This window comes from Capricornis sumatraensis, chromosome 11 (genome assembly GCF_032405125.1).
Source record: "Capricornis sumatraensis isolate serow.1 chromosome 11, serow.2, whole genome shotgun sequence".
Taxonomy (NCBI): domain Eukaryota; kingdom Metazoa; phylum Chordata; class Mammalia; order Artiodactyla; family Bovidae; genus Capricornis; species Capricornis sumatraensis.
The window spans coordinates 27,632,914-27,684,244 of NC_091079.1; the positions used below are offsets into that span (position 1 = coordinate 27,632,914).

Below are 51,331 nucleotides of genomic sequence, written 5' to 3' on the forward strand. Positions count from 1 at the left end.
GTACAAAATTTCCTTTATTCATCAAATACACATTGAGCACCACTGTATGCCTTGCACCAGGCATTCAGGAGGTCACAGTAAGGAGGACACATTTTCAATCCCTTTCCCCTCTTTAGGAATCCCTCTGCTCGCCACTCAGAACTCCCTCATGAAAAAGGCACCATCCTCCAGTCTGCAGCATCAGGTAACAAAATCATCTTTAAATACATGGTGAGAGCTGGTTCTGATTTGAAGGAGGGAATGATCTGGATGGGAGTCATGGATTTCGGTTTATCCTAGATTTTGTCTGATGCTCAGACATCTAAATAATCTGAAAGTCAGATACACTCTTCTCTCGGGAAAGAAGCTGGAGAAACAGTAATAAAAACCAAAAGTGACAGTGAGGAGTCGCTTATCCTGACATGTTTTCCTGCTCTGATGCACAGGGAAGCTCTAGAAGTTGAGGGAAGATACGGGTTAGAGAGTCAATCCAACTTGGATTTGCATCCTGACTAGCCCACTGACCAGCTGGGTGACTTCGGCCAAGCTCCCTTACCTTACTGAGCTTCCATTTCACATTTGTAAGAACAGAAATAATAACAGACACTTTTCAACACGACCTCCCAGTTTCCATGAGCTAGTGTAACGGTGCACATGAAGCGCTGAGAACAACGTCTGACATGTAGAAGGTGCTAAATAAAACAAAAGTAGCAGTAAATATTTATACTTTACTAATAAAATAAATAATAGCCTCATTTCCATTAATAACGACTTTCTCTTCCTTTTAGCATCAAACCCTTTTGGCTTTTCATCCCTGTTAAATATCCTTCTGTTTTGAAACAATCACTAAACTTCTGTCTTTGTACCAGAACTGAGCTTTATGGATCAGTCTGCGAAATGGGTCACCGAGGCAGAAAGACACATGCCCTGGGCCCAGGGACTCTTGCCACTCCAAGGTGACACAGACTGGACCCACTTCTTGGTTTGTGAACCCGCTTCTTGTTTTGACTCACACTCAACCTGGACCCAAGGCTCCCTCAGTGCAGAAGGCTATCACAGGACACCACTCTGAGGGTGTCCTCAAGTCCCACGAGCCCCCAGCACGCAGATGGTCAGGTGTGAGGAGGAGGCTGGCTGACTGCCCAGTGTCCTGCCTTGTCCGGGAGCAGCAGATTCGGTGCAGGGCTCAATCGCTCCTTCTGAAAATAGACTGACCATACTCTGACCCTGGTGTATTGACCAGGGACTTCTCCCAGGAACAAGAGGAAGTTTATCGGCTTGCATTTCTCCCTGGGATGAACCCAAGGCACACCCTTCACAGTGCAGGGGTGAAGAGAAACTTAACTGAAATGGGTGAACAGAAACTTAACTACAACAATGCCCAGATTCATGGACACAACTGTCCGTCCAAAAACCGAAACCAAACAACCATTCACCTCATTTAGCAAATATTCGGTGACCATGGTAGGCACAGGTCTTTAGAATGAGACAGAGCTTTGGTGTGCAGTGGTCAAAACTGCTAATTAGGGTCCTCCTTGGCAGGGCCTGAAGAATAGACTGGTCCACTGTCCTAAATCCCCTCTATCCTCCTGAATGGGCCCAGAGAGTTTGGTGGTTTGGTATCTAAAGAAGGAATTAATGATACTGAAGATCTAGCTGATTCTGTTCCTTGGGACTTGGGCGAGATCCAGCAGGACTTCCAGGGACTCAGACAGGCCGGATCGGGCTCGGGTATTGTCCAGAGCCGGGCACTTTCTTTGGAGTGTATGTGGACCACTGCCAAGGAGAAGACCCACTGTCTGGGCCTGAGCGTGCCGTGATGGGTGCTTTGGGTGGGCAGAGACAGGACAAGGGGTCACGGGCCTGGGCCTGGATTTGGGTCATTGGAAACGAGTGGAAAGTGGACAAAAGAAGGCTCAGTGGGGGCCTCAGAAGGCTGGCTGCTTTATAAGCTCTGGGTCAGCCTCGAGCCCAGGTTCTGTGGCTGCTTAATTGGCAATCTCTGAGAAGTCAGGGTAGGAGTCCAAGTCGGCAAAAATATCATTGGGATTCTGACAGCTCAGATTGCAGAAGCAAGCGTTAATCCACAGGGCCTGGCGGGAGAAGTCAGGCCCATCGGGACACTGGAAGGAGATGCTGATGGTCTTGGACTTGTAGGGGATACAGCACCGGCTGTCGGTGCAGACCCCACAGTACTTGGGCCGGTAGGCGCGTGTGCTGGTGCAGCCGGCCAGCGTGAAGTTCACGGGCGCTTCTGGCTGGTACACGGCCAGACACTTCTTCCCTTCCTGCGGGAAAGGAGGTTTCAGTTGAGATGCTCAGAGGATCAACATTTTCAGCTCCAAGCCCCCAGTTCTTCCCTTTTCACTCGCCATGCACCCCACCTTACTTTTGGATCTGCAGCATCTTCAAACTAGGAAGGATCACCCCAAAGACAAAGAGACCCAGCTGCATTATGCAAGAGGAAACCGAGCGCACAAAGGGACTGCCTTGCCGCAGTGCAGCTCTCTCAACCTGCAATTTCCCTTCTTTCCTGCCTTCTGCTTTGCCAACGCCCAGGTCAGTTTCTCCAACACAGGATGACTCTGTGGGCTCCTTCAGCCTGCCAAGTGCCCCCTGATGGTTAGGGGCAGAGCCATCATGGCCTCCAAGACTGGACTCTTAATCCTAAACTCCTCCTCCTCTGCCTCCCATAGACTCTCACACACACTTTTCACGCAACGTATTCAATTGGACTGGCATTATTTAAAGTGAGCTCTGTGGGGCTACGGGCCACTCAAGGGCGAGGCTCTTTCTGCATCCCTACAGTCTAGCTTTCCGCCTGGTACATGGCTCTGGTTTAGTTGCTAAGTTGATTCCGATTCTTTTGATACCCCCATGGGATGTAGCCCACCGGGCTCCTCTGTGCATGCAATGTCTCAAGCAAGAATACTGCAGTGGGTCTCTATTTCCTTCTCCAGGAGATCATTCCAACCCAGGGATCAAACCCATGTCTCCTGCATTGGCAGGTGAGTTCTTTACCACTGAGCCACCAGGGAAGCCCCAGTAGGCACATACTAAACTCATTGAATGAATGGCTGTTCTGGTCAACTATGTACCAGCACCCTGCCTGAAATGAGGGTAGAATAGATCCAGGCAATGTGTGGGCCTGAAGCTTATACAGTCTGAGAGCTATCTTCAGTGAAAGTCACTCAGTCGTGTCCAACCATTTTTGACCACATGGACTATACAGTCCATGGGATTCTCCAGGCCAGAATACTGGAGTGGGTAGCCTATCCCTTCTCCAGCGGATCTTCCTGACCTGAGACGCCTGCCCCACCCCGGGAGGCAGACCCACCTTGATGTGTGGCCGGAGGTCCACGTCACACGGCCGCAGGTTGCAGAGGCGGCTTTCCTGCTCAGGCCAGCACCGGGCATTGACGTTGGAGATGCGGGTGGAGACCCCCAGGCCACAGCTGGTGGAACAGGGGCTCCAGGGGCTGGTGTACGCAATGCAGTTCTTGTGCCACGGCTCTATCTCACTCGTGCTCCCTGCGGATGGGGACCGGGTGCCCAGTGATTTCCCAGTCTCCATCAGCCCCCCAATCCCTGCCGTCACAACCCTAAGGGCTGGGGTCCCTGAACCTCAGCGAGTGGGCAGTCCCTCCACTTGGAGGTCAAGTTGGCTTCTAACTAGCACGGATCCCCAGGGAGACGAGAACTTGTCATGAGTTCCTCATACTTCTCCAGAGGGAGGACCATCTTTAGAGACAGGTGACCTGAGTCCAATCCCTGCTCGACCACCTACAGGCTGTGTGATTCTAGACAACTTACTCTGGGCTTCAGGCTCTTTTCTGGAACAATAACATCTGCCCTGCGGGGCTGGTATGGCAATAAAAGGGTCCAGATATTGACCGAGTACACATCAGGCATCTGCAAGGTGCTGGGGATAAAAGGGTAAAAGATACCGGTCCTGCCCGTGCAGAGATGACATTATCTGGGGACGCTCAGGGGAAGTGCCTGCCCCAGTACTAGAACTTCATCTGAGCGATGCTCAGGGCATCGTGGCTAAGGGGACATGCAGGCTTCAGGGGCAAACTGTCTGAGTTCAGCTCTTAGCACAGCCCCTTAGCATCTGGATAGCTTCCAATAAACTGGCTCCCACCTCCGAGCCCCAGGCTCCCCACCTGTAAGTGGGGTTGACAACAGCACCTCCCTGCCTCCTGTCCCTGGCTGTGGATAGAAAATACAGGTTCAGGCATGTGACAGGGCTCAACAGCTGTCCCTGTCCTTAGTAAGCCCTCAGGAAGTGGGAACTAAACCCCAACCCTTGGCTGGTTCTTTCAGTGGATGTATCCTGGCAAGCAGAACACGGGCGAGTGGTTGTAAGTGTCTAAGAAATGGAAAGGGGAGTGAGCTGAGAGGTGGAGACAGGTGAAGAGCCAGGGAGACCAAGGAGTGATCTCACAGAGGGATGGAGCAAGATACACAAGACAATGACTGGGAAGAGGAAGCAGGTCCTTCCTGGTAACACACAAACCCAGAAGTCAGGGAGGGGAACCTGCAGAGAGAGACAGCAGGTGCGCAGGGGAGATGGATCAAGGAATGCAGGAATGAATGAGAGAGAGAAGAGGATGCTGGGAGACGGGAGACAGCAGAGGCCTTTGAGGACAGACGGAAGCGAGGAGGGCGGGCTGGGAGGGAGGCGGCGGTGGGGAAGGATTTGCCGAGGAGGATGAAAGGCTTTGGTTTCTAGGTCACCCACTCGGCAGGCGCTCTGCTTGCGCTCGGTCAGAAGGAGGTCACTGGGCCACACACACTGACGCGGTGGGCAAGCCGCCGCCGCCCCCGGCCCCTCCCCGCGGCTGTTCTAGGAGGCCCGCTGGGGACCTACCGAGCTCCCCATCCCCTCCTCCTCCGCGGGCTGGAGCAGCCCTCCCCGCGCTCCGCGCCCGCGCCCCGCACCCACCGGAGGTGCCCGTGTGGCGCGGCGCTGTCTTGCGGGGCCTCCTGGCGTCGTCTTCACACACCCACTGCTCGCAGCAGCGCCCGGGCAAGCTCACCCGGCGGGGCCGGCGGCACCAGAGGCGCGGGGGGCGCGCGCGGAGGCACAGCGGCGTGCAGCCCACTGCGCCGCCCACGCACGTGCAGTTGTACTTGCAGTTGGGCTGGAAGGACTGGCCGTTGTTGTAGCGCACGCCGTCCAGCACGCAGCCCACGCCGACCACCTCTGCGGACACAGGCGCCGAGGGTCAGGCCTGCCGAGGGGCTGGGCGGGCCCCGCAGGGCAGCCCCCTACCACTGCCTCACGCCCCCCGCACCCCACCTCCCGGGGTTCCCATCATGGAGAAGGGCTGGGCCCGCTGCTCTGGCCCGTTTGGTGGGACCTGAGCGGAGGGTGTGGCAGCCCATTTAACCCGCGCAGAAACACCCGGTGCCCGTCTGGAGGGCTGGACGAAGCGGTGGGAGGCTACAGCCTGGCCAGGACTGGGACCTTGGGCAGCTAGCCCAGTGTCCTGTCCCAGCAAGTGGCACAAAGCCTGGTCCTGACAGTTATCCGGCTCAAGGGACACAGTTTGTGAGAGGAGGCAGAGGCGATGGGAAACTCATCAGAACACTTTGGAAGAGACTGGGTTCATTCAGTGCCTATTTGTGGAGTGTGGTAGGTGCTGGGGATTTAGTAGTGAAGGAAGGAGACAAAAGCCTCGCCCTCAATGAACTTGTGCTTGTGTGCTTAGTCACTCAGTCGGATCCAACTCTTTGGGACCCCATGGACTGCAGCCCAGGCTCCTCTGTCCATGGGGATTCTCCAGGCAAGAACACTGGAGTGGGTTGCCATGCCCTTCTCCAGGGAATCTTCCCAATCCAGGGAACGCAGGTCTCCCGCATTAATGGCAACCCACTCCAGTATTCCTGCCTGGAAAATCCCATGGACAAAGGAGCCTGGTAGGCTACAGTCCATGGGATCGCAAAGAGTTGACACTGAGCGACTTCACTTTGACTTTTCTTTCACACTCCTGCATGCATTGCGGGCAGATTCTTTAGTGTCTGAACCACCAGAGAAGAAATGGACCATCCAGAGCATTGATGGGGACATGAAAGCAGGGAGCTGGGAGAGGGAGGGGGAAGGTTGCAGATGTAAACAAGGCAGGTAGCCAGGGCCTCACAGAGGTGATGATGATTCAGCAAAGATGGGAAGGAGGCGGGGAGCTGAGCTGCCCAGGTGCTGGGAGAGAAGCCTTCTAGGCAGGGAAGGGAGTGCAGGCAATGGGAAGGCCTGAGGTGGGAAAGGGCAGGGGAGGGAGGGAGAAGGGCTGAAGGCAAGAGAGAGAGGGCTTCCCTGCAGGCTCAGAGGAAAACGCAAACTCTTAGAGCCTGGAACTCCGGTTGATACACAGTATGTGCTCAGTGAGTAATGCTGACTCGCTGATATGAATTATGCTTCACAAAAACCTTGACGGTGCTGAGTTAAGGACAGACCGACGGGGTTCCTGACGAGTCAGAAGGTCATGCTGGGGAATCCAGGTAGAAGGCGGTGGTGCTTGGACCAGAGATGGGCAGCCAGGAGGAGAAGGGCCCCGCTTCTGGGTCTGTTTGGAGGGACTCGCTGGCAGGTGGGATGTGAGGATGAGAGGAGAATCAGGAAGGACTCCTAGTTCTATGTCCTGAGGCCTGGAAGGAGAGGGATGCTCTGTCCTCAGAAGAGCAATGTTGGGGTGGGTGGCCTCAAGCTCTTCCCTAGGCTCGAGATGCCTTGTTGACTTCAGAGTGGAGCCGGTTCTGCAAGCTTGGAGCTCCAAGAAAGATGTGGGGATACTGGGCTCCGACCAGCATCCCAGCCTTGCATGTCAGTCCCATTCTGAGGACAGTGTCTAGAAGTGCAGACAGAGAGCCCAGGGCAGCCAGGGTACTCACCCCAGGAGGGCTGTCTGCCAGTAGTCCTGGCGTATCTCCTGGATTCACCTGAAGCCGAACCATCACCACCACCATCATCTCTGTATCTCACAGGAGGGAAGGTGCTTGGTCACCTGACCTGCGTTGTGTTAGGCTTCCTTGCATTGCTGACTTCATCCCAGAAGGAAAAGGGACCATGTCATCACCTGCATTTTCACCTGCTGCAAACTTGCATCTCAGTGAGGTTGAGTCACACACCTAAAGTGACAGCGCTCAGCTCAGCGGAGCAGAGGGGACAGGATTGCAGCCTGTGGGGATGCTGGGGTGACTGCTGGCTTTCCTGGGGTGACTGATCTGGGGAGGAGGGACCGACAGGAAGGGCGCTAACACTGCCCGTCCGATCTGGAGCCAGGCACCATCTGATAAGTAATCTCAAGCAGTCTCGCGGTGACTGTTCTAGAAGAGCTTTGTTTTCTTTCTTTGGCAGAGAGGGGAGCTGGGTGGGTGAGGGGAACAGTGATTCATCTTCTCAAGGCCCCCCAGCTGGTGTCTGAAGAAGCTGCACCCCCCCAAGCTCTGACTCCACTGTCCATTTCCTTCCATCGGATACCAACAAAAGAGGGGAAATAGGAAAGCAAAACAGTGAGTGAATCACCTAGTGAATCACTCATCGTTTGTTCTGAGTCAGCCTGGCCTCACCCTCTCACTCCAGGGAGAGAGCGCGCTCGTGTGTGTGGGTGGATGGGAGATGGAGTGCTGAAGCCAGTCTCAGCCCCTGGGTGTGGGAACTTTGGGTGGCGAGGGCACTGCTGGGTGCTGGGAGCCTTAGCACAGTGGCTCTCATTGCCAGCGACACAATGGCACTACCCAGGGGAGCTCTTTAAAATCATGATGCCCACACCATGCCCCAGTACCTGGGGGTGGACCTGGGCTTGGGTATTTTTGCTTTTTATTTTTTGACCTTGTTAGCTCCGCACGTGAATCCAGTTTGCAGCCAAGATTGGGACCATTTGCCTCCAGAAGTTGTTCACAGTCTTCTGGGAGGTTTGGGAGGTGGGGGCAAAGATGGATGGTGGGTGGCTGTGATGGCCCCACCAGCGGACTCTGGCACCCCTTCCTTATTCTATTTCTTTATAGCTGATTGAAGGACGAGCTTCTGATCGGATGGGGAAGCTGGCCGAGCCTCCTTCACCATTCAGACTCTCGGGTCCATTCAAGCATGACCTGGTGGGCTTTCCTCTTATTGAGGGACTTCTGGGAATTCAAGTCGCCTTGCTGTGCCATCCAGACCTTTACTCTTCTCGCTGCACCCCTGGTCAGCTTCCTGGGAGCAAGGACAGTGGGCCATGCCTTGTTGTAACCCCACTGATGTGCCATCACTAACCTATGTTCATTATGAGTGAATGAATCAGTGGGTAAAGGGATGGATATCAGGTGGGCTTAGCCCTCCTCTGTATTGGGCTTCTCCCATGTATCAGGCACTTGACATCCAAACCACCCAAAAAAGGTAGGCATTATTCATTGAATTTTCCTTGATGAGGAAACTGACATTTAAAAAGGTTAAGCAGTTTCCCTAAACCCATTGTGTTAGTTGATTATGTTGCTGAGGTTTGAACTTAGGCTGTCTAGCTTCAAACACAATGCATGGGTTTTCTGTTCCTTTACTCATCAGATGGGAGAATCAGAGCTTGAAACTAGCCCTGCCCCCCAAACTCTGAGGATAACCCTGGACAAAGCTAAGGGAACATTTACAAAGGAAATCTGAAGGAATATTAAAGAGCAACTGATCACATTTTAGGCTCTTGTGAAATTCTTTGTTTAGCCTCAACCGTCATACAGAGTTGATTCGATCAAGCTCCTTCACTTAAGTTATGTGCCCATGGTCACGTAGCCAGCAAGTGGCAGAGCCAGGATTCAAAAACCCAAGTTTGTCTGCCTGTAAATTTCATGATCCTTCCAGCAAACCACACTGCCCTCAATCCTGACCCAGTTGCATTGAATGCAGACTCATGTTTGCACAACCAAAATACCCAAACAGTTTAATTCAGAGGTCACTCTCTGCCCACAGATGTATTTAGCTTGGGCCACAGAGTGTTTTTTTAAAAATGTTTTGAATGCGTTGCCAGAATTACAAATCATACATGAACCTGGATTTTGTTTTCTGGATTCTCTTGAAAGGTAAGTAGACTAGACCAGATCAGGCTCCCTCTTCTGCCTGACCTCAGTGGCTAAAGTTTACGTTCATTAGTTTGCCATAGTCCCCACCATCCCCTCTTTGAGTCATTTACGGCAGTGTTGCAACTTGTTTTTTATTGCCTTGTCCTGGCCTAATTACAAGCACATCTCTAAGGACAGATTTAGCCTGTCCTGGGGAATGTCTGTTGGTTGTTGGCCATTTGCTAACAGATTTTTCTATGTAAATAACTTCTTCTTTCTTTTTCCCCTCTGGCCCCCAAGATCTCCTTCTCTATCGTTTTCAGACCCTGGACTCTCTTCTTTATTGCATTAGGGTTCCATGAATTTAGACACTACGGCAGTATTTCTGAGAAGATGTTCCATAGAACATGGGGGAATTGTGTGTGTGTGTGTGTGTGTCTGTGTCTGTGTCTGTGTGTGTATGGTGTGCAGGTGGGTGATTGGGTAAAAATCTGCCTGGAAAAAAGTATTCACTGTGTCTTCCTATGATTGCTCTGTTTTTGGAATTTCACAATGGATGTGGACATTTAACACTTCTGAAGAAGTCTGTTCCCCTTGTTGAACCTTATTTATTCCAATGTCTGTAGACCTCTGTGACTGGAGAACCCTAGGCCCATGTCATATTTATTCCAGTATCCTGAAATCCACTGTCTTCTTTCCAATTGCAAGGAAAGAAGCTACATGGAGACTCATGATAAGGGGGAACCAAGAGGCTATGTTGAGTAAAGAGGTGACATATAAAGAGGTAGGGAATGGAGTAGAAAGAGGTGATTTTCCAGGTCCTGGGCGGTAGAGACAGGCAGGAGAGGCACTTGTGGGTCTGAAGAGTCTATGGGTCCATGGCAGAATGCCTATAAAATTGTGGTGCCTGGCATGTGGTGAGGTGTCAGTGCAACTTTAGAGACTCATATAGTCACAGTGAGTTGCCTTGAAGGACAGCTGTAAAAGGGGAAAGAAAGGAAACAGTCTCGTAGAAGTGGAGGGGACTCTGGTGTAGGAGGGCTCAGCCTGGTATCCTCACCTGGGTGCGGGGAGAGAGTATGTGAGCGACTGTATACTTTGGCCATCAGTCTCAGAGCCGAGTATGAGAGTCACCCAGGGAGCTCGTTGAAAGTTGTCGATTCCACCCCCACTGCCAAAGAACTGGAGTGAGTGGGGTGGGCCTCAGAAAAACATTTTTAACCAACATGTCAGATGATTCTCTGCGGAAGGAATCTGCAACTTCTCTTTGAACACACTAGTTTGTGGGGCTAATAACAAGTCTCCGTAAAGGGGGGAAACATGGAAAGATGGGAGAATCAGTGATGGTTACTTGGAACGCAAGATGACTTGATATGAAGGTTGAAGCAGGAATTAATGGCAAAAGAGTAGAAAGTGCTCATAGATTAACCATAAATCCATAAGTATCTTGACTTGAAATTATATGTATAACCCTCATCAATGACACTTCAGGAAATATAATGAGTTAGCTGAAGATAAGAGAGTCTGCTGTGTGTGAACATGTAGGGTCATAGGCATGAGGAAAGCTTGATTCAGCCTTAAGGGAAGGAGTTCTTGAGTTTATGAGGCTTTGTGTAACTTTTCAGAAGTTAAGCTGCTGCCATGATGCCTGTTTGGGCTTCCCTGGTGGCTCAGATGGTAAAGAATCTACCTGAATGCAGGAGACCCAGGTCCAATCCCTGGGTTAGGAAGATCCCGTGGAGAAGGGAATGGCTACCCACTCCAGTATTCTGGCCTGGAAAATTCCATGGACTGTATAGTCCACGGGGTCCCAAAGAGTTGGACATGATTGAGCAACTTTCACATCACTTCATGATGCCAATTTACCTCTTTTCATCTTACTGGTCATGTATATTGAATAAATGCTCATATGATTCAAGGTCGTATGATTCAAGGCCAGCCCAGATAGAACCAGGAGACCAGAAAGCCTCAGAAAGGAGGTCTCTGGGAACAACAAAGGAAATGAGGTAACCCTTTGAAGAGCAAACAAATAACAAAAAGCAGCAGCCTCTCCCCCAGTATGGGGCTATTATAAAGACCAAGAGTAAAGAAAGAACAAAAGCCAGTAGAAACTCCAGGAGAAACAAACAACTTCATAATAAAGGAAATTCGATCAAGTTTACTACCTCATGCTTCAGCAAAAACCATTTACATTGTCCTAATATTGTACACAGTGGTCAAATAGTGGTTTATAATAAAAAATGTGACAATGGTTTTGGAAGCTGGGGGGGCAGTGTCAGGCAGTATTAAGGAGCTAAGTCATCGGCTATCACATAGGATCGTGCACATTTATAGATTGTGCACAGTTGGTATTTTAAGCTGATCAAGATATAACAGAAGAGATGCATTGAATAGTTGCAATTTCCAGAAGAAAGTTAAAAGTGACTGCAGTGAGCTAGAGAAACGTGGGTAGGTGGAAGGAAGAGATGGTTTCAAGCCGCTGCTTTTTGTTCTTTCAAGGTTACTGAATTTTTTAATACCAGATTATGTTCATTAACAATGTTACTAAAATATCTGGAGCTCCGCAGGGTCCTGGTGCCCCTGGGAGGTCACAGGCAGCCTGCAAAGTGTTCTACGTTGGGGAGAACAAAACCAGGCTTAGGTCTCTCCGGGTGGATCCTTCTTCCCTGGACTCATCCACGGATATAGGCCAGAGGGGACAAGGTCCAGGTGCAGGAGGAATGCCGCATCCCTCCCTGCTCAGCCTCTGGCCCGTCATCATGGACTGGGGCGGAGGGGGAGCGGGATTGGGTACCTCCTGCAGAACCGAGCCTGGCCAGAGGAAGGGCTATGGGTGGCAGGCGGGGTGCTGTGGGCCAGAGCTGGGGGTCTGGGGCTGGCCGATGGCGTGGGGGGGGTCTCACTTACGTGCACATACTCCTACTGCGTACCTCGGGTGGTCCCCACTGTAGTCGCAGTAGAGGCCCCGGTGGGGGTCGCAGACCGCAGCCTCTGTGCAGTTGTCCCCCAGCTGCTGGGCACACGCCTTACAGCACTCGCAGCCGTCCGTGACGAGGCTGACGCCCAGCGGGCAGCGGGGCGGGGCCGCCGGGCATTCGCACGGCCACTTGCAGAACTGGGGCCGTGAGGAGGTGTCCTCCCGCGGGGCCGGGGTGGGGCCCGCGGCTGTGGGAGCTGGAGGGAGGGCCTGCGGGGGGAGGGAAGACGTGAAGCAGGCTGCCCGGAAGAGGGCTCCCAGGCCAAAGGCTGGCGGCCGCCTGCCCATCTTCACGGGGTTCCAGAGGTTTACATCACATTCCATTTCTCGGCCCTGCTTTCGGTCGCCAGACACCGCCTGTCTCCTCACTAGCATGGAGGAGCTGGCATTAGCAGACGTGAAGCCAGCTGCCCGAATTCCCCTGCTTGGGCGTGCTGGGTCAGCCTCCGTGTCAGCTCTCTGAGCCCATGGGTGTCTCCTTCCGCTCTGATCATCCCGCAACCTGGGAAGTCAGTGAGTCGGCCTCCTTTGCAGATGAGAGAGCTGTGGCTTTGAGGAAATGCCTTCTGATGAGCCGCGCTGTGGGCGCAGCCCCAAAACCTCTCTCTTTACCCCATCGCCCTTTTCTCTATGTCCTAAGGATCCACCCTCTCTGTGCTAAGGGTCCTTAAGAGGTGACTCATATATATGTATTTTAATTAAAGTATAGTTGATTCACACTGTTGGATTAGTTTCACGTGTATTCAGTTATACATATTAACTACTCATTATGCATATGTGTATACTGTGTACACATTCAGTTACACACAGTGATTCATATTAATGCATTGGTAGGCTGGTTGGTCGGTTGGTTGGTTGATCAGTGGCTAAATGTCTGACTCTTTGCCACCACTTGGACCGTAGCCCTCCAGGCTCCTCTGTCCACAGGATTTCCCAGGTAAGAATACTGGAGTGGGGTGTCTTTTTCCTTCTCCAGGGGATCTTCCTGACCCAAGATCACACCTGTGTCTCCTCCATTGGCAGGCAGTCTTCACTGCTGAACCCTCAGGAAAGCCCTTTGTACATAGTCTGTATGTGTTAATCCCAAACGCCTAATTTATCCCCCCCCCCCTTTCCCTTTGGTAACGGTGAATTTGTTTTCTATGCCTGTGGGTCTATTGCTGCTTTGTTAATGAGTTCATTTGTATCTTCTTGACAGCTTCCACATATAGACAATGTGCATATGTACAGCCAGGATTCGGCCAGCCGGCCTGTCATCCTATTATCATTGTTATTAATTACTTTCCCCTCTGAGCACCAGGAAGGGGCTGCAGGGGGCATTGGTGGCAGCAGGTGTCCAGCCTCATGGCTCCTGTTGCTGGCTCGCTGTGCCCCCGCGGGGAGAGGACTGATCCTGTATCCAGCACCAGCCCTGCAGAGAGGGGTCTGATTTTGTGCTGAGCGTGGTGGACACCCACTCCACTTCCCTTCACCCGTGCTCCTTCCCAGAGCCCCATTCCCATCCACAGGCAATGTATTCGTCTATATCCTGGCAGATATGATGGACAAGACAGCAAGTGCGTGGGGAATGGGAGATAAGCCCCAAAGAGCATTTCTGTGCTTCAGATGAGACTGATGGAAAGGGAGGCGGCTCTGGGGCCAGTATTACCAGCTTCAAACTGCTTGTATCTCAGAGATCCAGTCATCTGCCTAGCCCCTCCATCCTGGCCCCTCACTCTTTACCCTGGAGGAAACCTCGGCCCAGAGAGGAGAATTGCCTGAGGATGGAGAGTGAGGACTGTAGGCAGCTCCCAGCCATTTCCCCACCCCCAAGCGTGTGGTCCCTGCTGGAGAGGCTCCTGTCTGGGGCTTCTCAGCAGTGACTCCTGAATTCTGAGGTTAGCAGAGGTGGGGGGCCCCACAGACCATCCCCTCCATCCTGAACCGGAGGAACCCTGCTCTGTGGGTTTATAGATCTGCATTTCATTCTTTGAACAAAACAGATGCTGAGCTATTTAGACAGATTCTTTTCCCTCTTCCTGGAGAAGAAAAGAAAGAAAAAGAAAGTGAAGTCACTCAGTCGTGTTCAACTCTTTGTGACCCCGTGGACTGTAGCCTGCCAGGATTCTCCATCCTTGGGATTTTCCAGGCAAGAGCACTGGAGTGGGTTGCCGTTTCCTTCTCCTGGAGAGGAAACCGAGACCCAAAGAGGCAGAGGGTGTCCAAAGTGACATGCCCACATCACGGCCTAGAAACCAGTGACCCTCCCAGCTTTCATCTCTGCACCCTGGACCTCTGCCCTCTCTTTCAGTCACTCAGTGAACATCTGCTGAGCTAGTTCACCATCTCGCTTCTGTTTAAAGCATTTGAAGAGGAAGTTAAGCATCTCCTGTGTGTACAGGACCATGGCTCATGGGAGAGACAGACGATAGAGGTGATTTATTATGACGTGAGGCTGCGTGGAGAGCGGGGGCACCAGGGCAGCCCCGGGAGCTCTCTGACCACCAGCGCAGGAAGCTCTCTGCTGAGGTGAGTGGTCCGCATCCCTGCGCCCTTGGCTGTAAGAACCAGAGGCCAGAAGAGGTGGTGCAGATTGAAGGGCTGGATTAGTTGGGCTCTGGGTTCCAGGTTTGGCACAAGACAAGTGCTGTAAATGTTGATCTCCAAAAGGGCCTTTGAAAGTCAAAAGCACAAACCTCGATTTGAGGTTTTTGTCACCTCTATGCTTGGATTCAAGTGCTGGCGGGGGGACAGATTGCTCTGAGGTTGGCAGTGCTGGTCCGTTTTCATCTGGAAGTCATTTAGTTTGCTTACACTTGTTTGCTTTTCCTCAAAAAACACATGGCAGAAAAACATCAAACCCATAAATCAATGAAACCACACACACACAGGCACGCACTCACACCCCTCCTCTTTCTGACTCCATGGAGAGAGACCTGTCCTAGTCAGACTGTGACACTGGAGGCCCGGAGATTTATGAGACCCCCCGGGCCATCTCTGACAGCTCCTAGACCCTAGAGACCTATTCTCGGCACAGCAGACAAGAAAAAAAAAGCCCTCTCTTCCAGGAAGGCTTCCATGCCTTTTCCAGGTTGCTTTAGAAGTAGTGCTTCCTTCACAGAAATGTGAGCCTGTAAAGGGTAGTGTCTGCGCCTTACTCCTCTCTGTGGGCCTGAAACATGGTGCACGACCCATAGCAGGGCTGTGGAGGTGTCACCTGGTGGGATGGGGGATTGTTGACTCCAAAGGACTTTGGTACCAGTTCCTTGACTTTTCAGGACCTACCATCTTGGGGCCTTTTCTTTTCCAAGTTCGAGGGTCAAGAAGACAGCATGGGATCCAAAACAGTCAGAAGAGGGTTCCCTCTGTGTAGTTTTGACCTTCCTGTAGTTCTGACCTTCCTGAGCCTCAACATCCTTGTCTGTGAAATGGCCACAATAATGCCCCCTTGGGGGAGTTGTCGGGAGGGTGGGGGCATTGTGTACACAGAAGCACTGTGTGTGCAGACACTCAAAAGCAAGACTTTTGCGCTTGCACTGCCATGCTTGTGCGCACCTCCCTCACCCACAGGGCCCATTGCAGGGCCTGGGGGTCTGGACCCTTTGAGCTGAGCTGGGGTGGGTTCCACAGGGTCACCACCCACCCTGCTGTCTCCATACCAAGTTACAGCTCCCCAGAAGGAAGCCTGCTTTGCAGTTACCGGCCGGGAGCCCCAAGGCACAGAGCTTCTCAAGGGAAGCCCCAGTGGAAACCCCTCTTTGGAGAAGTGAAGCAGATGAGGGCAGCCTTGGGACGCTGGAGGGAAAGCGGCGGGATCCTCTGAGCCAAGCCCTTGCAGTTGGCGCCATCTAGTGGTAGGAAAGCTCCCAGCTCTAGGAGGTCTTTGATGAGAGCTGTGGGTGGGACGCCTTTTAAATGCAGGGCCTGAGGTCTCCTGGGATAGGTGCATGACCCTCTGAATCCCGACTGCCTTATCTAGCACCCACATCCCAGGGAAAGTGAGTGCGCGTGCACACACACACACACACACACGCACAAACATCAACCATCTTGAGTGCCCAAGATGGCATTGCACGTCCGCCTGCCCTTGGCTTCGGCACAGGGACCATTGTAAGCTCACTGCTGTGTGGGGCTTATGTCATTTTTTCTAACAGCAGAAGCTAAGGGTGAAAAAAGGGAAGGATAACAACCAAACAGCGAGGAGAGTATCTATCGTCCGGGGAGGCCAAAGAGAGTCAAGAACAGCCTGGGCTACTTCCAAACTGCAGCTGTTCAAATGAAAGTCTCTTTTACGACGTGCTTCTGAAGGCAGACTCCCCGAGGATGCCACTGTGTTTATGGGGAAGACAGGGGGTGGGGTTGTGCCCTTATGCTTCTTGGGTCAGGCACCCAGGGCTCAGGCCCTGCCTGGTTCTGTCCGCTCAGCCGCCGCCTCCATCAGCAGTGACCTCAGGGCAGCGTCTCTAACAGTCACTTCCTATGTGGCTCCCAAGTGTTGCCACCTGTCAGAACTACCCAAGAGCTTTAGTAAACACTGGTGCCTGGCCACCGTCCCCAGGCAGCCAGACTGAGGCAGCCCGGGCAGGATCCGGGACCTTGAATGTGGCTGAGGGTGAGAACCACTGACCTCAGGACCTTGTAAGATATAGGTGCCTGGAGTCCACTTGGAATCCTCAGGTTCAACTCTTCTCTGCTGGGCCCGGAATCCGTTATTCATCCTGCATCCCTGGTGATTCTTGTGGGAATGGGAACCGTGTCTTAGGGAATTGGGCCAGAGGAGTGTAAGGGGCGGGGAGGTTCTAGGCCATTTTCCTTTCTTAATGTGTGGCTTTTCTAGAACTGCACTTACATGCCTAACCCACTGGCAGCTTGATCAGCCTGGACATGAAACAGCCCAGGCCGACCCGCGGAACACACGCCATTCTGTGATTTCGTGGGGTGACACTGGGCTCCGTAAGTGGGCCTCGTGTAGTTAACTGAAAATGGGTTACTTTGCTTTTCATGTTTTGTGAGAAAGACTCAAAAGCAACAACAACAACAAATAAATTAAAAAAAAAAGACTGGCTCCCCATGGTAAGACCCCTAAGTGTCTGCTGGGGACTGAATGTTATGTCGCCCACAGATGTCCAACTCTTTGCAACCCCATGGACTGTAGGCAACCAGGTTCTTCAGTCCATGGGATTCTCCAGGCAAGAATACTGGAGTGGGTTGCCATTGCCTCCTCCAGAGGGTCTTCCTGACCCAGGGACTGAACCTGCACCTTCTGCATTGGCAGGCACATTCTTTACCATTTGAGCCACCAGGTGGAGCCTCTGGCGGTGATTGGGTCATGTGGGTGGACCCCTCATGGGTCAGTGCCCTTATGAAAGGGACCCCAGAGAGCTCCCTCATCCCTTCCACCATCTGAGGACACAGCAAGAAGATGCCAGCTATGGAAAAGGGGCCTCACTGGAACGTGGCCATGCCGGCCTTGACCGTGGATTTCGAGCCTCCAGAGCTGTGGGCGATGAGTCTGTAAGCGCCCAGTGTGTGTGGTGTTTCCCTACAGTAACCCACATGGACCGAGACCGTGCCCGACACTGCACCCTCTGGACAAGGAGGGCACTCGGCGGGCAGGTTCAAAGCAATCCATTCAGTCATAGTTACTGGACAAACTTCAGCAGATTAAGTTTAAGAAGGGAAAAACTAGAAGAATGTTCGATCGAAGACCCCACAGGAAACCCTGCGTGTATAATTTGGGGGTGATGTTTAGAAGTGGGCAGTGACTGAATTTTCTGATGTTCTCCAACTCCCTGAAAATAGATCCAGGAACGTGTAAATCCATCCTTTGACTTTTACCAACAGTTTCACTTCATGTTTACACAAATGGGTGGTGGTGGGTATGGTAGCAGAGAGTAGGAGGCTGGCGGTGGTGGGGTGCCACCCAGGAGACCTTAATCATCCCGGTAGATGAGGGAGCTGAACCCCACCATCCTTGGAAGGTGTGTGCAGTTCGTCGATGAGTGGGGCCCTGGGACCAGGAGGTAAGGGCAGGGCATCTGCAGTGAGCAGAACCCATTTCCCAAGGCTGTGTGACCTGGGTCTGGACTCGCCCTCTCTGAGCGTCTGTGTGCTCGTGTGTAAAAGCAGTAATGATAACAATATCCTCCAGCAGCCCTAATGAGCTGTTATAGCCTTACCCCGATTTCACAGATGAGGAAACTGAGGCTCAGGGTGTTGAAGTAACTTGCTCAGGGTTTTGAAGCTGGGAAAGTGTCCCCAGAATGTCCCTCCAGGGGACTTGTCACTAGGCTGCCCTACTCCCTCATTCATTCACATTTGTATTCATTCATTCATTCCTCCATCCTCCCATCACACACATGCACCAAGCACCTCCTGCATGGCTGGGCTGGTACTCATATGGACACAGCGTGGTCCTTACCCCAAGGCAGTCACAGTACAGACACATTTATAAGATTGCAACGTAGGGTGGTGACAGTTGCAATGCACTTGAGCCAAAGTTGCCAGGGGGTCCCCTAAAGAGGATATGGGAGACTCTTGTGGAGTTTTCAGGGACAGGATGCTGTTTCTCAACGCCCGAGTGCCCAGCACTGCTCCTGGCACGCCCCGGGCAAGCGCTCCATGAACAGAATAGTCCAGAGCTTAGCTTGCTCAAGTGTGGGCGGCCATACCCAAATGCTCCACCAGGGAGCAGGGTTGAGACAGGAATGGCCTGAGCCGGCCCCAGCTGAGCCCTGCGGGCTTTAAGGAAACGGTTCCCTATTTGGAAGCAGTTTCTGCTCATTCCTTCACTGATAAGAGAGGGCTGGGGGCAGTGGGAGGATGTGGACACAGGCCAGAGCCCAGAGCTGGGGGCACCCTGTGGCCTGCCCTTCCCTTATATCTTATATCCTTTGATGTAAGTAACAGGCAGCTACCACGTGGGTTGGTGGACACATTTTCTGAGCTCCTCCTCCTCAGCGTGTACCCCCAGGCATCTATACCCGGGGCCCGGGTAGGGATGCCCTGCAGTGGAGCCTCTGTCTTGGGCAGCTCTTAGCTCAGCCCCTGCAGGACACCTGGCCTGAGTGTTCAGAGGACCCAGCCCTGCTGAGTCTTCCATGCTCACTCCCACACCAACGGCAGGATCTCCAGGGACCTGGAGACCCAGGCACTGACTCAGCGCTGGCCGGGCTGCCTGTCATGGCTGATGGAAGGTTTGTTGAGATTTTCTGCTAATTGGTTTTTATCAACATGCAGTCTTGTGAGCTTCTGGTTGGGAAAGTAGCCTTTATATGGAGAAGATAGAAGCAGCAAGAAGCCAGAGTTCTTTCCAAACGATAAACTCTCCGGCATTCTTTCATTTATCAAATGTATGTAAAGCATCTGCGGAGTTCTCAGTACAAAGCCAGAGGGAGTGGCCAGCCTCCCAGGGGGCCAGGAGCATGAAGAAGGCAACTGCCTTACAAAGCAAAGGACCAGACACCAGCCCCCTGGGACATCCCCCCACACAGCACTTTTGTAAGCAAGTAGAATGGATTCTGGAGACAGCAATGGCACCCCACTCCAGTACTCCTGACTGGAAAATCCCATGGACAGAGGAGCCTAGAAGGCTGCAGTCCATGGGATCGCTGAGGGTCGGACACGACTGAGTGACTTCACTTTCACTTTTCACTTTCATGCATTGAAGAAGGAAATGGCAACCCACTCCAGTGTTCTTGCCTGGAGAATCCCAGGGATGGGGGAGCCTGGTGGGCTGCCGTCTATGGGGTCACACAGAGTTGGACATGACTGAAGTGACTTAGCAGCAGTAGCAGAATGGATTCTACACTTTTAAAAAGTTGTAAAAAACAAAAAAGAATATTCCACGGAGAGCCTATAGTCCACAAAGCTTAGAATATTTACTATCTGGTCTTTTTAGGGAATGCTCACTTCCCTGGTGGTCCAGTGGTTGAGAATCTGGCTTGCCAATACATGGGACACCAGTTCAATTCTTGGTCCGGGAAGATCCCACATGCTGCGGGACAACTAAACCCCGTGCGTCACAACTACTGAAGCCCACGTGCCCTGGGGCCTATGCCCTGCAACAAGAGAAGCCAGCACAGCCCACGGACGGCCGCAGAGAGTAGCCCCTGCTCACCCCACAGAGAAAGCCAGCACGCAGCAACCAAGACCCCGTGCAGCCAATAAACTGATAAACAAAAAAGGAAGTGGTCACTAACTTCTGTTATACAGGGGCAGAGCTATAAGTAAGCTAAAACCCTAGCAAGTGACGAGCATTTCTATCAGGATTACGTATAATCAGACATTAGAAGTGTTCATTCTTTGCCAGAGGTGTGTTCAAACATTTACACATTTGGGAGAATAATATAATGAATCTCACATACCTACCTCTGCTTCAGTAATTATCAACCCTCTGTCAATCTTGTTTCCTGTTACTCCTACCTACACACATACTTTCTCATTCTTGAGGATTTCAAGGCAAATCTCAGACCTCATGATTTTACCCGAAATTCCTCAGATGGTGTCTCTATGGCGAGTTTTAAAAAATACCAGTTTTCATACCAATACTAATTTTCTCTGTAGTGAATACTTAGTCCACAATCAAACTTCACTGTCTCAAAGCTGTAAAAACACTCGGATGGTTTCTTTGAATCAAGAGCAAAATGAAGTCTACACGGTCTGCATTTTGCCTTTCGTGCCTCTTGTATGAGTTTCTGCTCTAAGTCTTCTAATCCTCGTGGCAACCCTGAGATAGGCTGTTTGTATAGTCACCTCCCCCAGTTTACAGATGAGTAAACTGAGCCACAGAAAGGTCAGATCATTTGCCCAAGGCCACACACAAGTGGCAGAGTTGGGATTTGAGCCCAGTATCAGTCTCTTAAGGCATCACACTCAGGAGCCCCACTGTGGGTTTTCTCAGCAAAGTCTAGGAGGGGCTACAAGAGCTGGATGAGGAGGAAAGGGGTGGAGCTGTGGAAGCAGGGAGGACTTCCTGGAGGAGGAACCATTTGCTCTGCTTCTTTAAAGAATGACTGAGAATAGACCAGAAAGGCAGAGAGAGGGTCCAAGCCAAGGAATGGCAAGAGCAGGGAGTGAGCAGGAGCTGCAGGGTGGCATGGTGCAGGAATGACCAGAGGTCACTGTTGCTGGGGCTTAGGGTCCAAGGACACAGAGAAGGCAGACAGGGGCTACAGCAAGAGGACCTGAGGGGTGTGTGAACCTGCTGGGGGAAGATGGGTATTTTTCCTGAGTCAGTCAATCCATCCCCAATGCCACGGGACAACCGTGCGAGGGCCATTGGTGGTCCCCGTTTGATGGACGGGGAAACTGATGTCCACCGAGCTTAGAGACAGCCAGAAAATGACACACTCAGCTCTGACTGTGGGTCTCGTCCTCCTATGAGCTCCAAGGGACCCATTCTCGCCCAATTTCCCGTGCATTCATCTCACTGGGAAGAACGGAGAACGGTCATCCCAGGCCTGGCTGTGATGGTAGCCATGGGCCAGCCAGGGAAGGGTCCAGCCCTGGAGCAATAGCCAGGACAGACACGGGCGGGAGAAGTTGCCTGCATTGAGTTCAGGCCTGTTCTGCTTAATATAAGGGAGGAGGCACCAGTTGTCCAGTAGAACAGAGGTGACCATCTTCAGCTCCTACGACCAGATCTGCAGTGGGGATCCCTGGGTTCCAGCCCCCGGATCTGCAGTGAGGATTGCTGGGTTCCGGTCCCCAGATCTGGAGTGGGGGTCCCTGGGTTCCAGCCCCCAGATCTGGAGTGGGGGTCCCTGGGTTCCAGCCCCCAGATCTGGAGTGGGAGTTCCTGGGTTCCAGCCCTCAGATCAGCAGTGGGGGTCCCTGGGTTCCAGCCCCCAGATCTGGAGTGGGGGTCCCTGGGTTCCAGCCCCCATGCTGAGACTGGCCCCAGGCGAGCCACTTGCTCCCCGACAAGGCAGGCTGGGGTGAGGCAACCCTTTGGCGCCATCCGGCTCTGATGTCGCCGGCTCGCTAAGCTGGCCTCAGATAAGGTATCCCCTCCCTCCACGGATGGAGCCTGAGCCCACCCCCTTCCTCCTTCTGGATGGGGCCCTGACTCAGGCAGGGAGCACAGGACATGGGCAAGGGGCTGGCCCACAGGACCCCCTGGGGAGGAGTGAACCCCCCACCCAGCCCTGTGTGGGGAGCTCAGGTGTGTTCTTGAAGCCTGGATCTCAGGGACGTCATTAAACTGTGCCTCAGTTTCCAGCTCAGTAAAGCAGGGATGATACAGGATCCCGCCAGTGACTCCGATGCTGTGGTCCTCAGCTCACTGTGAGGGCCCCCCGAGGGCTGGCGCTTTGATCCTTTAGGAGCTGAAGTTTGCCTGTGTCAGGACACGGCTACTTGACGTATGGGGCCAGAAACAGGTGGTGCACGCATGTGTGCGTTTGTGTGTGTCTGTGTGTGTTGGGGGAGGCAGATTTGAACACCAAGGGCAGCAGTAGGAAGGACAGATAGATGACTACTGCCGCCCCCCCACCCCCACCCCCCACCATCCACGCAGCACCCACCCACCAGCTTCTGCGGTCCAGGAGCTCAGAAAAGCTGAGAAGGCCACATTTGCAACCCCAAAGTACCCCCATCATCACTCTCTCATCGTGACCCCAAGCTCCTTTCCGACACACACTCATCACCCGGCCTGCGGTCTGCCTCTGTCCCTAGGGCTCCGTGAGTGGGACTCTTGGGTCCCTTGTGCGGATGAGAAACTGAGGCCTGGCAGGGAGCAGCGAGCTGGGCCTCAGCCCCAGGCTGTGCACTGCCACCGCCCCTGGGCCCCCACTGCATCCTGCTGAGGGCGCGGGCAGAGCGGCTTTCTTGACTCCACTTTCAGGGAAAGAGATAGAGGCTCAGAGACCAAACCACGAGCCTGGACTAGAGCGGAGTCTTCTGACTCCTCGTTCTGGGCTCAGGAAGCAAGCCTGTGGCTGCAGCTCACCCGGTCAGTCCTCTCAGCAACCAGCTCCAGGCCTCTTTGTCAGAGTCCCTCCTTCCCCCTCCCAGCACAAAACCTCCACTTAGAAAGGCCGGTACGGCTCCGCTCTCCCCTCCATCCTACCCAGTCACCCAGGTTGGCCTCTGGTTCTGTTTACTAATTCATCCATGCACTGGGCACCTATTCCGAGTGTTACAGTGACAGCAAGCTGAGTAGAGACAGTGCCAGGTCCCGAAGGGAGAAAGCAGCAGCACAGCCGGGGGCAGGCACAGTGCATGCCAAGGCCCTGGGGTTGGTCTTGCAGGAGGAGAGGGTGTTGGAAGGCAGCTCATGGGAGAGGCGGGGCCGGCTGAGCGCTCCAGCAGAGTGGTGCGCTTCTTTCCCCCGAGTGAGAACAAGGACTGTGGGGCCCACGGGGGGATGCCAGCTGCTCCAGCTGGCGGGGGAGGCCGAAGGAAGCTTCTCAGAGGGGTACCGGTTAGGAAGACATTGTTCCACGAACTGAGAAGGTGGGGAGGGCATTTCAGGCAGAAGGGACAGCAGGGGCAAGTACACAGAGGTGGAACACTCGAGTGTTTGGGAGAATGGCCCCTGAAGTTGGAAAGAAGGTGAAGGAGGGCGGTCCCAAAGGGCGAGGCTGGAAACCACGCTTAGGCTGGTCTCGGAGGAGGCTGCTCCAGGCTCTGTACTCAGCACGACCCATTCAGAGGTGGGTGTCCTGGGATTATGGATGAGGAAACTGAGGCTCAGAACGCTCAAGGTGATCTCCTGTCTGAATTCAAACTCTGTGGTTGACTCCACCTCATTCCAAGAGCGGAATCCGTTCTCTTCCCGCCAAGCTTTGTGTGTGGGCTTGCACTTGTGGTCCAGCAGGAATCCTGTGAGGTGTTAGGACAGGGGGCTCAGCCGAAAGAGGGTCTGGCTTCTCCTGGCAGCAGGGAGGAGTGGGGAGCTGGATGCACTGGGTGGGGAGGTTAGGGTGGAAAACGGCCCCAGGTTTCTGATGGGGGGCAGAGGGAGGTATTACTCACAGAGATGGGGACGCAGGTGGTACCAGGCTCTTCAACAGTATTTACAAGGATGCTTCTCAAGCTTGCAAGACCTCAAGGATCGAGTGTGGTGAAAAGCGTTAAGACTCTGGAGTCCTGGGCACCTGCACAGCCCACTCAGCAGTGCCGGGGGAGCTGGCATTGGTCTTTGCTGCAGCATCTGGGACCAGGCCTGACCAGGTACCACTGAGATGGTGGGACCCTGGGAGATTCAGCTGGTGGTATGTTTTCCAGTTTTATGAAACCAGAGGGTACACTCTGAGGGTCGAAAAAGGAGATGCGGGCCAAAGAGAGAATATCTGGAGACACCTTGAAGGGAAGAAATACATCTAGAGGGACATCCCAGAACCTCTGCTTTTGGGGTGCCAGGCCAGCAGTGCTCCTAGTGGAGGGGCAGTGGCATGAGTCCCCCCTAAGAATCACAGCAATGAACCCCACTCCTGGCCCCCGGGTGAATGAGTGTGGCCCTAGGATGGGGTCGTGGCTCCAGCTGGAAGCAAGTTTGGGGTCAAGTCCAACCTCTTCATTTTCAGTATTATCAAATGTCTAAAGTGACAGCGATGACTGGATGACTGACTCCCTGGACAAGTCCATCCTTCTACTCCAAGAGCAGGATCCAAATTCCAGCGCTCTCAGGATGCTCCCTCCCCACTCAGACCAGCTCCTCCCTTCCCCCCACCCAGCTCTGGGCAAGATCAGGGCACATGGCCTTTCTCTGCACCCTGAGACTCAACACAGATTCTGGGATGGGGAGAGGGAGGGAGAGCCCCTCCCTTCCTGTCCTTCAGGCCCAGAATCTCTTTCCCTCTCTCCCCGCTCTCATCCCCACCAAGGCTGAGCAGAGTCATGGTCCATGCCCCAAGCCTGGACTTGCCTCCTGATTAGGGGGACAGGATGAGCAGATTTTATCATCTCCCCTGGAATGCCCATCACTCACGCCTGAGAGGCCCTGTTCCTTCTCTGCTTCTGTCTCTCTTCCCCTACCCCTGCCCCCCAGGATGGAAGGAGGAGGAGGGGAGCTGGCAGATTATCAGGAAGTCAAGGCTGGAGGAGAGACCAGAGTCTCTCAATTCAATGGTTTTAGAAACGATGTGTGCATAAGAATTATCAAGGTTGTTAATTCATGTACGCTGGTGAGGGTGGGGAGGTCTCCCCAGGGATTCAGGCTCAGGGCCCCAGAACTGATTCTCTCTCTCTCTCTCTCGCAGTCCTCTAAGCTTCCCTATCAGATTTTCAACATACTCCTCTGAGCTAAAAGTCTGTCTGAAACACATGAGCCATCCTTGACGGTAGGGACTGAGCTGACAGACTATGATCACTTCTCTAGAAACAGGATGGGGCAGGGCAGAGAGCAGGCCTGTTAGCATCCATGGAACAAGTGAATGGACGAGCTAAGGAAATCTCAGTCATTGTCAACCTGACTCAGGGTTGGAAGATGCAAATCTCGTATTATCATCCTCTTAATCACTGCCATCATGTTACCATTGCCATCAGCAGCAGCACCATCAGCATCACGGTCATCATTACCACCATCAGCAGCACCATCACCATCAGCATCACCATCATTACCACCATCAGCAGCAGCACCATCACCATCATCATTACCACCACCAGCAGCACCATCACCATCAGCATCACCATCATTACCACCATCAGCAGCAGCACCATCACCATCATCATTACCACTATCACCAGCAGCACCATCATCATTACCACCATCAGCAGCACCATCAGCATCATCACTATCTGTATTTCCCTCTCCTATCTGATAACCCAGAAATCTTCCTTGACTCCCTCTACATGTGCTGAGAAGCTGTCCAGAACTTGGAAACCCTGAGATCTTCTGAAGATCAGCTCAGCAGTGAACCCAGCACCGTCCACCGACTGCTCTGCCCCTCTTCTTGCCCACCCGGTACTGAGCCTGGGGCCTTGATAAACCTCCGATCACTCGTTCGGATCTGCACACTTGTCTGCAGCCGGTGCTCCCACTTAAGACGGGATGCCCCTCCCCTGCTGTTTGGAAGGAGGGTGAGTTCCCGCTCCCCCTTGGCTGTGCTGGGTCTTCGTGTGCTTTACCTCTCTTTCACTCTTTAGTCGTGCCAAGAGGATTAGTACCCAAGAAGCAAGTACTAACGTTATGCCTTTTTTATAGATGAAGAAACTAGCCCAGAGAGGCTAGGTTACTTGTCTGAGGGTGTACAGCTTGGAAGGAGAGGAGCTCAGTATTTCCCCCTCCCCACTATAACCTTTCTATGTACCCTTGTGTTTTTTCAGGCCAACACAGTCTGGTCAAACATAATATGAGTTCCAGATGGAATTGTATATTTTCCAGCAATCATACCAAAAAGCAAAGGTGAAATTTATTTTAATAATATACTTCATTTGGCCTGATATAGTAACAGTACTATCATTATTGTCAATATAATTATCAGTATTTTCAACACGGTGTCAATAGGAAAAATCACCATGAGAATTTTGCAGTCTTACATTCACACTGTGGATTTTACTCTTACAGCTCAGTTGGGGTCGGCCACATGGGGGCTCAAGGACCTCATGTGGGAAGTGGCTACTGGTTGGACGATGTAGTGAGCCTGGTCTAGACTGTCATGAGCCCGCCTTGTAGGTGTGTGGTTTTCAAGTGAGCTGATGTATGTAGATGCTTGGGATTGGGTGCCTAGAACACAGTGAGCTCTGGGTCAGGGTTAGCTCTCATCATCATTCATGTTTCTGAGACATGGGAGGTGTTGAATGACTGACCGACGCACTGAAGCCCCGCCCCAAACATCCGCAGTTGCAGGGTTCTCTTGCGGGCCTTGTTAGCCTGCTTTACTTCCCGGGTTGCAGTTGGCATCCTTCCCGGCTCCTCCCGGGATCCCACCCTGGGCCACGGCTGGCTCACCTCCCCGCCCCCACATGTAACCTACGAGGTGTGTAGCAGCCCCTCCCCGCATTCAGAGAGATGGGAGGAATTCCAGGGTTTCTGTTTGTACAAAGACAGCCTCCTGGCGTTTGGCTGCTTTGCTGGCACAGGGCAAGGGCCTTTCCTGAAACCTGGGGAGGGGAGGGGAGTCTGCAGACGGCCTAGGGGTGCTGCTCAGCTCGAGGTCAGGATCTGGTGTCTCACAGAGCACTGTTCTCATGCCCAGTCCAGAGGGCGAGCCCTGGCCAAGGGCCATGCCCAGGTGGGAAGGGTCTGTCCCAGCCACGCTCTTGCAAGCATCCTGGGCCAGCGGTGAGCAGGAGGGGCTCAGAGCCAAGAGCACAGCGTCCAGATTGCCGGAAGGGGCTCTGGGCAGGGAGCTGGCGGCTGTGGGGCCTGGGGTAGGATCTGAAATGCTAGCTCAGGTCCCTGCTATAGACAGGGGGTATAAAGAAGGCATCTCGATGCTCCTGCAATCTTTTAGAAGGAAATGTGCCACTTATCGGGAGCCACATTGTCCTATAGTCGATTCCAGAGGCTGAGGGTGGGTTTGCATTTCACACCCAGCTCAAGCATCCTGACGCCATGGGGATCTATACCTTCAGACAAGCCACGGTCACTTATACACATACACACACATGCACTTGTACCCCTGTGCACACCCACACACATTTCTGTGGGAGAAGAGATGTGAGTCTCAGCCTTACACAGACTATCAGAGACCTCACATGTGCCCCAGAATTTATTAGCACAGCATTTGTGTTCAATCCCTGGGTCGGGAAGATCTCCTGGAGAAGGAAATGGCAACCCACTCCAGTCTTCTTGCCTGGAAAATCCCATGGACGGAGGAACCTGGTAGGCTACAGGTTCCATGGGGTCTCAAAGTGTCGGACATGACTGAGCAACTTCACTTTCATTGTGCCACTGAGACACTTCCCTCGATCAGCTCTGTGTTCACTCCTTGGCCCCAGGGAGCTTGCAGGGGGCTCAGGTTGTCAGCCGCAATTAACAAGAGAAGACGGGGATGTCCAAGTGGTTAAGGGACCAGCCAGTGGAGGGCCTGTACCCAGCCTTGCTCTCCTGGACGGCATCACCCCTGTCGCCTCTCGTTCCCATGGAGAGGCTGTTCCCTGCCTCTTCAGCCGAGTAGGCTCAGTAGGGGTGCAGACCCTGTGCTTCTCATGTCTGCACGAGGACACGGGCCAGGGAGGCAGGAGGCTGCACAGCTGAGAGCTGACCTAGGCTCAAATGTCAGTCCCACTGACTGCTAGCTGTGTGACCTTGGGCAAGTTACTGAACCTCTCTGAGCTTGAGTGTTTTTTTAATATAAATTTATTTTTTATTGGAGGTTAATTACTTTACCATATTGTATTGAGCTTGAGTTTTTAATCTACAAAGAAGGATGATTACATCTGCTTAACAGTGTTGCTATGAGCATTCAGGAGATGCTTAATAAAGACTCATAAGAGAGTAGACTGGAAGTGTATAGACTACCACACAAAACAGATAGCCAGTGGGGATTTGCTGTATGACTCAGGGAACTCAAACTGGGGCTCTGTGACAACCTAGAGGGGTGGGATGGGGTGGGAGGTGGGAGGGAGGTTCAGGAGGGAGGGGAGACATGTATACTGATGACTGATTCATGTTGATGTACGGCAGAAACCAGTACATTATTGTAAAGCAATTATCCTCAAGTTAAAGATAATTAAATTTTAAAAAATATCATTTAAATGAACTGAGGAAGGTCTTATGTATATTAATAGATAGCATTTGGTGCAGCAATGCCCCCCACCCCCAACAATGTAGGCCCTTTCTCTTAGCACATGGGAAGTCCTCAATACATGTAGAAGGGGGGGGAAAAAAAAGCAAAGAGATGGAGAAACAAGGCCTGCCTGTAGTTCACCTTTATCATATGTTACATTCCCGAATACACTTGGCTGTGTTTCTGAGCTCTCCGCCCTGTCCAGCTCCTGGATTTATCTCTTCCTGCGCTGGCTTCTTCCTCCTTCAATTACAGAACTTTGATAATGTTTTACTCTCTGATGCGAAGCTTTCTTGGCAGTTCTCACCGACTTTTTTCTTCTATATAAACATTTATCATCATTTATTTTATTTTTTTTTCTTTAAACACCCCCAGGACCCTGAGTGGACTCACAGTGCCCTTATATGTGAGCTTGGGGAGGATGAGCATGGCTGGAACCTGTCTCTAAAGCAAAGTGCAGGTTGACAGTATGTGTCTCCCAGCCCTTGCTGGGGGCATTAAGGCTCTGGGGAGCTCCTGAATCATGCAGCAGTGTTAGGGGATTACCATAGCTCCCCAGAGAAGGTCCCGGTCAGGGGGAGAGGAGAGGTACCCCGTCTCCTCTCGGAAGCCCTCCCTCCGTCCTGCTGCTGGATTCCCAGCTCCTATGCTGCACGTCCCCTCAGCTGAGCCTGTGGACCTGTAGCCCCTCTTTCCTAGGGGAGAAAGTACTTCCCTTCTGAGGAGGTGCTCGGTGTTCCCACGTACTTGGACACCCCTCTCCGCCAACATCTCTCTCTCCTCCTCCTCACTCAGACCTTACTACCATACCCCTCTCACCTCTTCTCCATCCACCCCCTGTCCTCCCAGACACAGCAGCCGTGAAATAAAGGTGCCTGTGGCACCTCCTGGTTGCTCGGGTCTGCAGGAAAGAGTGGCATTTGGCAAAAAAAGATCTAAGTTTGAACGCTTCCGCTTACTGATAGTGAGACCCTGGGCAAGTCCCCAGCTTGGCCTATTTCTTTCATTCGTAAAATGGAATTAATGTCCTTTTTATTTGGTTCAGCACCAATTACTAGGCAAGAGCCACACAAGGCAGGGAGGATTCAACAGCGAGTCACCAGCTCTACCTGCCCGCATCATGCACTCTACCGTGCTTGGAGGAACACCCATCTCCTAGCGCCTATGAGCAACTGGCCTATGGTCAGCTCTGAACCTCAGATCTCGTTGAATCAGAACCTGTGTCTTTGAGCCCATGGGCAAGTAGCTTACCCCCTCCAGCCTCAGTTCCCTCATCTGGAAATGGGGCACATCAAATCCCAAGAAAGCTGTCTGTGGGAGTGGGTAATGAACTCCCTCCCACCGCCCTCCGCCAGCCTCTTGGCCTCACTCCTGGCAGCAGGCCCTGGCCCGGGGCCATGGGCTCTTGGATTCAGAAGCTCTTTGCAGCTGCCCACCTCCTGCCCGCCCTGTGCCTGCTCCCCGCCCCGAGCCCGCTGCCTGGCTCCGTGCTGCCACGTGTCTCGCTCCCTGGCTTCTCGGAGGTGCAGACCTTCCTCCCTTCCCCTCGGTGTGCCCCAGGATGGAGGTGGGAGACAGAGAACCCTCTGGGTCCTCCTGAACCAGCGGGTATCTTCTATAGGACCCAAACGTGCATGCTTCATAAACTGTAGAGAGCTGTGCAAGCCCAAGGCAGTTGTGGTTGGAGAATCATCACGAGTCCTGTGGCACATGTGAGCCCTTTTGTTGAAAGCTAGCCTTTTCCTCCCAACTTTCCTTGGTCCTTTCCACCCCATCTTGTAGTATCTCCAACACTTGGAGACTCATTTTCCAAACCCAAAGGCTAGAAGTCTAACAACAATCTTCCTCACTTTACGCTGCTCAGAGAGAGTGAGTGACTAGCCCAAGGCCACACAGCGAGTCTGGGCAGACCTCCGCTTGGAGTCCAGGCTCCCTGACTCCCATTTCCTCCGAGTAGCCCCTTTCTACTGCATTTCAGGTGGGAAATAAAGGGCATAGAAGTCCTGTTTGGTTTGTTTCCCAAGGTGCTGGCCGCGATTCCCCTCCTGCCAGGACCAGCTGTCCCCAGCAGCCTGACTCCTCACCCTGGGGCTCGCCCTGGCTCCTCAGTGGACACTTCCCTGCCTGCCCCCCAACATTTCAGCCCTTCTCATCCTGCCCACCCACACAGCAGGGCCGATGGGGACGGTGCCCCTCGGGACAGGACTCACCGTGGCCAAGGTGCTGCCCGCTGCAGCTGCTGCTGCCACTGCCACCAGCGTCCAGGGCAGTAACCACCTCATGCCTGGAGGTCGGTGGCCAAGGCATCTACGGAGTAGCCCAGAGGATTCGGCCACTTCTCGGGGGAGTTGGACCGAGACTGACCTGGCCCATCAGAAGTGCCAGATATGCCTCTTCCCGCAGCCCTCAGGGGGTTTTATTAAAGTAAGATTTGACGTCAGGGTTAAGGACAAACCCTGCATTTTCCTCTGAAAAACTTTTCCTGTCTCTCTCTCTCTATTTTTTTTTTCTTTCTTCCCTCTGTCCCCACCTCCAATCCAAGCTTGGCCAGCCTCCCCGGCTCTGACAGCTCTTAAAGGGAAAGTTACAGGGCTGTGATTTCACACCGGGGGTGGTAAAACCTCACAGAAGGAGCCGGGGTCATCCTCCCTGGGCATTTCTCTAAGGTGGGGAGGGGGAGCCAGTGGAGGGTGCTGGGTGGAGGCAGAGATCCAGTTTCAGGGCCTGGCGCTGGCAGGGGCTTTGAAAGCATTCCCAGTGGAGAAAATCAACTCCCTCCCATTCCCTCCGGCTGCTTCTGCTTCTGGTTTGCATTTGTCGTCTTTCACTCCTCTCTCTTTCTGGCTGCAAGAAAGGAGGATGGCTTTAGTCCACTGATCTCGAAATGGTAGGAATTCACCAATGAGCTCAGAACTGGAGCCCGTCATACCATCATTACCCCCTCTACAAATTAAAGCCCTGGTTTCAATTTGTGGGCATTCCCTCCCCTGCTCTTAGCCTGAAGTCTTGCGTACTGGCGGGCTACAGTTCGTGGGGTCGCAAAGGGCCAGACATGACTGAGTGACTAACACACACACACCCTTGGGTACTGGGGCTGTCTCTCTGCATCTGGGTGCTTGTTGTCCCTGGTGGGTTCGGGGTGCCTGGCCGTTATGCTCTGTAGCACACTTGCCACACCGGTAAGGGCGTCTCCTTTGGAGCCTGGTCTGCCCTCGTCCAGCCCCTTCACCCCCACGTGGACCTTAGCCACAGACTTCTGTTGGTTGGTTACTGACCACCCTTCTCAGAGCCACCAGAGCGAACCTTGGCCAATAGAACTACCGTGATGGCATTCTCCCGGTGCCAGCCTCCCTAAGCCTGCCCATTGACTTAGCATGGAATTCCCAGTCCTGGCGTGGCCTCTGGGCCAGCTGCCTCCCCGATCTCTTTGTTTCTCTTGCCTCTCTCCCTCCTCTGCTCTGCACTCAGCCTCGGTGGGCCCCATGCTGCTCGTCTCATTCCCCAGCAAACTCCCATCCCTGCACCTCAGTGGAAGCCCTCTCCCCTGCGGTTTCCATAACACTCACGCCATGTCTTCCCTTTCCCTGTAACTTGAACAAGGGGATGCTGAACCACGTGTGGCTGCTTGGAAGTGGTGGCAGGTTTGTGTCTGTGGAGGGGGTTTATGACCATAGACATGACCCCATAAGAGGTGGCTCTGATGATTTCTCCATTCATTGACCTAAGGGTGGGCCTCTTATCCAATTCTGGCCAATGAAACAGAAAGAGAAATTTGTGGGGTACTCCTAGAAAGGATTTCATTACTCAGGAGGTGGAACAAACTTCTCTACCCATTGTTTTTTCCCTTGAGTTCAAAGGTGATGGCTGGAGTTGCAGCAACCATTGTGAGCATACAAGGCACCAGCTGGAGGATGGAAAGCTAGCTTGCTGAGGACGGTAGAAGAGAAGGAGGGAGAGAGCCTGGGTCCTAAGGTGCTACCGAGTCAAAGCTGGGCCTTCAGACTTCCCATGTATGGATTAGAGATTAAGAGAAATTTGTTCCTTGAGCCAGATACATCCTAATTAACATATGGGATTCATAGAAATCATGTATATAAAGTGAAGATATTTGTCACAGAGAAACTATCCAGCAAATGTCAGTTCTCATTTTGTTCTCATGAACATACCTGATGCTCTTAGAAACGAATTCTCTGAGGCAAGCGCTGCACAAAAGTGTGATTAAAGGAGTCGCCACAAGGTGGATGGTATTACCGTTCTATGTTATGAGGAAGGGGAACTGGGAACTCCGAGACATTGGGCCCTAAATTAGTGGCAGGTGGGAGGGTGGAGCCAAAGTCTTTGAACCCTGACAACAACTGGACACTTCCAAGCGGGCTTGACCTGCCAAAGTCCCTCAGTGTTCTGTACTAAGAGTGAAGCTGAACCCAGAGAATGCCAGAGTTGCTTTCAGGAAACCTGACTGCAACAAGCATTTGCAACAGATAGACCAACTCACAGGGCTTCCCTGGCTGCTCAGATGGTAAAGTGTCCGCCTGCAATGCAGGGGACTCAGGTTCGACCCCTGGGTTGGGAAGATCCCCTGGAGAAGGAAATGGCAACCCCCTCCAGTATTCTTGCCTGGAGAATCCCATGGACAGAGGAGCCTGGCGGGTTACACTTCATGGGGTTTCGAAAAGTCGAACACAACTGAGCGACTAACTTTCACCCCAAATCATGATCAAAATACCAGCCCCTTGTGCCTGCTGGTGAAGCCAGGATGGTTCAGTTGGCCCCACTGGCAGCTGCCATTCTTCACTGCCAAGGAAACCTGGAGTGAAGTGACACGGTGTCCCAGGCAGGGCAGCAGGTTAGGACGAGAAACACCTGGGGCACCACCATAGCTCTGCAGATAGCTGGTGAGCCTTGGACAGCCAGCAGGCTCTCTGTGCCTCAGTTTGCCTGCTTGAAGGAATAGGACCATATTAGTGCCTACCCTGTGTGATCACTAGGAGGCCAGAAGCAGACAACTCAGTGCATCCCAGCATTTGTGGATGGAGGAGCCGGGATGGGCCACAGCCCAGGCTGGTCTGATTGAGTGGTGGCCTGTGTCCATTCTGTGTCAGGGGTTAGGCATCTTGGGAGACCTCAAGATGCAGCCCAGGGTCAGGGTGTCTGGGGTCGGTCAGCCTTGGTGAGTGGGGGTCCAGGGTCAGGCATTTCCTGCTTGTGAGTTGGGAAATCTCTAAGTGACTAGCGAGTGGTGCCAGAAATAGTAGCTGCATTTATGGAGCTTCTGTCGTGTTCCTGCAGACCTTTGCCATCTCATCGAATGCTTGTCTCAGGATGCTTATGCCCATACTACAGATGAGAAAACGGAGGCACAGAAAGACAAGATTGCTCCAGTCATTAGGCTTCTGCATGGCAAATTGTCATCAGAACTTAGACCCATGTGCTGTGCTTAGTTGCTCAGCTGTGTCTGACTCTTTGTGACCCCATGGACTGTAGCCCGCCAGGCTCCTCTGTCCATGGGGATTCTCCAGGCAAGAATACTGGAGTGAGTTGCCATGCCCTCCTTCAGGGGATCTTCCCAACCCAGGGGTCGAACCCAGGTCTCCCACATTACAGGCAGATTCTTTACTGTCTGAGCTCCCAAGGAAGCCCAGACCTGTGTGGCCCCAAACAATTTTATTTTCAATAGACCAAGTTGCTTCATAGGGGGAAACAAATAAGTGAATAAATGCAGGACAGAATGCAGTAGATGGACAGATGAATGGGCAGGGGGGTGGGTGACTGAATGTGTGGGAAGATGATTCTACTGTTTGGAATAGTGCGTTTACCAGGTCTCCCCAGGATGGGCTCCACATCTGCAGCCTTCCACAGCTTCCTTCTCTGCCCACTCCGCCTGACTCCAGCTTCATCACCCGCTGGCTTCCTCCATTGCCCTGGCCCAGGCTTGTTTGTTTAGCTACTGACTGTCTCCCTCCTGGACAGTGAGGTCCACAGGTGAGGCCAGGTCCTTGTCTGTCTACCTCTCTGGGCTGCAGCCTGGCAACCCACAGGACCCAGCACGTGTTAGAGGCGGAATTCAAGTGAAGGGTCAGAGCAGTGAAGGACACAGATGGATGAAGTAGTGACAGGATGGCTAGATTGAGGAAAGAAGGCAGGAAGAAAAGAAGGACGACAAGCCTGGAGGGAAAGACCAATAAATTCACTTGACTTCTGGCCACCTGATGCAAAGAACTGACTCATTTGAAAAGACCCTGATGCTGGGCAAGATTGAAAGGGGAGGAGAAGGGGATGACAGAGGATCAGATGGTTGGACGGCATCACCGACTCGATGGACATGAGTCTCAGCAAGCTCCAGGAGTTGGTGTTGGACAAGGAAGCCTGGCTTGCTGCAGTCCATGGGGTTGCAAAGAGTCAGACACGACTGAGCAACTGAACTGACTGATTGGCTGACCAACTGACTCAGGCCCAAACTCTGCTCCTCAAGTCCCTGGAAGAAAGCGTAGCCCATGGTAGGTCTTCAGAATCCGTCTGTGGATAGAGGAAGCTCAGGAGTGAAGGGAAGACAGGGCTGAGCTGTGTCTGGCGGGTCTAGTTGACAGCAGGAATGTGTTGATGGGGCTGGGTGAGGAACTGCACCTCCCAGGTGGGGGGCCCAGGGCCACCACTCGGGGTTATTCACCTCCACTGTCTGTGATTCATTTCCTCCTGCGTGGCACAGGGTTCATGGCCCACTGCCAAGGCCGCACAGGGCCCCTCTGAGCCCAGCATTTCCCTGCTTGCTCCCCTCATCCCTGCATCTCACGCCTCTCCCCACCTCCTAACAGCGGGGTCCCTGAGCAATGTGTATGTGCTGTGCTCAGTCGCTCAGTCGTGTCCAACTCTTGTGACCCCATAGACTGTAGCCCGCCAGGCTCCTCTGTCCATGGGATTCTCCGGGCAAGAAAACTGGAGTGGGTTGCTACTTCTTTCTCCAGGGGATCTTTCCCTACCTGGAAATCGAACCCAGGTCTCCTGCATTTCAGGCAGACTCTACCTACTGAGCTACGAGGGAGGCCCCAGTGTGTATGTAAGGATCCCTATAAAGGGTGGAGTGGCGGTCAACTTAATTATCGCACGTCAAGCACTAAGGATGGGGTAAGCTTGTCTCTGAGAGCCTCGCGGGTCTATGCTCATCTCTCCCCCTCTTTACATAGAGGAAATCAAAGAGCTAAAGGGCCAGCCAGAGATCACCCAGCCGGTAAGCAGCAATGAGCAAATTCACGGCGGACTGTGGACCTGGGTGAGTTTGCCCCACAGGTAATGGGCAGGATGCCCCAGGCCCATCCTCCCTCCATGCCCCCGGTCCATTTCGGTTCTCCGACCTCTCCAACAACTCTTTCCAGAGTGTGCTTTCCACCTGCTGCCCTGGTTTTCCCAGCACTGAGCCTTCGAGTCCTGCCTCATCCCACCCTCCTAGCAAGGGGCCCTCTTGTGGCTCTGACTTTCCACCTTCCAGGCCTGGTGGGGGCTTTCTCAGGGATTCAGACCTCAGCACGAGCTGGTACCATCACCGTGTGGTTCAGTTCCGCTGGCACAGGCCTGGGTCGGTCTCCTGAGCCCGTCGCACATCTGCTGTGCGACCTTGGAGAAGTCCCTTCACCTCTCTGTGTGCTGACTTCCTCCTCCCTAAAACAGGGATGAAGGAGGTACTGATCCTTGTGAATTGCTCCCGGCACAGAGTAAGTGCTGTGGAAGGATGTATTAGACACACTCAGTGCACAGTAGATGCTCAGTAAAGCCCCTCGTCCATGATGACAAGGAGTAAATTCTTCCTTGGTCTCTGGACTGCGAGTGCTCAGGGCAGGATCTGGACGGGGCCATTTCTGGGCCCTTATCCTGACCCGATACGTGGCGGGCACTCAGAGCATGTGCGGGGGAGGACGGGGGACCGTAGGAGGGGAGGATGGGGGACTGCAGCAGGGGAGACTCCATCCCCGAGGAGGCCCTGCCTCCACGCCCGCCCCTCCCAGCCCAGGGTCCCTGCACCCGGCTGTCTGTGAGTTCTCCTTCAGTCTGAGCGCAGCTTCTCAGTGGTTCCTCCAGCAGACCTCCCAGAGCCGCTGTAAATAAATTCCAAAGACGGGCTGGTGGAGGGGGCTTAAAAACAGAGGTCTGTTGAGAGCATTCCGATGCCAGACAGTAAGGCCTCCTTGACCAGAGCCAGATGCCCAGAGCATTCCAGCGACTCCCGGGGCCAGGCACCCAGAGGCCCCGGGCCTGCTCACGGCTTATTTGTCATTTGTTTGTCCCTCGAATGTGCACGGCGCCCACCCAGAACAGGAGCACCATGCCAGTTCCCGGGGCTGCTCAGATGCACACCACACTTCCCACTCCCCGGGCAGGGTTGCAGAGGTCTTGTGCTGAACCAAACCAGCTGCTTCAGAAAGCAAAGGTGGGAGGGTGGCTGGCCAGCTCTGCCCCCTGCTCCCTGTGATGCTGGCTGGCTGGCGCATGTGGGGTTCTGCCTTTCTCCCTGAGGCACCCAAATGAAGGGTGACCCTGAGCTCCAGGTCTGCTTAAAGGCCAACACATCAAGGTAACTGTCCCTCTTGCCCCAGCCTAAACAGCTAGGTTGGCTCTGGGAGGGTCACTGGGCAGTCTCTATCCAGCTACCCTGAGGCTACTCATTTCTGGAACCGTGGCTGACTCGGGCAGAAACTCACCTCTAGCACCAGCCTTGGTTGCCTGATGGGGACCCCTTGGGAAGGTGGAAGAGAAGAGCAAGGGCTTTGGGATCAGGCAGGCCCATGTCAAACACTCACTTGGTTACATATCAGTTGGGAGATCTTGGGGAAGCCACTTCATCTCTATGAGCCTCAATTTTCCTATCTGTAAAATGGGGGTGATGATAATAGCTATCCCCTAGGGCATTGATAGAGATGGAATTGGTTCTCAGAGTGTGGTAGATGAGGAATAAATTCTTAATATTCATCACAGACGCTCTTCCCATGTTCCCTGCCTGGGTCACCTGGGTCCCTCCCCTCCAGCTGTGAGTCTCTTGTCCTGAGGAGGTCTGAGGCTGGGACACAGCATCCCCTCTTCTTCTCTGTCCCGCCTCCTCCAGTAAACTCTCCCAGTCTTCCCAGTTTTTAGAGTGAGAGTTTCTGCTGGTCTCTTTGATGAAACTGATTGGGGGTGTGTGCAGAGGAGGAAACAGAGATAAAACCAATACCGCCTTGGCCTGGCTGGCTCCCTGCCAGTACCTGGCAGCACCCCGGGGCTTCTTGCCTAAAGGGGAGGCAAGGTCAGGCCCTGGAGACCCCTTCAGACCAGATGCAAACATGTCCTGAAACTCTTCCTCCTGGAGACCCCCTCCAGCCCCAGTCCTGCAAGACCTCTGGACGTCTCCAGGCTTCCGGCCTGCCCCACAGCTGTGCCTCAGATGGACAGGTGGTTATGGCCAGTTTTCTTTTGAAAGCAACTTATTAAAGTATAACATACAGGAAACCCCGCAAGTCTTTTTAAACATTTTTAAAATTTATTCACTTATTTTGGGCCGTGCTGGGCCTCTGTTGCAGAGAGGGCTTTTCCTCTAGTCGCGGCGAGCAGGGGCTGCTCTTCAGTAGCAAGACAAGGGCTCTTCACCGCAGTGTTTTCTCTGGCTGCGGAACGCGGGCTCCAGGGCGCATGGACTGGGCAGTTGCGGCTCCCAGCTGCTAAAGCACAGGCTCAATAGTTGCGGCACATGGGCCTAGTTGCTCCCTGCCGTGTGGGATCTTCTCGGACCAGGGGTCGAACCTGTGTCTCCTGCACTGACAGGCAGAGTCTTACCCTCTGAGCCAGCAGGGAAGTCCCTCTGCTCCCAAGTCTTGAGTGTGCAGACTGATCAGTTTGACACACAAGTTAGGCCCACACCCGTGTACCCCTGATCAGGGAAGGAAGGCTGCCTCACGGCGCCCTCCCCGCTGATGCCACCTTTGTGAAGTCACAGTTATAGCTTCTAGCACCATATTTTCATATTGTCTGTTCTGGGGGCCCCACACAGAAGCATCCCTGTCCTGCTCCTTTGCTTCTGGACTCTTTGGTGCAGCATCTCATCTGGGGGAGTCATCGTGGGATCCCTGCAGCAGGGGCTGCTTGGATCTGCAGGGTCATGGGATCTCTGCAGCAGGGGCTGCTTGGATCTGCACGATCGTGGGATCCCTGCAGCAGGGGCTGCTTGGATCTGCAGGGTTGTGGGATCCCTGCAGCAGGGGCTGCTTGGGTCTGCAGGGTCGCGAGTTCTCTCGTGGTGCTGCTGCCCAGCGGTGGGGTGCGGGGGTGAGGCCACAGACCCAGGCCTTGGGACCCGCCCTGTCCTCTGCCATGGGGACCTAGCAGGGACTCTGCCTCTACGTTCTGTTTTCATTCCCGGAGCTGGGCTCCAACGACAAGAATTCCTGGGCAGAAGCAAGGCTGTGGGTGACAGAGGGGCCACGGGGCCACAGGACACCCTTGTCAACTCCACGCCCGCTAGGAGATGGCCTTGTGTCAAGCATGCAGCAATCACGCAAGAGATGCTAGTTACAAAAGTAAAGCTCCCTTATAAGAGGACAGTGCCGTCCACGGTGTGGGATTTTTGTGAGCACTAAATCAAAGAGAGGGCCTCTTTGTGCCTCCGCTTCCCAGGATAGGAGTTGACATGGGTGGCTTATACGTGCTGGGTTCTTGCCCAAGCCCTCCCTGTGTGCGTTTGTTTGCTTTAAAAGACTTTAGTTTTTAGAGCAGTTTTAGGGTTAAAATAAAACTGAGAGGAAGGTACAGAAATTTCCTATATATCTACTGTACCTACACATGCATAGCCTCCTCTATTTTAAAGATCACTTACCAGAATGGTATTTTTTTTTTTAAACCAAGAATGAATCAACATTCATGAATCATTATCACCCAGAGCCCATAGTTAGGGTCACTCTTGGTATGGTGCTTTCAACGGGTTTGAATAAATGTATAATGATACGTCTGACCATCACAGTATCATGCAGAGTAGTTTCACTTCCCTCCAAATCCTCTGAGCTCTGTTATTCATTCCCCCATCCTCCTTAGCCTCTGGAAACCCCTGACCTTTTCACCGTCTTCATAGTTTCTTCTTTTTCCAAAACGTCACACAGTTGCACTCTTACAGCATATAGACTTTTCAGATTGATTTTTTTCACTTAGCCGTATACACAAGTTTCTTCCTTGCTTTTAATGTCTTTTTATTAACGTCATTTCTTTTTTTTAGTGCTGAATAGTATTCCCTTGGGTGGTTCATTTCCTTTTAGTGCTGAGTAATAGTCCACAGGGCGGCTTCCCAGGTGGCACAGTGGTAAAGAATCTGCCTACCAGTGCAGGAGATGCAAGAGACACAGGTTCAATCCCCGGGTCAGGAAGATCCCCTGGAGTAAGAAATGGCAGCCAACTCTAGTGCTCTTGCCTGGGAAATTCCACGAACACAGGAGTCTTTCGGGCTACAGTCCATGGGGCTGCAAATGGTCTGGCCTGACTGGATTCACCAGTTTATTGATCCACTCACCTACCAAAGGACATCTTGGTTGCTTCCGAGTGTAGACAATTATGAATAAAGCTGCAATACACATCCAACTCAATGGACATGAGTTTGAGCAAACTCCAGAAGATAGTAAAGGGCAGGGAAGCCTGGAGTGCTGCAGTCCATGGGGTCACGGAGCGTCAGACACGACTGAGCGACTGAACAACAATACATCTGTGGGCAGATTTTGGGGTGGCTGTAAATCTGGGTAAATGCCAAGCAGCACAATTGCTGGGTTGAACATAAGACCATGTGTAGTTTCATGAGAAACTGCCAAACTGTCTTCTGAAGTGTCCATACCGTTTGCATCCTTACCGGCAGTGCCCGGGAGTTCCTGTTGCTCCACACTCTCATCAGCATTTGGGGCTGCCAGTGTCCTGGACTGGGGCTGTTTCAGGAGGTGTGGAATAGCATCTTGTTTTGATTCATCACTCATAACCACTGGACAGGCAGGTGCCAACATCCTTCCCATTTTACTGAGGCAGAAACCTGTGTTCACAGAAGTATGTAATGACCCAAAGACACATGGACTTCCCTGGAGGCTCAGACGGTAAAGAATCTGCCTGCAGTGCAGGAGACTTGAGTTTGATCCCTGGGTCCAGAATATCCCCTGGAGGCATGGCAACCCACTCCAGTACTCTCTCCTGGAGAATCCCAATGAACAGAGGAGCCTAGCGGGCTACAGTCCATGGGGTCGCAAAGAGTCAGGCACCACTGAGCGACTGAGCACAGCACAAGCACATGGGGGTGGAGCTGTGCCTTGGCCCCTGGGGTGTCAGTGCCCTTGTCCAGGTTTATGGCTCTCTGAGCAGGGAGGGGCTCTCAGGGCTCTTGAGCGCTCAGAGGAGGAAGAGCGTGGCCGGAGTCCTGGGTGGGTTTGCTGGAAAAGCTGTGTTGCACTGGGTTGTGGAGGCTGCCCTGAGTTTGGGTTGGCAGCGGGTTGGAAGGAAGCCAGATTCCAGGCTGGGAAGAAGTGAGCAGCTCTGCTGTGGAAAGGAGCTTCATGTTACACTTGTCCTTGGCTCTGAGGCTTTCCAAAGCACTCGTGGAAAGAACGTTGGAGAAGCAGGTCTCAAGCCAGCCTGAGCCAGGAGACACCCCAGCCTCTGAGCCACGCTGGGGGAACCAGTGTGTCTTCATTCTTGAGGCCCTGGGCATCTGACTAGCCTCAGATGCAGTCTAGTGTTGACCAGGAATTCTCAAAAGTAATCGTGCATGGGATTCACCTGGAAACATTTAAAGTGTACAGATTTCCCAGGACTGCAACCCAGAGGCTGTGAGTCAGTGTGTCTGGGAAGGGCTGCAAATTTGCTTTTAAACAAACACTTCCTGGAGAGTCTGAAGGAGGGCTTCCTTGGAGCCTGATTTGAAAAACAGAGCAGAGTAAGTAAGCCTGAGCTATGATGCAAGCTGGTCTGGACTTGATCCAAGCTCCTGCCCCACCAGAGGCTCTCAAGGATGCTGAAGTTCCCTCATCGATTCATGTCCCAAAGGCTTGGAGAAGGAGTCGCCTCTGGCCCCTCCCTGGGGAAATAACTCAAGATGAGCAAACTGTATTAAAAAAAAGGAAAACAACCATTCCAGCAACCAAATATTCTTAAGTCCATCATGGAAGACTAAGGAAATTCTGGCATTTCAACTGGCATGACCACCTTTAGGTCCAATCTCAGGGAATTGGCCAAATAAGCTGTTAGAACTACACACAGCTGCTTAAACTGGCATATTGAATCCATAACCTCTAGCTAGTTCGATCATATCAACAAATAAAGTCTAACTTAATACCATGTTCCTTTCACCTTGATCCAACATTCTATGACTCACTCCTACACATATGACCCGAGTGCCTGTTGATATAAAGTAGCAAACGTTTACAGATGCTAGAGTGTATCGCCTAGGGATGTGTCTGGGTGTAAATCTAGGAGCAACGTGAGCCGGGGGAGGTGGGCCTGTGGGAGAAGTGACATCCCCCCACATGCAGACCCCTCAAGGCATTGCTTCATAGCTTCTACAGACAAGGGAAGATGATCCTCCCAGATGCGGAAGAAGGGTTGTTTCTACTTGAACAGGAGGCTTACAGAATCAGGGCATCTATAATCCCCCCTAATCCTTGGATTCACTGGGATCTTCCCCAGTGTGCTCATTCTGATACTGAGGGCGCCATTTACCCAATTCCCCATGCCTTGCTGGGCTGTGAATTCCATTTATTATAATTCAGCAGCCTTAGGATTTGGCCTTCAGAAATTTCAACTTTGTTTCTACAAAAGACAAGGATTTCTTTGAGGACCACAGTAGAAATGTGCACGCACGCACGCGTGCACGCACACACACACATACAACCCTCCAACTAGTTCACATCCGTGTTCTGGGAGGAGAGCCATTCTAGACACATGACATGCAACTATTTCCTCTGGTTGGGGAATGGGGGGTCTGCCATGAGTGGTCCTGTCTCTCACTGTTGGAAGCTTGGGACCAAGGGCTGGAGCCACTGTCTCCTTAAAGCCATATCTGCCCCCTCCCCCTGCTCCCTGGAGATGATTCGCTGAAGATGAAGCTTGCATGATCAGGCCCCCCTCCCTGTGTGGGCTGGGGCAGCCACGCTAGAGAGCAATCTGGCACTGCTTAATAAGATCAGTAAAATAAAACAGGCATGTGTCCTACGGGCTGAGCAGCCCCACTCCTGTGTATATGCCCCAGAGACTTTTTCCAAAGACTATAAAGGAATACCTGGGAAGATGCTAATCTGGGTTTTGCTTGTAGTGGTGAGGATAGGAGGGAGCCTGGTGTCCACCTGGGGAACATGAGGAAGTAAACTGTTGGTGATGCAAATCATGGAGAAACAACCTCACAGGGGCCCAGAGCAAAGGGGAGAACTTCCAACCCAGAGATGAAGGGAAGACTTAAACAGGAAGCAGGCCTCCAGCCAGTACTGCTGTTGTGAGTTGAAGTCAGATGCAAACAATTGCAATTTTTTACAAATAATTGTACATATTCAAAGGCACACCCAGAAATGCTTCCTGTGGCTGTGGAGGACAGGAGAACAGAGTGGAACCCGGAGGAAGAGGGACAAAAGGAACTTAGAGGAGTTCTGAAAACATTGATGGAAGGAGCCACAGGCCGGAAAATATGGTTAACCTCACCTATCGGCACCCCAGTGCCACAAAACACATGGAAGAGAGACTGAAAAAAAAAAAAAAAAGGAGGAAGGGAAAGAGAAGAGAAGAGGAAAAGGATGGCAAGGACAAAGGAAGGAAGAGGCAGGGTGAGAGAAAAAGAAAGAGGAGAGAGCAGGAAAGAAAATGCATGTTTGCACAAAAAGCTGTGCGGGACGACTCCCAGCTGCTGTATTTGTGAAGACCCCCAAACTGGGGCTCTTTTTTTTTGTGAAGAGCCCCAACCAAAATGCCTTTCAAGACGTTATTGAAACCAACAGTGCTCAGCCACATTGTGGAATTCTATTCAACAGTAAAAAGAACACACTAGAAGCTGGTCACAGAGAGGAAACAGAGAGAGTAGAAATGGGGCACACGTGTTCCATGTTCCAGATACTCTTAAGTTTACAACTCACTTTCTTTTTCACCCAAACCTAGGACAGCAGGTGTAGTGAGGCCCACTTCACGGCCAGGGAAACTGAGACTCCTGGAGTTCACACAGTGTATGGTCTGCCTAGGGCTTCTGAAAACTAGACCACAGGCTGTGTGGCTTAAGTAACAGAAAACATATTTATTTCCTCCCATTTCTAGAGGCTGAAAGCCCAAGATCAGGATGCCACCAGGCTTGTGTCTCTGAGACCTCTGTCCTTGGACATAGATGGCTGTCTTCTCCCTGCATCTTCCTGCGGTTTTCCCTCTGTGATGTCTCTTTGGTAATCTCCTCTTAGAATGATGACATCACACTGGATTGCTGCTGCTGCTGCTAAGTCGCTTCAGTCGTGTCCGACTCTGGGCGACCCCATAGACGGCAGCCCACCAGGCTCTGCCGTCCCTGGGATTCTCCAGGCAAGAACACTGGAGTGGATTGCCATTTCCTTCTCCAATGCATGAAAGTGAAAAGTGAAAGTGAAGTTGCTCAGTTGTGTCCGACTCTTAGCGACCCCACGGACTGCAGCCTACCAGGCTCCTCTGTCCATGGGATTTTCCAGACAAGAGTACTGGAGTGGGGTGCCATTGCCTTCTCCGTCACACTGGATTAGAGCCACACTAATTAACTTATATGCAGAGTACATCATGAGAAACGCTGGGCTGGAAGAAACACAAGCTGGAATCAAGATTGCCGGGAGAAATATCAATAACCTCAGATATGCAGATGACACCACCCTTATGGCAGAAAGAGAAGAGGAACTAAAAAGCCTCTTGATGAAAGTGAAAGAGGAGAGCGAAAAAGTTGGCTTAAAGCTCAACATTCAGAAAACGAAGATCATGGCATACGGTCCCATCACTCAATGGGAAATAGATGGGGAAACAGTGGAAACAGTGTCAGACTTTATTTTTGGGGCTCCAAAATCACTGCAGATGGTGACTGCAGCCATGAAATTAAAAGACGCTTACTCCTTGGAAGAAAAGTTATGAGCAACCTAGATAGTATATTCAAAAGCAGAGACATTACTTTGCCGACTAAGGTCTGTCTAGTCAAGGCTATGGTTTTTCCAGTAGTCATGTATGGATGTGAGAGTTGGACTGTGAAGAAGGCTGAGCGCTGAAGAATTGATGCTTTTGAACTGTGGTGTTGGAGAAGACTCTTGAGAGTCCCTTGGACTGCAAGGAGATCCAACCAGTCCATTCTGAAGGAGATCAGCCCTGGGATCTCTTTGGAAGGAATGATGCTGAAGCTGAAACTCCAGTACTTTGGCCACCTCATGGGAAGAGTTGACTCATTGGAAAAGACCCTGATGCTGGGAGGGATTGGGGGCAGGAGGAGAAGGGGACGACAGAGGATGAAACGGCTGGATGGCATCACTGACTCGATGGATGTGAGTCTGAGTGAACTCTGGGAGTTGGTGATGGACAGGGAGGCCTGGCGTGCTGCGATTCATGGGGTCGCAAAGAGTCGGACACGACTGAGCGACTGAACTGACCTGAACTCAATCTCATTTTAGTCATCTCATTTTAATTTAATCACACCTTTGAAGACTATCTCCAATACAATCACACTCTGAAGTCTGCGGGTTAGAATTTCACCATATCAATTTTAGGGAGGTGTAAAACTTAGCCCATAACTGATGCCGAAGCTCCAATACTTTGGCCACTTGATACGAAGAGCCGACTCATTGGAAAAGACCCTGATGCTGGGAAAGATTGACGGCAGGAGGAGAAGGGGATGACAGATGATACGGTTGGATGGCATCACCAACTCGATGGACATGAGTTTGAGCAAGCGCCTAGAGACAGTGAAGGACAGGGAATCCTGAAATGCCGCAGTCCATGGGGTCACAAAGAATCAGACACGACTCACTGACTGAACAACAACATAACAAATGGTGGGTAACTGACAGGGGTGGGCTTGAACCCGGACCTGTGGGGTGGTTCGGCCTTTGGCCCACCCACAGATGACCTGGGTCTGATGCACACAGCACGGTGCTCTGCTCGCCTTTATGTCCTCATGAGCCTGGTGGTTTTGACCCTGTCTGAGCGACTGGCTGGGCCCCAGCTCTCTACACGAGTCCTTGCCAAATTCCCTTGAATCAGTCATCAGGGCAAATTCTCCAGGGACAGGCACGTGGATGTGGTGAGTGGCGCAGCCTAGCAGAGTGTGGGCTGGGGTTTTGAGAAACCAGGCGGCTACTGGGTTTGTGCTGTCTCTGCAGAGCTGCTGAGCTTGTTCTGGGTGGGGAAGGGCAGTCTGCAGCAGGGCTGGAAGGATCTCTCTCCCCTAGGCTCAGCATTCAATTTGCTTCAACACTGAGGCCAGCCTGCTGGAGTCTCACAGGATTCCCTGGAGCTCTGAATGCGTGGGAGGTCTCAGGAGTCAGACAGCCTCTCCAGTTTGGCGTCTTTTCTGCCAAGCCCGTCTGGGACTTTTGTAGACAGCTGTGATTTTTTCCTGGTGCCTCTGGGCAGTGATGCTGTTCTCTGGGCATCACTGTTCTTGAGTGCCAGGTGTCTCATGCCCGCCCCCAGTTTTGCGTCCAGCATCCATGACACAGATGGAGACAGAGATGTCAGTGGGGTGAAGCAACATGACGGCTTCCTGACCCTTGCCCTTGGCTCTGCACCAACTCAGAGGTCCTAACTCTTGAATCTCTCACTAGAGTCTGGGTGGAGTGGGTCAGTTTAACTCAACAGTGTCTGCAGACCCAACTGTGAGCCAAGCTGCCCTTACAAATGTAACCCCCAAGGTGATCAAGGGGACAAGCCTGCGGGCCTGGGAGATCACGGCAGGTCCACATGCAGCTTCCCCCCTGCAGATGGGGTCATCCGTGCCATGGATCAAGGAGAGCAAACCCAGGAAGGCCATGGGCAGGACATAAAAGGCATGTAAGGATGAATAAGAGTTCGGTCGCAAGGTAGGGTATGGAGACGGAGTCCGAGTCCAGGTGAAGGGAACAGTGTGCAGATTCACCATGCAGGCCTGTGTTTATAGCTCCTTGTTTGTACCAGGAGCCTTTTAAGGTACCTAGCATATATTCATTCAATAATCTTCACCTCAGAACAAAACTAAACACAGCCATCCTTTGATTTCCATTTTATATTTGCAGATAAATTAAACTACATACCTCAAATTTTGTGGTAGAGATGGGATTCGAACCCAGAGACTGTAGCCCCAAGTCTTATCTCTGTAACACGATCCCAGTCTAGTTCTCTACAGGCCTGATGAGAGCAGCGTTCTCTGAGCACCTGCTGTTTGCCAGACACTGGAAGGAGCTGGGGTTAGGGTGGCCATTTACAGCTCTGACAGAAATTATATTTAGTCACTAGGTTGAGTCCGACTTTCTTGTGACCCCCATGGACTGTACCCACCAGGTTCCTCTGTCCATAAGATTTTTCCAGGCAAGAATACTGGAGCGGGTTGCCGTTTCCTCCTCCAAGGGGACCTTTCCATCCCAGGGATTGAACTTGAGTCTCCTGCATTGGCAGGCACAGTCTTTGCTACTGAACCACCCGGGAAGCCCATGTGTAAGGAAATGGTCAAGTCCAATACTATGCAGCAAACTTGCAATTGAGGCAAACTCAGGGAGTTATGGGGATACACTCAACCTGGGGGGTGTGGGACCAGAGGTGGATGAGACTCTGCAGGCAGAGGAGGTAGAGACACAGAAGGCGGCACTCAGGAAGGTAGAGCTAGGGAACATGGTTTCCAGGCAGAAGGAAGATCAGGGCCCAGGGGCACAGAGGGGAAAGCTCTGCAGGTCCCTGGGCCAGGAGGAGTCTAGCCTGGCAGAGGGTGCTCTGAGAGGTGAGTGGTTGGGAAAGCTGCAAAGGATCTGACTCTTGAAAACCCCTGTGGTCCTCCTAAGGAGTGTGGGGTCACTCTGGGGGCTATGGAAGCTGCAGAAAAGGTGTCAACAGAGCAGTGCTGTGGTCAGATCTTCTAGAATGTTCCTTGTGGCTGCCATCAGGAACAGGCATGGTGGGGAATGCTGGAGGTGGGGCCTCCAGTTGGAAGCCAGTTAGGGTACAGTGGTGGGAGTGGCTGGGCTCAGGGGACACGAGGGACGTAGTAGAAGCAGAGGCTCGATGGGGAAAGGAAAGCGTGTCAGGAGAGAGGTGACTTCAGCCTGCAGGTGATGGCAGCTCCTGGGGCTTCTGAGCAGGAAGTGACGTGATGAGAGACGGATAGATGGATGGATGGATGGATGGGTGGATGCGAAGACATATGAATGGGTAGATGGTGACTAAACGGATGAGTAAATGAATGAAGAAACAGGAATGTGGGAGAACTGAAGAGCAATTTTAGAGTTCTTGCAAACCACTGGGATGGCAGGTGAGCCCCACAGTCTATAGTCTGGTGGTCTCAGAGAATGACAGGGTCACTTGTCCAGCTGTTGGACGACTTGAGCTTAAAGGCCTGGCTCCTGGCTCTGAATTCACAGATGTTTGTATTCATCGATTTGTGTGTACAAAGACAGTAGGGAGGACTTCAGTGATCCCTGCTTAGATGGACTTGAAGTAAGCTGTTGAATCCCTCAGATTTCAGTCTCCCTTCCTGTTAAATGGGCTTCCCTTGCGGCTCAGCTGGTAAAGAATCTGCCTGCAATGCGGGAGACCTGAGTTCGATCCCTGGGTTGGGAAGATTCCCCTGGAGAAGGGAAAGGCTACCCACTCCAGTATTCTGGCCTGGAGAATTCCAAGGACTGTATAGTCCACGGGGTAGCAAAGAGTCGGAGACAATAGAGTGACTTTCACTTTCCTGTCAAATGGGGATACAGTGCTTATCACATGGACGTGTGGCTTCCAGGCAGCAATGAACTTGTGTGCTTTGCCCACAGTTGTTTCCAGCCTGGCGCAGAGTTAGCACAACTTCCCTTTGAGTCTAGGGCATGGGGCGTTAGCTTCTGCAGTGCACTCGGGCACCGTGGCGCTGTGAGTCCGTGGGCTGCTCCCTCCCCCTCTGTGCCTCAGTTTCCTGTTCTGTAAGGTGAAGGGTCGGGCTGATCATCTGAACTTCCGCTCGGACTCCCTGACTTGCCTGGTGAACCTCAGCTCTTTCCTTGGGTGTGGAGGGAATCAGGACAGCCCCTTGCCTGGCCGGCCAGCGCCCCAGCTGGGATGGGGTCTGATCTCTTTGCCTTGCGGACTCCAGGGCAACTTAGGCTCTGTGTAGGAGCCCTGTCCCCATGCACACCTTGCCTGGACACAATGCTGCCTGTCTTCTTCTCTCTTCCAGATCTGGGTTAATTTGTATACTTCCTGCCCCACCCCACCCCCCAAACCTCCCCCACCCCCAGGTTCTATGAGATTCAGCAAATTCTGCCCTGGAGAAAGCTGCCAGGTCAGTGGAAATCGAGCATTTGTCAATAAACTGAACTCAGTGTGGTCCTCTGTGGCAAACAGCCCAGACTGGTTTCCAAAACAACTCACCCCAAGTCTGCCCTCGGGAGATGCAGCAGGCCCCTGGGTGGGGCAGGGGGGCGCTGGGAGGGTGCTGAGGCTCATGGGTGGGCACTCCAGGCCCGGAGGGAGAGGCCACAGGGGGAAAATCTAATTTCTGCTCACTTACTGAGTATCTTTAACAATTTCTCCAACTATAAATGAGAATTACTAATTTGACTCCATGGACTATACAGTTTATGGAATTCCCCAGGCCAGAATACTGGAGTGGGTAACCTTTCCCTCCTCCAGGGCATCTTCCCAACCCAGGGATCGAACCCAGGTCTCCTGCATTGTCAGCGGATTCTTTACCAGATGAGCCACAGGGGAAGCCAATAATTGACCAGAAAGGGCTTTTGTGAGAATTAAAATAGAACATTTATGAAGAATCTGGGCAAACATCTGATACATGGAGAAATGCTGGCTATTTTTAATACAAATCATTCATATAATTTATATTTTTTAAAACAATATTTGCTTATCAAATTTCTTTTTAAAGATGAAAATCTAAAGATACACAAAGATTCACTTCCAGAGATAAGCAGTGTTCCCATTTTGAGTGACATTCAGTAATTTTTCTCTGTGCGTATATTACATGTTTACTTAGAAAATGAAGTCTTGCTGCTTTTATTTATTTACTCTTTACTTAATATTTTAGGTAAAACATTCTGTGCCTTCAATTTCCCAGGAGAGCCTAGAGTGAATTAGCTACAGGTGGCTTGGTGGTAAAGAATCTGCCTGCCAAGCAGGGGATACAGGTTCAATCCCTAGGTCGGGAAGATCCCCTGGAGAAGGAAATGGCAACCCACTCCAGTATTCTTGTCCGGGAAATCTCACGGACAGGGAAGCCTATAGTCCTGTCGCTCAGTCGTGTCCAACTCTTTTGACCCCATGGACTGTAGCCTACCAGGCTCCTCTGTCCATGGGATTTTCCAGGCAATAGTGCTGGAGTGGATTGCCATTTCCTTCTCCAGGGGATCTTCCCAACCCAGGGATCGAACCCGGGTCTCCCGCGTTATAGACAGATGCTTTACTGTCTGAGCCACCAGTGAAGTCCCAGGTGGGCTACGTCTACAGAGTCACACAAGAGTCAGTCACAACTTAGCGCCTAAACAACAAGCCCCATGTATGGACCCACTGTGGCTTAGGGGAACAATCCCCTGTCGTTGGACGCTTAGCTTGGTTCCAGCTTCCTATCCCTGTAGCAGCGCAGTCAGGATGTGAGCCCAGGTCTGTCTGGGACCAGAGCCCTGGGCGATGACATTACCCACAAGACCCTCCTATGGAGCTGAGGCTTCAGTATTTGCCAGTTTCTCTGAATTCCTCAACTCCATCTCTGCCTGACTTGTATTCCGCACTGCTCCTCCCTGAGCCTCTCTGTCTAGGACCCCAGGAGCCTGGTGGCCACCCACATCTCACTAAGGAGCTACAGATGCCCCCTCCTTAGAACTGCCCCCACCCACATGGCCTGCCCCGGGGGGAAGGGTAGAAGATTAAGGGAGAAGTGGAGCGAGGGCAGATGGCATCATATAAACATGGTTAACAAGCGTAGTATTTGCTGACAATCCTTTCCCCCTCTATCCTTCAGGGCTTGGCCCAGAGGTTCAAAGCACAAGTTCAGAAGTTTTGTTTCTTTCTTTTTTTTTTGGTAAATCTGTTTTTGTTTTCCTAAGTGTGAGAAACTCAGGACACGTGTTTCTGGTTCTCTCTACTTCACACGAAAGAAAACTTTGCTTAGGGGGTGGGAAGGATGCAAGGGCTAGCGAGTGAGGGCAGTACCTAGATGGAGATGAAGCCCCTGCTTCCTGCTGCGTGTGGACGTCTTCCTGCAGCGAATCTTGGAGCATCCCGCCTGTCGCTTCGCAGCAAGCTCTTCTCTGGTCTCTCTGCCACCCTCCTCCACCAGTTCCTGCTCTCCCGGCTGCCACAGCGACTAGCCCACAAGAGAGACCTGGCCGTTACAGTCCCTTTCTTAAAATCTACAGAAGTTTCCTTTTGTTCTCAGGATAAGATCAACTCCCAAAGCCTGGGACCTCTCTGAGGTGCAGCCTCTCTAGACCTTCAGCATCTTTCAGTTTCTTCGTTGCCCCCCACGCATTTGTTGTCTTGGCCGGAAAATGCATCCCTGACC

The 51,331-nt window shown here is 52.4% G+C and overlaps 1 protein-coding gene across 2 annotated transcripts; it reads right to left on the minus strand.

Moving 5' to 3' along the window:
* Positions 1 to 252: 252 nt before the first annotated feature.
* On the minus strand, positions 253 to 30,926 carry CCN4 (cellular communication network factor 4). Of its 2 annotated transcripts, XM_068983866.1 has the most exons (5): positions 30,855 to 30,926; positions 11,917 to 12,196; positions 4,928 to 5,188; positions 3,313 to 3,510; positions 253 to 2,263 (listed from the first exon to the last, which is right to left on the minus strand). In XM_068983866.1, exons 1-5 carry the CDS (start codon positions 30,924 to 30,926, stop codon positions 1,968 to 1,970), a joined length of 1,107 nt encoding a protein of 368 aa, XP_068839967.1. In that variant the 3' UTR covers positions 253 to 1,967. The 2 variants fall into 2 exon arrangements, 1 of the variants encoding a protein (XP_068839967.1); XR_011145721.1 differs by lacking the exons at positions 4,928 to 5,188; positions 11,917 to 12,196; positions 30,855 to 30,926 and adding an exon at positions 3,793 to 3,898 and having other exon boundaries at positions 2,188 to 2,267; positions 3,317 to 3,510.
* Between the last annotated feature and the right edge of the window lie 20,405 nt (positions 30,927 to 51,331).

Excerpts from the sequence above, each read along its gene's own strand:
- CCN4 (XM_068983866.1), bottom strand. The coding sequence starts at position 30,926 with ATGAGGTGGTTACTGCCCTGGACGCTGGTGGCAGTGGCAGCAGCAGCT. Across the intron at positions 5,189-11,916 it reads CGCAGTAGGAGTATGTGCAC|AGGTGGTCGGCGTGGGCTGC; the intron begins GTAAGTGAGACC and ends CTGTGTCCGCAG. Across the intron at positions 3,511-4,927 it reads GCGCCACACGGGCACCTCCG|GGAGCACGAGTGAGATAGAG; the intron begins GTGGGTGCGGGG and ends CCCCATCCGCAG.